The sequence below is a fragment of the Hesperophylax consimilis genome, chromosome 7, assembly GCF_061612785.1.
Source record: "Hesperophylax consimilis isolate HC1 chromosome 7, BYU_Hcon_1.0, whole genome shotgun sequence".
Lineage (NCBI taxonomy): Eukaryota > Metazoa > Arthropoda > Insecta > Trichoptera > Limnephilidae > Hesperophylax > Hesperophylax consimilis.
In genome coordinates this window covers 27,066,157-27,138,245 of record NC_142842.1, presented here as the reverse complement: position 1 = coordinate 27,138,245, position 72,089 = coordinate 27,066,157, and the positions used below count along the sequence as shown (strand labels likewise).

Here is a 72,089-nt window from a genome sequence, read left to right as displayed (position 1 = left end):
CCCCAATTGGGGTATGTTGTGAGGCTGAGGGTATTGGGGAGGGGAGGGAGATGGGGAAGAGGAAGGTGGGGAAGTACCTGGCTATTCAGATCTGGTCACCAAACACGGCTAAAGCCATTTCAAGCAACGTTTCAATTCTGAATGGTGGTCTTACACCAGGGCGATACTGAGAGTATCTTCCACTCTGGAACGTGCCGCAAATATACTATATATTATTTTAAATTAATTAATTGTGAAATAACACAAATTAATCAAATAAAATTTATTTGCGCACGCCGGGTTCGAACCCGCGACCTTCGGATCTGTAGTCAAAAGCGTATACCACTAGACCACGCCGGCCGTCATGTGTAAATTAAAACAGTTACATCTAGAAAAGTTGAACTCAATAAAATTATAATAATGTCACAATTGTAGGAATACAGGTAAACTTTTTAATTTTGCCATTATTTTCAAGATTTAAACACAGATGCCAATAATCATAGCGTTTTATTTTCTCTTTAATATTCGCTATTCACCCCCAAGTACAGCCTGCATAGCATTTAGAGCATTGCTTCCGTAAGAAACACCAGAGAAATAACCCACCAAGGCAACAGGAGTAAAGACATTGTCATTTTATTTCTACGTATGTGTATTGTTTCCCTCTCTGAGAAATATGTAATACCTGGTTAGTTATGTAAGAACAAACTTTTTTACTAATTCTTTCTAAGTAGGCATTGGAAGTTGTGAGATTCTTGTTGGATGGGAATGCGATTAATTGTTTGTTATCATAAAACAATTCGAGAACTGGGCTCTCGTTTTTTGACAGTAAAATGTTTAATATTTTCATTTCGTAAGTTTAAGGTTAGCAAAACTATTTTCAATTAGGAACATCGATTTCCTCGTTGGGTTTATTTTTACTTTTAATATCCCAATTGTACGCCCCGCTTGTTATTATTATTAAGAACAAGGTTTTTTTATGATGATAGTATTGAAATATAACTTCCATGAATAAATTTTTTTATTGGTGTAGTGTAAGGATTATCGGAAAGGGTTGTTTTTCTGAAATGGAATTTTCTCCGTAAGTACTGTCTGATAAAAGAACGGAACCATGGAAAACTTAAAATCTAAACGGTCTTGCGTGTATTCTTACTCGGTTGTAAACATAACTACATGACTATAAATGTATTGTTTTGTAAATATTTCGTTTTATATAATCTTTTGTTTTGTATACATTTTTTTATTCATATTCTTCTATCACAAATTTAAATAACTTATTTCATATTATGCTGTCTCAGTAGAGGTAAAGTCACAAGAAGGAAATCCATAATTCGTTTTATTTTACTATATAATGCTTATGTACAAACTGAGCAAATGTAAACTGTCGATTTCCCGAAAATGAATAAATAAGAAAATATGCCACACTGTTTGTTCCATGTTAACATACTGTAAAGGGCGCAATTTCCCTGTGAGAGGTCCATTGCAAAAAGGGTGCCTTAGTACATATCGGCGTTAGCTCAGGTGGTAGAGGTTGAGGTCATGATCATCAGGCGTCAGGTCAGCTACGGCTTTTACACGGGGAACTGATTGCCAAACAAACCACTTCGAATTCGTCAAAGGAAACGCATTAATGGGGTATGATAGTATATTCACAAAGCACAATTACAAACAGATACACAAATGAGATGGGTCATTTACATCCTAAATATTCCTAGCGTTTCGTTAGGAACAATCTCTCTTGATAATTTAGGTTCTGGCTGGCAAGCGTGTGTGTAGGCATAATTCAAGTCACAAAAGGCACATAAAAGGTAAAGATAGTTAATCCGCTTACATGAATTTGTAGTAGGTTTCGCGTACATGTTGAACCACAAAAGGAGGGTTATCTTCTGTACTGTACGCGCTATTACGCGTACATTTCTCCATGGTGAGTAGGCACAGCAATTAGGTACAGGCTTCGAAAATACTTGTACAAAGCGGCCGTTAATTTAGGCGCGCAATCATGGCGTCCTGGTTGATAGCAAAACAGACATGTTGACAGGGCCAAGGCTAGATTGTGAGTGTGGGGCCGTTGGTGATTTGAATGGCCGGCGTGTCGAGCGTAGAGCAGTTTTACCAACTTGGCCGTGCACAAGGCAGGCGCGCGCGCACAGCGACAATGGTAACAACTCACCGCTGACTAATTTGAATTCGCGGGAGTTTTGAACGTGTCCGATTCGTTACGTGACAATACATGTACAGAAGACTGGTAATATTAGAGTTGGCGTCGGGTCAGATTTAGACCCAGGCGTGAATTCAATTCCTCCGATAGCTAAATCACATCACAAATAAAATTTTCCGCTTACCGCGTAGTAAGAAATTTAAAAATATTGTCAGATTATTCGTAGCTAGGGATTGTCTTTTTTAATATTTCAATCATTCAGTAAGTTACCGAACAAGTGACAATCAATAAGTCAATAAAATAACGATACGCAGTCCAGAATTTTATAAATTATATAAAAACCGCCATATGCTTGACGAAAGTCTATTTTTAAATGTAATGGAATACGATTTTTTTTTACCTTTTTGAAATGCTTCTCTTTAATTTGTTCGTCGATAATCTGTTTGTATACGAACTAAATACCTTTCTTTGTGATCTTAGATTATGCCTTCTGCGGTGGTAGATATTAACTGATAAATAAAAGAACGCTTATGAAACACTCATAACAAATATAAAGTGAAATAATTTTGCAGATTTTGCAAATGCAGAAATACCATTAAAACAATACTGTTCAATGCATTCTGTATTGGCCTGTATACGTTTGAGACATGGTGTCACTACCGAACTTGCTCAATGGAACAACTCCGAATTCAATATAATGACGCCTGTAGAATCATATTTGGATACCGAAGATACAGCAGCGCATCGACAATGTTCACGGAATTAGGACAAAATGGATATGTCGGCCTGATGAGACACCGGGTCACTGGAGCCAGGATGCGGCTAATGGCCTCCGCCAATACGCTGGTGACCGCAGCCTACCAGCACCAAGCGCCACTACTGAGTGAGCGCTGGGCCCACGCTCACTCAAGACCACGCCCTGAATAGTTGTTAATTACTTTGTTGCTAATTTATTCTTCGTCATATATTTTTTCAATTTCACATACCTACTGAACTAAAAATATGTATATATATATATGGGACGTGTGGGATTGCACTAACCTCCCCACATCCTGGAATTTTTTTTTATTAAAATTGTTATTATTATTATATAGTAAGTCAACTAATACAGTACCAACCCATTAAAAGTATTCGTTTCATTTTATATACCTTATTCACCTTGAGGTTGTATTCAGCCACTCTCATAAATTCAACTCGAGCCAACTGAGATTTATTTTTATTTTCTGTGTAAAGATATGCTGAATTCTACATATTTCAAAAGATTTGAAATAAAATAAATTGTGTGCATAAATTCATTAAAATGTCGAAATTTAAATGCGAGTGCATGTTGACAATATAATAAATTGATGATGGAATGCAGTGCGAACTGCAGCATCGCCGCGCGTCGTTATTCATTGTCGTTAATAATAATTTATGAGATACAAAAATTACCACGAATAAAACAATTTTACGAGTAAGTGTACGGAGTGGATAAAATTGACCCTTTTAGGAAAAAAAACTATTAACACAAGGTAAGTTGATTCAGAATCTCTCGTGTATAAGATTAACGAAGTATGTATGAAGAATGTAAGTAAGTCTAAAGTCATGGTGTTTGAAAGAGAGAGTACGAAAACAGTGTTCAATATGGTTTTAAATGAGGGGTACTTGGAGCAGTTGGATGAGTTTGTGTATTTAGGAAGTATGTTTACGAGAGATGGGAAGGCTGACAGAGATATTTAATGAAAGGTAAATGTAGGTAACTCCATTAATGGAGGACAGAACGCAGTTTTTATTTTTTTTATTTATTAAGTTAAAAGAAATACATATTTCGCTTTGTTAACTTAAGTGTACATTGATTAAAACAAAAATAATATATATATTAATAATTATGGTTTACTACCTAAGTAACATATTTTTCTTATAAGTAAGAGCATTTTGGTTTTGCTCATTGATCTTGAGGGCAAACAGTTTTTTCTTAAATATATTTATTCTATTTACGGTTGTCAGGCTATCAGAAAGGAGATTATATATGTGTACACCCTCATGGCCTATGTTTCTTTTACCACACTCTGTCTTTGCTGAATTTGTGTATACTTTATTATGTTGTCTTGTGTAGTGGTCATGTACTTGTGATGTTTTCATAAATGAAGTATTTGTGTGTATGAGGCCATTTTGGATTTTGTGAATTAATAGGCATATGTTGTATTCATACAGTTTTCTAATTTTAAGTAAGTTAGTTTCTTGGTATACTCTTTTGGTGGGGGTATCTGGTCTATAGTTAAAAAGTTTTTTTATAAAAAAAAACTTTTTTTTTTGGCGCTAACAGGAAGGAACTGGCAGAGAAAGGATGAAAGTAGACTGAATGCTGTAAAAATGAGATCCCTTAGGCGTATGTGTGTTAAAACCATGTATGATCATGTGAGAAATGTGGAGATCCGCAAATAGTGCAAGCGTAATTAGTAAGATCAAGAAAGGGACGCTTAGACGGTTTGGGCATGTAGAGCGAATGAACGAAGAAAGGAGTGTAAGGAGAATATACAATGCAAATGTGAATGGTAGCAGAAGTCAGGGACGCTCGAGGAAGACATGGCACGACCAAGTGAATCAGATACTTGAGCCGGGCCATGTCAAGAGTCAGAATAATAAGAGTAGGTATGTATGAGACGATGTATGAATATGAATGAGGCAAGGAGTGTTTGCCGAAACCGAATTGTTTGGCGGTCCGTCCTCTCTGCCTACCCCTGCGGTGTAACGGCGTGATGGTTAGTTAGTTAGTTAGTTAAGTTGATTCACATTGAAAATTAAACGTTCGCTCCGTTTTGATTTCGTTAGATGTGTGCCATGTATGAAATAGATGGAACTGGTAAAGGGAAGACGAAAATAGAGCCAATGCAGTAAAAATAGTTAAAACTGAAGAGACTCGATTATAAAAGTTGGTGTAATGAACAAGGCAAAGAAAGGGATGTTGATATATTGTTAAGAGATCATATGACGCGGATTAGTTTGTAATGTCCCAGGATTTTTAAAATTTATTTTTACATTCACCCCACACAGAAAGCTCTGAAGAAAATAATTTATTTCAGGACTATTTTATCTATGGGAATGCTGTGTGGAGGGTATTTTTAAGGAAAGGAAGGAAAAGAAGTTCTGTGAAGGAAAAAGTTATGAAGCGAGGGTAGGAATCTGAAGGTCAATGTATCCAGGAGTGAAGGACGTATAAATCCATCCCTGCCGATGAGAGACCTGCTGGAGAGTTCAAAGGGTCTTCTCAAACCAGCCTCTCCCGATCTGGCCCGCCACGCAGCTGGGGGGCAAGCGCATTCGCCGCCGAGATATCTACCGGTTGACCAATGGCAGAGGTTTTGGTAATCCAATAAATGTTTCACGGGGCGGCGGTACCCATACTCGCCTCTCAAATTGAAAGGAAGTCGTGTCATGATCTAGTGGATCAACAATCAAAATTCGGATATGTATGTTTAGGGCAAAGCTATCAGTGAACTCCCAATTTTCGATTAATGTTCACTATCGGTTTACATTATGAAAACCAAAAATATGCTTCAAGTGAGTAGAATTAAAATAAAATTGGAAATTACTTTAAAAAAAATAAAAGAGAAAACTATATAATATTGTATTTTTAATCATAAAATTAAGAACGCATTAGGAAACATTTTTCTTTCCTTTAAATTAATTTTGTCTCTGTTCGTCAGTTTATATCATTACACTGAAAATCAAAGATACGCGGCAACATTTTCCGTTAAAAGTACATTTCTTGCGAATTTGTGTAGAAATAATTCCTTTATGAAGATTCGCATCAATACTATATTTAGCTTTACATTAAGATTCTGCAAAAACTTATTTTTTAAATGCTTTGCATTAAGATGTTATTAAAATACCGATACAATTGTTAGAGGGCGCTGAACTATCTTTTATAATTGATTTTCTGTTTACACCAAATGAAAATTGTAAACAACTGTTGCAGAGCGATAATCGTTAGATAAATATATCGCCTACTATTTATAATGCGAACAAGTGTTTACAAAATTTCAAGATGTTTTTGCATCTAATTATTTAGGGTAAAAGATCTTTGTCTATGGAGCTGATATTCTATTTGCTCGATGGAGTAAAAACTCTCAAACTGATATGAAACTTAGATTGTTATTTTGTTCTGCGAAGGTATGAAGTATCGGTTTATCTGCTATGAAAAAGATAAAACGTTAGGTTACGTGTTTTGTTCAAGTGATAAATAAATACAATAAAATGGTATGTTGTACAGATAATGAAGATCTACATAAACATGATAAAAATTGAGACAAGAGACAGAAAAATTGCGTCATCCAACTTGAAAAAAAGGTTCAATTTGTTAACCCGTTTAAAACAAATAAATAAGTCAGAAAAAAATTTAAATGTCACCCCTGACTGTCACTGAAATCAAATCATTACTCACTTAGGCTGCAATTAAAAAAACATTCTTGATTTAGTCAAGGAATCAACGATTTTGTAGCTACCAACGAATCGTTTGAAGACTTTACGATGAAGTTGCTGAATTATTTGGTATGTTTTAATTCAACCTAAAGATGTGGGTTGGTATTTGCTTTTCGGTTGGTATAAAAGCCTTCCGCTCCTGAAACTTGGCATCAGCTGATTTTAGTTCATCGCTTAACAATCAACTTACTCAAACACAATGTTCAAATTTGTAAGTAAATACTAACTTGATAACGTACTCACTTTTACAAAATAATGTATATATTTTTTTAAATATCGCTCGTACTTTAAAACTGTCAATTTTTTAAACTTTCAACCTGTCAAACTTTCATACTTACGAACACTCATACATTCAAAAATATATTCAAGCTGTCATATTTTCAATTTACAAACATTCAAACTGTATAGTGCCTTTTCAAACTTTTAGATTATTTGGATCCCTCTGCCAAAATCCTGGTTCTAAACCTAAACGTTTCTTATTATGATTCCATTTCATCTGTCGTCTAATTTGTTTTCTACTCTGTGTAGAATAGCTGATATTTAATATCAATTGACTGGGTTCACCTTCTTTTGCAGTTCTTCCTCGCTGCCTGCGTGGCCGTTTGCATGGCTGCTCCTAAGCCCAAGCCGGATTTCATCACTCCATTGGCTTACTCTGCCTACCCTTACGCCGAAGGAGTGGCCACCTACCCAGCCGTCTCTACACATCAGAGTACAGTTGTACACTCTGCCGTCCCAGCCGTTTCCACCTTCTCTGCCGTCCCAGCCGTTTCCACCTTATCTGCTGTTCCAGCCGTTTCCACCTTCTCTGCAGTACCAGCCGTTTCCACTTATTCTGCCGTTCCAGCTGTGTCTACATATTCAGCTGTCCCAGCTGTGTCCACATATACTGCCGTTCCAGCCGTGTCTGGACCGTACTCTACCCCGTTGATCAAGAGTGTGGGATACACCTCAGGATTGCCCCTTTCATACTCTAGCCTGCACTACTTCTAAATGCAAGTTAAACGGAACGGACCTTTCTTCTAACTGCTCATTTTTATTTTTCAAGTATATACTTCTAAATAATGTTTTTTTTTAATAAATTTAAACTGGTTTTAATCGTACTTTACGAGTATTATTTCCTGGTACAAAGCAAAGCATTTCGTGGGAACCTCCTACGAAATGCTTTGCTCCTATCTTTTATGTTTATTGGGTGATGTAATATTCCTCGTATAGGCAAAAGTCCCCAAGCCCAGAACACGGCTGTGAAATACTTTCCTTCCGCAATAATTATTATGTTTAGATATGAAAAATATAATGAAAAATCAGATTTGTGTCCACGCTCAACATAACTTAGTGTACATTACAAAAAAATATCCACTTGCATTATAAAAAGAAAAATAATCATTTATAAATTTGGAATTAAAATCCTTGTGTATGTGAATTAGTGACTACCTGAACAGGACGTTATTCATATTAAATAAGTTTGTGACGTGCTCTGCTATATTGGTACAATGGTACACGGAGAAAAATGAGTACGGTTTTTTAACCAAGATACTGTTAGAAATTTTATCGCCTGACCATTTCCCAATAAAATATTAGTCATTCAGAATATGTCTAAACACGTGTTCATGCAAGTGGCCTTATCCGAATACATATAACGGGCGAGACGAAACAATATTATTATTTTTAAGAACACGTGTTCCAACTCCTCGTATTCGTGTTTTACTGAAATTTTAACAGAAAAAACGAATAATTAGACCAGATTTTTAATAAAATAAAAATATTTTGGATCAGTAAGTTTACTGTAAATAATCAGCATATAAGTTAGTCAGTTACCATTAACAAATAAAATTTAAAAAAAACCAATGCTGGCGCTTTCAGAAAATTTCCGGCAATTTCAGGAATTAAGTTATTAAATTTTAGAAAAGTTTAAATGAGTTCCGTAAAATCTCAGGGTCGTACGCGAACAATTTCTGGGAACAATTTGTTCATAATATAAAGCCAACATTGTTATAATACATTCAGATTTATTTTAAATCATAATAAAGTGACCTTCAATCATAAAATATAGATAAAAAATATTTTGAAGGATATTTGGCAAATGTCCCGAAAAGCTCAACACTCAATGGTATCGTAAGACAGTATAATTATTACATTTGTAAATGTCTTTCAAAATCTCCCAAAAGTTACCAGATTTACAAAGAACAGACAGGGAAGCTCGTGAGAAGTGTTAAAAAAGTTTTGTTAGCCCGGTTACATATTTTATAATAAATTACACAAAATTTACGCAGAATCGGAGTAAAATTACAGTTAAATTGATTCTGTAAAAGGAGGCTTGTTAATATTTTTCTTTTCTCATTGTTTGGCTTCCGTTGTTGATTGGTTTCCGACCTTGGCTACGAACCGAAGGCGTGCCCAAGACTTTTTTTTGTTACTTGTTTATTCATATTAATTTTCATTAAATATGTTTAACCTAACGAAGAAACCATTGGTTTCGAAACTGTTAGCTCTTCTTTGTATACAAGGTGTTGTTTACAAAGTTATTTATTTTCTTTAATTTTAAATTGTTTTATTTCACAATTTGAATACCGGTCGGTGGCCGAGTTGACATCGCGCTTGGGTCCCAGCGTAATTATTGGGGATGCGATAGTCTGAAAGACTCCAGACAATTGAGAGCAGTGGAGAATCGTCTGCGGTTTTCACTTAAAAAAAGATAACCTAGAGGGAAATAATATTATCAAAAACTAAATAAATACGATTTGTGAAACAGTTCATCTAATTATATTAAAGTTATTAATAAAAGTTACTTACTCGTTTATGTTGTAATTACTTTTGTTCAGTAAGAAAGTTTTTATTTTGAAGGGATTCATTATTTCGTTTGAAAACTAGTTCAAAAAACTTTATTGAAACTTTCTACACAATCTGTGTGCATTAGTATATTCTGTCGTATCAATTCAATTCAATTCAATTTCTTTCCGTTCCGTTCCGTTCCGTTCCGTTCCGTTCCGTTCCGTTCCGTTCCGTTCCGTTCCGTTCCGTTCCGTTCCGTTCCGTTCCGTTCCGTTCCGTTCCGTTCCGTTCCGTTCCGTTCCGTTCCGTTCCGTTCCGTTCCGTTCCGTTCCGTTCCGTTCCGTTCCGTTACATTCTATTCAATTCAATTAAATTAAATTCAATTAAACTCAATTCAATTCAATTCTATTCTATTCAATTTAATTCATTCAATCCAAATCGATTCATTTCGATTCAATCCAATTTGTTTATTGCTTTAAAAACATTACAAAATTACATTTTAATTCGTTTTAAAGTACACTTGTTAAATGGTATTACATGATAGATAAGAGAGAGCTTGCCTTTTAAATGCAGATATCCGAATTGATTCTGTTCAACACTAAGACTGCTCTCCCCACCGGCATGACCATTTGCAAGTTTGATATAGCAGTCTGCTGTCGGTGACAGAGATAACCATCAGGAACATAGAGACTAATGTTCTCCACGATAGTCGGATTTTTCAACCATCCACAAATTAGTTTAAAGAAGTGCGATACAATATTCATATCTCTTCTGACCCGTAGATGGTTCATACCGAGCATTCCCAAGAGAAAGTCAGTAGGATAGAGCCACGGGTAGTAGCCATACTCCCTCGGGTGGAAGAATCTCACAAATTACTTCTGCACTCTCTCCAACTTGAGGGACTACTTCACCTGGTGTGGATACTCTTTAACCCATATTTCGCTGACGGTTCAAAAACGCACCATCCTGGTTGCTTGGTCATATTTTGATAACTTGATAAGGATTCACCGTTATTCTTTCAGATATTTATAGAAAAGGTTTGACTTTACCGTTAGAACTAAACAGGTAGAAATATATTTGCTTCAGTCGCATTGTAGACGCCCCCAAAGTCGGACAAAATACGACACTCAGGTAAGCAATTTTTAAATAATTATTATATTTAACATATGACTAAAATTCTTAATATATTCTAGCATTTTTTAATACAGAATTGAAACGTATTTAATAATTTGAACACTTTAAAAAAAATAAAAATTTCAAAGGTACTCATTTTACATAGTTTATTTAAGTGGTGCATTAACGCACCGTCAGCGAAATACGGGGGTAAAAACCTTGGCATTATTTTATTCATAATTACCGGAATCAATCGCTAATACTGTGTTTTTTTCTGAATAGGATGAATCCAAAGGACTTTTTTACCGCACAAGAGGCTGCTGACTTTATCACTGAGAATTGGAATGTCAACGATGAAGACGGCGAAGAAGATATTCCAGATGTGGTCGTTTTACCACCTGAAGTCGCCGAAGTTACTGATGAAGAGGATTTTGATGACAATGATTTACATGAAGACACTGCATTTAGCCATACTTTCGGAGATACGGCAGGAACTTTGGAAGTCCACTCCAAGAGGCTGATGAGTGAACCTTCAACAACTCCATCCCAACCCCAACCATCAACATCTTCGTCATCAATGCCAAGGGAAATGCGTTGGAAGAAATCGAAACCTAGTTATTCGCGAGTGCCAAACAACGTTGAGAATAGAAGCGTCAAAGGTGTGAAAAGAAAATTAGTGGGTAAATCTTGTACCGAGTTCTTTGAACTATTTTTTAATGATGATCTTATTAACTTAATTGTAGAACAATCAAATGGTTACGCTCTATTAAAAAACAAAGTAGCCACATCGTTGACGATCAATAATATAAAAACATTTATAGGATTTTTATTATACACTGGGTATCATAGGTTACCTCGTGAAGAAATGTATTGGTCTCTAGATGAGGACATTACAAATCCTTTTGTAAGGTCATGCATGACCAGACAAACCTATCGTGACATCAAGAGTAATTTACATTTGGCTGACAATTTAAATATCGATACGACTGAAAAACTTTATAAAGTTAGACCATATTTATCCTTGTTGAATAAAAATTTTAAACAGTTCGGAATTGTAAGGCATGCGCTGTCAATAGACGAACAAATGATCCCTTATAGAGGAAAACATTCGTGTAAAATGTATATTCATGGCAAGCCAATCAAATTTGGATATAAGTCGTGGACATTGGCTTCTGCAGATGGATATATTTATGCATTTGATATATATGCGGGAAAAAACAAAGTGCCGTCAAATACTAATAATTTGGGTATGGGAGGCAACGTCGTGAAGGATCTTCTGAAAAGTGTAGACACTCCAGGAAATCACATTGTTTATTTCGATAACTTATTTACATCGATCCCACTTTTGAAATATTTAAGTGATTATTTGTTTTTCGGTACTGGTACGATAAGAGAAAATCGACTAAAGAACATCGGTACACTAAAAACGACCAAACAAATTAATAAATTAGAAAGAGGGGAATATGATTATAGATTCGAAAAAAACAATGAGATACTGTTCGTTGGATGGAAAGATAGTGCTGTAGTTACAGTGGCATCTAATTTTGATAACGTAGAGCCCATTAAAAACGTATCGAGGTATTCAAATATTAAAAAAAAGATATATAAATGTCACTCAACCCAGCGCTCTTACCCAAAATAATCGTTTTATGGGAGGTGTTGATTTAGCGGATAATTTCGTTTCAAACTATAGAATAAGGATTCGTGGTAAAAAGTGGTGGTGGGCAATATTCTCCAACTTCTGTGATGTGGCACTTTGTAATGCATGGAAACTATACCAAATGGTTCATCCAGAAGAAAATATGAGCCTTTTGAATTTTAGAAGAAGTGTGGCCACCGCTCTCATGAAGTCGTCAAAAGTAAATTCTTCTTATATTGGCAGACCCAGTAGATTTGCGACAACATCGAGGTCAAGTATAACAGGGAGTAGTCATTTTTTAAATAAGGGGGAAAATAGAAAAAGATGTCGCATATGTCATTCACACACATATTTTATGTGTCCAGAGTGTAATGTGGCATTGCACCATAAATGTAACGAATTATACCATACCGGAAAATAGTGTTTATCATAATATTTGTGTATGCTAATTTCTTATTATGTCTTTTAGAAAGGTGCAATTTCCTACCTATATATACAATATCTTTAATTTTAGTTCATATTAGTAACACGATTTATAAATGAAGAGAAATAAATCCACTTTCAAATAAACTTGTTTGGTTTCATACATTTACTTTTTACCCCCCTATTTCGCTGACGGTGCGAAAACGCACCACCTCATATTTTTGTAAGTATAAGTTTTTTAATTTTTTTTAATTTTTAATTTTCTTAATTGTGTGTTTATATACCACATATCCAAATTTCATCAAAATCTGACCACGGAAACTGATAGCGGCGAAATATGGGTTAAAATGATTTGACTGTACTATGGGTCGCAATTAGAATTGTGGTAATAGCGTAAAACACAATGCAATAGAAGTCCAGTGGCATGAAAAAAACACAGTGGAAAGTTGACAGTGATGACGTGTGTAATATCGGACAGGGAGGAAAAAAAGACATTTCATTGAAGGATTCCGTCTATTGCGTAAGACAACATATCCAATGGAACTTTTGTGTGCTGAAATGAACGGGAATGAGATAAAAAAACAAATTAAGAATCGTTGAGTAATATCGTGGGGTTACTTCACTGCCAAAAGTTTTACCACACGTAAATTCATTTTTTGGTTTACACAGTTAGCGATGATTTTAAAGTATATGTATTGTAATCTATGTCTGGAATAAGTTTGGGACCCCATTTTTAAAGCACGTGCAAAAATAAGCATGTTTTTTTATGAAACAACGCTCTAGTGATTTGTTTCAAATAAACATTAATATTATTTCATATTGAAGATGAAACTTTAAAATTTTATTTTTTATTTTTTTATAGTGAATACCTCACAAGAGTCCCAACTGCTCCCGTCTGGATGCCAGTGAGACTATGGCATCCCCAATTGGGGGATGTTGTGAGGCTGAAGGTAAGTGGGGAAGGGAAAGAGGAAGGTGGGGAAGTACCTGGCTATTCAGATCTAGTCACTAAACACGGCTAAAGCCATTTGGAGAATGGTGGTCTTACACCAGGGCGATACTGGTAGTATCTTCCACTCTGGAACGTGCCGCAAATATATTATATATTATTTCAATTAATTAATTGTGAAATAAGGCAAATTAATCAAATAAAATTTATTTGCGCACGCCGGGTTCGAACCCGCGACCTTCGGAATGGCAGTCCAATGCGTTACCACTGGACTATTCCGGCCGTCAAAAATTGATTTTACTCTAAAATATCTTTGTTAGATACCAACTTTTGGCAGTAACCCCAAGATATTTTAAATAGGCAGAAAGGAAGAAAACATTTCTTTTTAAAAAAAGGTATTTATTATGTCATTTATAATATATAGCAAGGTAGTTTGGCGAAAATAACTGGAGAAAAATAAAAAGTTTTAGTATATGGTTGAAATAATGCTGACTGGCATTATAACAATTGGAAAATTATAAATTTAGATAAAACTAATTTATTACTTTAAATCATATTCGGGTCAACTTTATTGGGTCGCATTCTTTCAAGATAGATTATCTCAGAAGTGGGTGAATCCCGTAGAGTAAGTTTTGATAGCGGGGTAGGTTGCGGGGAACGCAGAGTAAGTGGACACGGCTGGATAAGCCGAGTAAGTTGAAGGCAGGCCGGAGAGTGCAGAGTAGGCGGTTGGCAGAGCGGAGTGAACTACTGCGCTGTGATGGCTGGAGATGGAGGGTACCACAGGGATTGCAGGCGCAGCCCCTTCGTACAGCGGAATCGCGGGGTAGGCCGGGTATGCCGGGATGGCTGGGTAGGAGGGGTAGGTAGCCACCGGAAGAGCGATGGCGACATCGGCCTTAGGCTTCGGGGCGGCGGCGCACATGGCCACGCAGGCGGCGAGGAAGAACTGAAAAATATAGTCACTTATTTGTTAAAAGAAAGTCTAGCAACAACGTTGATTTTGAAGCACACGAGCTAGCTAACATGACAAAAAAATAAGTTTGCTTTATTTTAAGAAGTAACAGTATACTATTTTATAATAGACTAGCTGAGCATTTTAATTTCTATAATTATAATTTGCATGTATTATAAAAATTCTAAATGATTGTGAAAATCCTATCTAAATCCGTTGCGTAGTTTAGAAGAAATAAACGCACAAACACACAGACGCGAATAGTGACTTTGTTTTATACTATTTAGAGAGAAAGGAGAATACATAGATAATAAGAAGCCTCAGAAATTAAGAAATCCCTTAAAAATAATGAGTATATAGCCCCACCTTAGATATTATGTTCCCATTCACCGCCTCCACTTTTGGTAATCCCTAGTCACGCCTCTACCCCCACTTCGACACCTAATATATGTTCATTCATAATTTCGGAATATTATTCATGTTAAGTTAGTATACATATATGATGAAACAACAATTATTCTGATACCGGTAGGCGTTAAAATATGTAGTGGTTACAAAGTTACAACGTTTCGTTAAAAAAGGCTCACATATTTATGGTTTTAAAACTTTTTCTATGAAAAGTATAACATTTCACGTATCCAGGTAGTCAAAATACTTTTTTCGCATTTATAAAATTTTGTTATTAATATTTTTTTTTTTTGAATAATTAGTTTTTACAATTTGTTATTTTATACCTTTCTATCTGTACCTCTTCCATTAAAAGCAATTAATAATAATTATATTATTAAATTTGATTTAAAAAAAAAATAATAAAATAAAATCATTTTACTGTAGATGTTGTTAAGTTATTTGAAAAAAGTATCAGTTTAATAATATATTATAGTGCAAGCATAATTTTGTGAAATAGTATACATTCATTGAAAATTTCTGTTCGAATTAAGTATTTTTTCATAAGAATGTATAGTTATGGTTACATCATAATCATGATTATGAAATTAAAAGACGAACATGTTTACGTATTTAGAAAGGAAAAAAATGGAAAACAATAGGGATTACAGGATTGTTTTTACGGTTTTCAGGTGGAAATAGGCGATGCAGTTTTTTTTGTTAATGATTTCTCTAAAATATTTTTGATAGTGTTAAATATTTGTATTTTATCATTAATGCTTCTGACTTCATTTGGTAATTTATTAAAGAAACATTTTTCTTGGTCTGTATAATGGTGTTGGCCAAAGAAGTGTTAAATTTAGAGCATATAAATATATATTTGAGTCTATTACGATTTTCAGTTATAAAAGGGTATTTTTCATTTTCTTTAAAAATTTGAATAATAGCATTTTTCACAAAATAAGTTATTGTATGTAGGAACTTTGAATTCTTCGAATACGAGCTCCGTGAGGGGATTTTATTAGAATCGTTTTTATTACGAGTTTTTTTTTAACAATTTCTATGGGGATCATACTAGTTTTGTAAACTGCTCCTCAACTGACAGTGGCATAATGTAGAATATTGATATATTTTTGATTAAAATTGTGGTCAAAACAAAGTAATTTATTATCATTTAAGTAAAATAAAATATCCCAAAGATATGTAAGAATCCGAAAAACATTTATTGCAATTTTGCTAAGCTTGCAAAGCTTTTTAGTAATACGTCGTTAATTATAAATATAAATTATTAACAAAATATGTATACTCACGAATTTGAACATGTTGAAAGGAATGGTGATTGTTAGTTCGAGGATGCAAACTAGATGATACAACGGTTCCTGCGAATGAGGCTTTTATACCATATCTCTTTTGCAGGAGTTGCTAAACTGCATTACTTATTTAAAAATAAAATAGAGTAAAACTTTACGGTGCAACTGTCATACAAACAACCTTTAAAATTCAAGTTTAGCTAAATGACAATGCTCGGCTAGAAACAAAATACGAACTACAAGAAACAACAGGGTAACCATTTTGAAGCATCGCCATGATGTCACATAGTACAAAACAATCATGAGTGCACAAATCATTGTTTATAGAAAATCTTTTGAGACAAAGTTTAAGTTAGAGCTTTACAAAATGATAATGATAATGATTCAGATTTTGCTAGTGTTCTAAATAAAAAAAATTGTTTAGTATCTAACTATATAATTTTAAAATGATAATAACATGTAATATGATATTTTGTTTTCACAAACATATATTTTTATATCGTATTTTAATGCATACATATTTAAAAACACGATTAATGCGTATTATGAACAATAATAAGCATAGTTTTGGTATTTAGGAGTTACTAGGCCACTTTCACTCTGCAATTGTCAAATGTCTTAAGCCAAGAATAAAAACAGCCTTATTAAAAATGACTTCCTAAGAGTTAAACGGTGTTTTTAATATATATTGTATAATGACTATAAAAGTTTGGATTCGTGTTGGTACTAATAAAAAAATCTTTAACTTGGCTCTGAAAGAATCGGCCAAGTCGCAATTCAGCAGACTGATTGTATCAGAAAAATTGTATCAAAAATTGTATCAAAAACATTATTTGTAATAATGTTTTTTCAAAATTTCGAATTCTCTACAATTTTTAGATGTTTGGAGAAAAAATATGTTTTTTTTGTTTACTTTTTCATGTTTGAAATTAAAATATTCCAATTTATAAATAAGTATATTTAAAATAAAAAAAAATCCAACCGGTAATTTTATGTAGTTTCTCAAAATGGTATTTGTTTTTACGACATCTTCAAAAATAATAAATATAATTACAGCACTATATTTACTTGTCTAAATAAAGGTATGTATTTTACCTAAAATATAAATTATTTAATTTAAAAAATCTCGCATAAAATACACTTAGCTCGAATTTGACTCATTATTTGCCAAAATTTTGTACAGGATTTGTAGTAAATGCGATGAATTATTTAAAGCCCGGTTAATTAAGGCAAATCGGCATGTAGTTGTATGGATACCTTTATTGCTACATTATTTCGCCAACAATTATTGTTGATGTAGGGACTGTAATGTAAAGTATCTTTGATATATTAGATTAAAAAAAATCAAACAAGTTTATTCAGAAACCTGAAATCAGCCTTTCAAGACCCCAAATACATCGGTTGATAAATAAATAGAGAGAAAAACGTCAGCTCAAAACAGGTTTTCCTAACAAACTTTTCGGCGGATTGTTTTAGAACTGATGACCTACGCATCCGATGCAAGAAACAAAAAAAAATTCTACAATTTTCAGTCACTAGATAGATTTTTTAACCAAAAACACTACAATGAGCCATTTACTTTGACGAAATTGGTTAATGTATTTTTTTAAATGTTAAACCACTCAATATTCCCAACTGCTCCAAACCGTCTGGACCCAGTGAGACTATGGCATCCCCAATTGGGATGTAAAGTTAGTGGGCGGGAAGAGGCTGAATGTGGTTAGGGGGGGAAGAGGAAGGTGGTGAAATACTTGGCTATTCAGATCTGGTCTCCAAACGCGACCAAAGCCATTTCAAGCAACGTTTCAACATTGAATGGTGGTCTTACACCAGGGAGATACTTTGTATTCTTCCACTCAGTATTATTTCCACTCTGGAACGTGCCGAAAATATACTAGGTACATATTATTTTAAATGAGTAAATTATGAAATAACATAAATTAATCACATTAATTTTACTGGATCACGCCGGGATTTGAATTCGCGACCTCCAGCTTGGTAGTCGAGAAACCTACCCTCGACCACGAAGGTGGTCAAAAGTAATTCGTAAGCTGTTTAGAATGGAATCCGTAATGTTATGATTATCTACAAATTCTAACTTATTTAAAATGGTCGTCACCCATCCGCTGTTTTCATTTCCCGTTATGTAAATTTATATCTTTTTTGAGATGATCTGTTTATAAATCTTGACGTTTTTAAGAATCCTATAAAAATGAAGTTTTTCAAAGCCTGCGACGTTAAATATCAGTCGTCGGTTGAAGTTTGTATAGCGCCTTAGGCGAAAATATATTTTTTTAATATTTTTGTGAAGAACAAAAAGTGTTAAATCACTATACAATTTTTGATCTTATTACAACCAAACTATGGAGAATAATTCAATTTAACAAATTTTACGCTATCATCCTTTTTCTGCTGAAAATCAAAACCAATCTACCATAAAATAACTTTTGAATTGATGGTTTATGGTACAAAGATAGTAAAAGCCCCGAGGGAAATCATTTTATGGATTTGAATATATTTGTGTACACTGATAGTGATTCAAACTGGTTTGAAATAATTTGGATCACCCGTCTATGACCTCTTACCAATTACTATGGGTACAGCCCTACGATACAGGAACACTACACAAGCAAGAATTTATATTAAATAATTCTGCTGTTTGTACTGAAGTTTTGAAAGTTCTTGTGTTGTATTTTCTACATACCAGCCCGATTATTGTCCTAATCCATTGTCTATATAAATAAAAATGTCCGTTTGTTCAAAATCTTAAGTCTCCAAAAGTTCTTCACCGATTACTTTGAAATTTTGGAAAAGAACGTTGGCTTTGAATAAGGGTGTGTTTTTGTATACCTGTATTATATTGATGTCACCTGTGACAGGTAAAAACATGTATTTTTTTTTAAATAGCGCCATCTGTTGGACAAACATATTTTTTTAAAACAGTGCCAAATAAACACGCACTATTGTTTCTCTATCTGCACAGATAGACTGGCGGGGTACATCTAGTGCTGTAATAAAAATGTAGGATGGAGGGAATCAGAATATAATAAAGCTCTAGTTGAAGTAATACTTATTAAAATTAATGGAATAGGTCCTCTTTTTTAACTCTTGACAGGCCAAGATGCCAAACAAAACGTCTATAACCAAGTGGGTCTTTCGACGACCCCGTGATTTTTCTGTCTTATTGACTTTTAGACTATAGAAATTCCAATGATTCAGTCGATTATTAATGGTAACTTATGTATTTGTGCAGGAATTCGTAAAATACTAAAATAATATGTCAAGTATTTAAGCTAATATAAGAAGGATAATAATTTTGGGTACTCCGTACTCCCCCACTTGGCTGTGGGACAGTTAAAAAAAGTTTAAAATATTAGATTTTCAATGTGTGGTAAAACCATGTCTGATCGTGTGAGAAATGTGGAGATTCGCAAAGAATGCAAAACTGATAATAATAATAATAATAGTTTTGTAATTATTTTACTTATATAATGCACTTACATATTGTTGATTGACTAGCTGATCATTTGTGGAAAAGTGAGTGGAGGGGTTTGGTTTTTCCTATGGGGAAGATTTAACCCGGACAACAAAATCGGAAGCATAAAAAAAAATAATAACAAGTGTTTTATTATCTTTTTTTTTGTGTAACAAATAGATATAATGATATCCTCACTGGGATCTGATGTATTATCTCACTGATGCAAGCGTAATATAGATGGTTTGGACATGTAGAGCGAATGGTCAAAGAAAAGAGTGTATGGAGAATATATGACGAAAATGTGAATGGAAGCAGAAGTCAGGGACGCCCGAGGAAGACATGGCATGATCAAGTGAATCAGATACTCGACTCGGGCCATGTCAAGAATCAGAATAACACTAGTTTGTTTGAGACGATGTATGGATGTGAATGAGGCAAGAAAGGTGTGCCAAAATCGAATTGCTTGGCGTCCGTTCTCTCTGCCTACTCCTGCGGGGAAACGACGTTACGTGGTTTGGATGTGAACATAAAATATAGACATTATGAAAATGATTTCACAATGAATCACTAACATTGAAAACATTTTATAGAGTTTATAGAGTAAGAAATGAGGTTGCAGTCAAACATGAATTAAAACATGTAAATTCAAATTATAATAGTCATTAAATATTAGCGTTTATTTATTTTATGTAGGGATTAATTTATCATCGGTGTTTCATGCTTATAATAAAATTATTGCTTATAGTAATTTGTCATTATTTATGCTTTGTATAAAAACCTTGTCTTGTATACATAAGTTTATCCTAAAATAACTTTGTTTTTTCAATGTTACATAATTACAATGATCTTCAATTAAACTTCTAGGTAGCATTTTGTCAAAAGGTTCATAAAAAAATTTACGTTTATTTTAAATTTAGGATTGCTGAATATATATATTAAAGGAATATTTTAAAAAAAGGCTTAAAATATTTGTAAATAAATCTATGTATATAAAAATTAATGTTTCTTTGCTAGTTCCCTACAGACCCGAAAACTACTGGGCCGATTTAAATTTTTTTCTCATTACTGCCAAGCGTGTTTAGAGAGTGGTTTGAATCGTAAAAAAAAGTCGGGGACGCCCTATGAAGACTTAAGGCGATGCCATACGTAGTAATGCAAAATCATGTGTTTTTGGTTTGAAAATTTGGTCGCCTAGAAATGTTTCAGATGCTTTAATTAAATACTGCGTGTAGAATACCTCTTTGCCTATGAAACAATCGAGTATTTTTTAGATAAGTCTTTTTATAAGCCCAGAAAAAAATAATGTATAAGGCCTATGAAAACTGCTTTAAAGTTCAAAATCTCCTACTTACGAACCCATTTTCGGTTATGATTTTATTGTATAATGTGGCAAATTAAGTTATTTATAAAATGATCGGAAAAAAATTTACTATTTATGCCTGAACATCCACAAAATAAAATAAAAGGTACTGGCCATGTTTTTTCTTGCATAAATCAAAACAGGCGGATGGTGTTAAGCGGGAATTTAAACCTTATCGCCATCTATGTAAGAGTTTTTATTGATAGCGGCTCAATTTAAAATATAACACGATGTAGTGCATCGCCTTAACACTTTATCTCTGCACTGGAATGAGATAGACAGTAGAATCAAACTCGATATAATGTAGTTGTTTAACAGTAACAATATGGATTTCATGATACTACGTGAAGTAAATGCTAGAAAAAGTCGGGAACGTCCGAGATAGACATAAATCAATTAATGTTTGTGGTAAAATGAGGCGTTCGTGATGAACGCAGAAAGAGGTGTGTGATGTTCTATCCTTCAGGATATACAGCCGTGGACTTCTTGCCACAGACTCCCAACACTCCTTGGATGGAAGATACCTCTTTCAGTAATAAATAGGTTACTTGTTATTAACTGGTTTATTTAGAATATTGCGTGTACAATATAACCGCGTTGGTCAACCTTTATCCGTACTCGCTAGATTCGGTCTCCTCGTGGGATTCCAATGAAACCTAACCTAAAGCTGAGACGCCCTCTGTCGTCGGAGGCTAAAACTAAGAGCACTGCCATCTGTGTCTGAAAGCCCGAAGCTTTATACACAACAAGGTGTTATTAGAATGTATGACTGGAAGAACTGGAAGTGAATGATTTAAAAGTACGAAGACGCCCGAGAAAGACATGGTACGATCAAGTGAAACAAATACTTACTACAATACAATAATATTATTTAGACCTTAAATATCTACCCACTTATCTTGTACTCTAGAATTCACAACCCCAAACCATTTATAAGTCCTCGAGCAACGCCGGGTAAACGTTCGCTAGTAAATAAACAACAATATCAGAAAAAATAATGTAGAATAAAAAAAGAGTACAAAGAAAATAAAAGTTTAGCACGAAATTTATTTTCTAGTACATAATCCCATCTCCTTCTGAAAATTTGTTCACAATTTTTTTTTTAGTTGGGTAACGTATTATTGTAAATTTTAGTGAAATTTTATTCCAAAGTTCGTTGACCATATTTATATAATGTGTAAATAGATATCTGGGAATAACAAGTTCATCGTTTGCAGTTGGTCTTGTATTATGATCAAATACTGGTACCACTATTTTTTTACATTAAGATTCAGACGCCACTCACGATTTTCAGCTACAATATAGGACGAACAGATAATAAAATTACAGAATTGTGTAAAAATGATTTTGGTACATCATATATTCGTTTAAATTGCATTGATAACTTATAACATATATATAGAGTCTGCTTTGGCGTTCGAAGTATGGGCCACGCATATCGGATCATTGTCCTATGTGAGATATTTCGGGCATCAATCGGTTACAAACGCTCGCCAGGCGATAACTCCAAAATGCCAGCATGCACGCTTTATCGGTAAGTAGGGTTTTACCATAATCATTAGTGGTAAATTGTATTATCAATATTAAAATCTCGTGGAGCATTTGCGGCCGCCGGTCACCTTCGATTCGTTCATTGAGTTCGTTGGAATGATTCGGGCGACGTCGACAGCCGCCACACCCTCCTTCCTACAACAATATTTCATACTGATATTACAATAAATGTAGATTCTATTTATATATGCTTAAAATAGTGTCATAATGGTTATTTTAATTCAGTACTTTTTAATATTGAAATTTTGCTGATCTAGAGAATACTTTTTGTCACACTCTGTATTTATCTCTTGACCCAAAACGGGTAATAAGTTTAAAGGCTCAAAACACGATTTTATTTTTATAATACTAAATTATTTTCCAGATGCCCGATTCTAAAATTATTTATTCTTATTTGTGGCCATTCATCTTTCATGAGATAAAAAATCTTATGTAAATCAATTTCTATTCTTGGATCGAATAATCTTAAATTGCGGAGAATCAGGTTACATTATCAAATAATTGTTTATTTTCATGGACAAGATACGTTCAATCCAAGTAATTTTATGATAGCGCAGACCAAAAATACACAACAATATTAATAAAATATTTGCCTCGAGATGATTACCTTTCAAAACAAATATTGTCAATTTTCTTCGTAACATACAAATATTTTTTGTGTACAAATTAGAGAGAATAATATCATAAGTTTATATTCCAAACGAACGGGGTTAGTAAACATAAAAATCTAAAATCTGTCAAAAATTAAAATAAAAGAAATGCACGTTTCAATGAACTAATTCATTAAATTAAATAATTTTGTTATGTACTGCGTCGCTTATCTGAATTATTCTTCACATACCTGATTCCAATTTTTTAAATGACACTTAGATTCAAAGCAAATTTGAGTTCATTGAACGTGAAAAAATCACGAAGGAATAACAATTCACGCATGAATAAATAACGTATGTTTGATGATTGAACTGAATTTGTATACAGATTTTTTTATTTGAATAGTTAGAAAAAAAACCTATGGTTACATACCTATTTATCAATACAAAAAAACGTAATCATTGACGATTTCACATTTATTTTGCCAAGCAATATTAGATGTTTATAATTTTCAACTAGAAATTTGTAAAATATTCAATCACTAACAATAACTAACACACATTGATGTTTGATTTGTAGTTATGTTTTAGTTTAGAAGTGGTGGACACCAGCGTAGGACAGCGGGAGTCCTGATGTGTATCCAACAGTCTTCAAGAGTGGGGTGGAGTAAGCATGGTTGATGGTGGACACTGCTGGTAACGCAGAGTATGCAGATACGACTGGCACAGCATGGTTGAAGGCAGACACCCCATGGTTGATGGTAGACACAGCTGGTACGGCAGAGTAGGTCGAAACAGCTGGTACAGCGTGGTTGAAGGCAGACACCCTATGGTTGATGGTAGACAAAGCTGGTACGGCAGAGTAAGTAGAAATGGCTGGTAGGGCAGAATTAAAGGTGGAAACAGCTGGAACTGCAGTGTTGAAGGCGTTCACTGGGTAAGTAGTGCGGACAACGGTTTCCTCGTGAGCAGCGAGGGTTGGGAGCGAAGCCACTTGCTGGATAGTAGAGACGGCCTGGTACTGGTAGCCGGGAACCCCATGTAAGGTGGACACTGCAGGGTAGGCAGAGAACGTTAATGGAGTGAGGAGATTTGGTTTGGGCTTAGGTGCAGGTTTCGCCGCGCTGAATGCCACGAGGGCAGCGAAGAAGAAGAACTGAAAAAAAGTAGGTGAAATAATGTTTGAAAAAATAGGTTTAAAATATTAGATTTTCAATTTTTACACTTACAAGCTTGTACATGGTGATTGAAAGAATTTGTGATTCTCTGGAGAAATACAAAAATCAACTGATAATAATCCCGGAGAGTTGGCAGCTTTTATATCAGCCCCATGATACCATCTATTGGACTACATACGAAAAAAACTAATTATATTCATTAGTTCTACTATTATTTAGAATAGCGATCTGATCTTTGCGACGGGAAAATACGTCAGATTTGGTTCTTTATTGGTCTTTAATGCTGCACCTCGAAAACGGATCAAATTCGTATAGTATTTCGTCACCGATGGAATTAATAAATTCTTTTAAAAAATCAAAAATATTAATAATTTTTAAGGAAAAAAATATGAAATGCCACGTTTGTATTAATTTGATAGAAATTTCACGCAAATGATAATTTCGCGGATAGAAGAACATATGCAAAAATGAAATAAAAATTATTACGTTATTCTATATGGATTCAGAATGAAATATTTATTATGTGGAATACTCGCACATTAATTTTTATTTTATTCCAGGATTTATACGATGAAATCGAGAAGCGTTTTCGAATCACGAAACTATTCAACAGGAGGCTTGTCGCTGATCCTTTACAAAATAAGTAACTCAAAAGTTGATTGTCCGGAGTTGGTAAACAAAATAAATGTCGACGCACACCGCTTCGATATAGCAGACAGAAAACCCTTTTCCATATTGACAAATGCAACACCCACTAAAATCAAAACGAATTTGTGAACAGAACGTGCAATTGGTAAAACAAAAAACGTGCAAATACATGCTGACATATTCACTGCTAGTTAAAGAAGTTAATTGTATCACATTTTAGGTGTGAATAGCACAAAACCATGATGATTAAATTAATTGTGCCTTATTTTATCTTTAAATTATTATTTTTTAATATTAACATACCCTCATTCCTTTCCTCCCTCATCAAGCTTCAACGCGAAAACCCGTTACTCACTATATCCGTCCTGTACATTTATAAACATATATTTTATTGTATAATGCATTATATAGGTTTATTACATTTGTTCTACTTCCATTTTTTTTATACTTGTTACTTAGTTCGTATTTAAATATGTTACTTAGTTCTGCTTTTTATATTTTAGTCTACATTCATTAAATACTTGATTGTATATTACCAACTAAACCATCTGCGAACATTTATAATTGGCCTGTCTCTTTTCCATCCTCTGATGAATATTAAATTACTGTTTATTTTCGTTAAATAAATTAATTTTCTGCTGAAAAGTAGCTCTGTAGATACCTCTTTGTTCGAGCTTCTAGCTCTTCGAACTCTTAAAAAAATATTTTGTTTATTGGAATAACTTAATGAGTAAAAAACTCAAATTGTTATATTTAATTATTGAAGACAATATTAGCGATGCCTGAACGAAAATTTGAAAAATCAGAAAAAATACGGTCACATCTAGGAAACCCTTGCCTTGCCGGGTAAAGCGGTATCCACAATTAAATCTTAAAAACATATATTTGATGTTTAATTACATTTTAATGGATTTTCTTTTTTTACTCGATACTTAAAAAACTGTATTTCAAATTGTAACTTCAATTTACTTTAGTGAGAACCTAACGGAAGCAGTACATTTTTTAAAATAAGATTTTTAAATAAAAAAATGATTAAGATTTAATAATTTCGTTTTTTTTTTTTTCAACTTTTTGATGCAAGATCGGATTGAATCTATGACCCAACGAATCTAAATTTTATATTTTATAACCGGCTGTACATGTAGGTAGAAATGGGCAAATATCATTGCATTACTACGTTTTACTAGCCTTGAAAAATAATCTAATAAGAATTGCTGACATTTTTCCAGTAAAACAACTTATTTTCTGTTCCCGATGGTCTGAATCATTATAGTAAAACAAAAATAAAATGCGATGAAATATAATCCAATGCCACTATTTTATTTATTAAGCTAATAAATAGTTTTATAAAAAAACGAATAATAAAATAGAATCGTTTTATTTTTTCCCATCTTTACTGGTTTCCGAATATGTTTGAATTTACGTCTAATTGTGTTTGAATATTAATCAATCACAGTTTGTGTAAAAAATGCCAAGAGTATATTTGGTGAATTTTATCAGTTCTTTATTAAATTTGGATTAGAGGCCAGATTTATTTTTAAATCAACAGGTGTGGCAAAACTCCAGTACGGATATTTGCTGTTTTCTTTATTTTTGTTTTAAATTATAAAAACAAATTTATTTCGACTAATCGGCTAATCCAAAGAATAAATAGGTGGGACCTTGCTCGACATTTTTTCACGGTATTTTTGTCATATAATTTTTGGCTGTCGGTGCATGGGTGATGTAAAATATTCCTCTTTATTCCTGCGTAACGCGTAAAATATTCAAGTTCAAATGATCACTTAATTTGAGAAATTGAAACTGATAGGTATTAAATCACATCAGGCAACCGATAAAGTAGGTACCGTTTATTTTATGAATGATGATGTTTGAAATTTGTATTTCTTTTGTTTAAATTTTCGACAGGTTTATTTATAATCTGAATAATGATTTTTATCGTTTACTAATTATTTTTGATAAGAAGGTAATGATTATAATATCCCGTGATTTTTTATGCGTCTGCGCTAGTAATGCAATAAATGAGGCGGGTTATATGGCAGATAGCTTGTCTTATACACGATGACAATTTTAACATGAAGTAAAAAAAGGAATTTAGCTAGTTTTTTGCGATGGAATAAAAGTTAATTATTATTAAACGTGATATACATAATCAAGAATGATTTACCTGTTTTCAATCGATGGTTTGTGAATAATTGAAGATTTAAAAATGGAATAGACAAGTTTTGACAAAACATAACGTCGCGGATAGAGCGAGTTTTGGCGTAAAAGGATATGGAAAGGAAATTTTGTTTTGTCTATCTATATAAATAAATGACAATGTTCGTATTTGTAAGCCCTATAGATTTGACCGATATGCCCGTTCGACCGATTTACCTATATGCTCAACCGATTTCACTGTTAATTCAAAGGTTTTGTTCTTATCAGTGCCATGAGTGTTTTTAGCGAGTGATTTGGATGGTAAAGAAGTCACGCATTATATCTTCACTGAAATGAGATACAGAGTCAAACTAAAGACGATGTAATGTAGTTTTAGAAAAAATGTGGTAAACATAATGATAAGTGGGTGGTAGAAAAGTCGGGGACGCCCGGGAAGATATGAATCGAATAATTATTTCTACTAAATTGAACCTTACGTGATGAATGGAGAAAAAGTGCAAGTAGAACGTATGACGTGGAAGTGAATAGTTAAGAATTAGTTAGGAAGATATAGCACAATCAAGGTAATCTAATACTCATTTATGGTAAGATGTGGCGTATGTGATGAACGAAAAAAGGATGTACAGATAATTTTAACAAGTCATCAAATTTCAAAATTGATTGTAGAGTTTTGTGAAGCTTCTATTCAAGATCTATTTTTATATTATTATTAGCCAGGAGCTTCATAAAACTGAAATAATAACAGAACTTGAATGGAACCTTCACCGAACTCGAAGAGTGGTTGAAGTTTATAGCTTCTATTGGTAATTGTTTATAGTTAATATATCTTTATGCTATTTTTTTTCAATGGAAACGGAGTGGATTTTAATGAATTATTAGATGGAAGAATTATATTCTAGAATATTATATAGTTATGTAAAAAGTTTGTATGTGTTCATATTTATTTATTGTTATAGGTAATTTACTGTTAACAAATATTATGTACATAGTTTGTTTGCTATTAGATGGCGTGTGAAACTTATTCTATATAAACGCCTCAGTGAAGTTAGTTTCAGGTTAAAAACGATTTAATAATGATGTCCAGAGTATGTGATAGGATGTCCAGCGGTGTAGCCGACAGACTTGACGAGGGGAGTGGAGAAGGCAGACACAGCTGGGTATCCGTAGCCATATGCATATCCATAATCAGATACTCCTGAAACTGCTGGGTACGCAGAGTAGGCAGACACGGCTGGGTAGGCAGTGTGTGTGGAGACTGCGGGGTACGCAGAGTGGGTAGACACAGCGGGGTAAGCAGTGTGTGTGGAGACTGCGGGGTATGCAGAGTGAGTAGACAAAGCGGGGTAGGCAGCGTGTGTGGAGACTGCGGGGTATGCAGAGTGAGTAGACACAGCGGGGTAGGCAGCGTGTGTGGAGACTGCGGGGTACGCGGAGTGGGTAGACACAGCGGGGTATGCGGAGTAGGCAGTTGGCACTGCGGAGTAAGCGGACACGCCATAGTGAGCTGGATAGCTGGCGGCGACAGCAGGCACTTGATGGTGGGTGGTCGTCACAGCTGGTACAGAAGACACTTGTTGGTGGGTGGTGGTGGTGGTGACAGCTGGCACGGAAGACACCTGCTGGTGAGTGGTGGTCACTGATGGTACGGCGGCTACTTGCTGGTGAAGTGGAAGCGCAGAGTAAGCAGCCACTCCGTGGTGAGCTGGGAAAGCGGCCACATGATGGTGGGTTGGCAGAGATGTATAAGTTGGCACTGCAGGGTAGCTGGCCACTCCTGGGTAAGACGCCACCTGGGCCACTGCGGGGTATGAAGCCACTTGGTGTGTGGAGACTGCGGGGTACGTAGCTACTCCATCAAGGTTGGACACTTCATGGGGATCAGAGAGAGAGGGGTAAGCTAGTCCTTCGGTAGCTAATCCAAAATCAGAGTAACCAAACACGCTAGCCTTTGGTTTAGGGGCAGGTTTGGGTTCGGCTTTTGGGGCGGGCTTGGGATCAGCCATAGCCAGAGCCACGAGGGCAGCGAAGAACAACTGAAAATAAAATTTATAAGTGTTTTAATTAATCATTTACGTTTTCAAATTATAACCACATTTAACTTCTAGTATCAGAGAAAACAAGATAGTTGTCACAGTTGTTATTTAAAAAATAAATCTTATCTAAGGCTGACATTTGAAAACTTTAATTGTATACATTGATGAATTATACATCACATCAAGTTGTTTTATTATATATTATTTATTTAGCCGAAATAAATTGTCAGACATTCAGATGTTACCTACATTATTTTGTGTCAGCTAAAACTTTTCTATTTAACATAATTAAAAATGATTAACGATAATAATTATTTTGAAAGACGCAATGAATACATTCAATAATCTGATTGATAAAGGATTTTATAGAATTAATTAAAGGTTCTTCATTTTGATTAATTAATTATCGGTTTGAATGGGGATGTAGATTCGTAATTTTTAAAAATATATTAAATTTTATTGAAGAGTGTTAACTTACAATCTTGAACATTTTGAGTAGAACTCTGTTATTGTCTAATGCAAGACAAGAATTGAATGATGTCAGGATCATTGCTAAGGAGCCTTTTATACTATAATGATTACCAGACAAAAATAAAAAAAGAGTAAAACGAAATAATTTAATAACTTATGACTATCTTCAGCTTTAGTGGTTCGAACGAAAATATACATAACACCTTCTATTTTTTATAAATGATGCCATGTGTATATAAGAAAGTGGATATTGATAGTGAAATGGAATAAAGGCCATTATTATTACACAAGGATGCTCAGTATTAGTAGTAATAATCCAGATCACAGAGTTATGATATAAGATTAGCACCTATTTAAAAAATATTTAAGTTTAAAACTCAATTCATAATAATTTAGGGAATCTGAATCTGATCTCAGAAAACATATCAGATATAACTTTTTGATATTGTTGATGAATGTCTGAGAAAATAAAAGGTCATATTGATTTGTTTAAAATTGAATGGGCAAATATACATTCATACACCTATGCACTACACGAGTCACCCGCTTATTTCCAAATATATACACATACAATAAGAAATTAGCTATATAATAAATTATAAAAGGAAACATAAATAAAATATATACTTACCACAATATAAGACTTTGTAAGGAAACATAAACAAAAAATATACTAGACTTTACATGAGACTTTGTAAGGGAAATATAAAAATAATGCCAATTTTATATCCATAAAAAACCTTTTAAATGGTTATTTTAAATAATCCAATTTCGTGGATCCATTTTATGAGGTATTATCAATCAATATTTTTTGTTTTTGCAAGTATCCGCCAAAAAAGTTATGATTGTTCAGTTAATACATTTTTTTCGACCTTTTTTTTTGCCAAGCACCCCTTCAAAGGTGGCTTTCGGTTCAAGGTGAAAACCAATAACGTTATTGATAAGATTAATAACATAATCCGACAAAAGTAACCAGTGCTTTTTTCAATGGAGCCTGCTCCAAGGAGCTAGCAGCATTGATTCCTGATGCACCGGTGCACGTGCGCGAAACTCGACGGACACGAACTGAACACCCGTTCACGGTTGACGTTGTCTTCATGAGAACGGGCCGTTTTTACGATTCGTTTTTGTGTAAGTCGGCTCGTATGTGGAACGAGCTACCGGCATCTGTTTTTCCTCCATCCTATAATCCGAGCCTCTTCAAGGCCCGTATTAACAAATCCCTTCCTACACCCCCTACCTTATTCCGCCTCACAACGCCGCCCAACCGGGTGGTGACATAGTTCCCCTGTGTGTACACTGCACAGGCAGGGACACTCTTATGAGGTGTCACATAAAAAATAAAAAAAGTGCGAAAAACCACCACATAAGGGAAATTGCAAGCTTGGTTTCGGTAACAACCACCGATTTCTCTAACTCACAAAATTTGATTGAATTTTTATTTATTTACAGTTTACATACATTGTAATTATATAATTTATACCTTAATTTTAGGCATTAACAACTGGATAATATATGTATATATATATATATATATATACAGTAGTTTATGCCTTTAAGCCAGTTACAGGCATGTAAGCCAATTACAGGCATGTAAGCCAGTTGCTTATAGCTTATTGCTTATGAAATATATAAGGCATAAACAACTGTAGACATATTTAGTTTTGCGATGTCCAGTCTCTTAAGATTAGGCTTCCTAATACTCAATATTTCTATAAAACCTCCATCCTTGCAACTTGCAACATATCATGACTAGTGGAACCGTCCGTGTTTTACAAATCTTCTTTTTAACCGCTCTACAAAGTATGCCATCGTATCGGTTATATTAGTTTATGGTTCCACCGGATGTCATTTTCTTGTACTGTTAAAAAAAATCGTACTTTTTAATTTTCAATACTCTCTCGCTAGTCTAGTCTATCATTAACTAACGTATTATTACCAACCATACAATTCTATCTTAGCACACACTCTCTGCTTTATTCACATTCATACGTCGTCTCCCACAAACTTACCATTCTCTTTTTCTGACGCTTGACCCAGGTACTTGATTTATTTAATCGTGTGTTATTAGTATGTTAACGTAGGTACCTATCTATTATGTGTAGTATATTTCTAGCACCAAATGTACTTACAAATATTTTGTTATAACTTGGTAAATTCAATCTTTTCACTGTATCTATATTAATTTATTTGATTCATAATGCAACTTTATCATGCACAGATTTGTAAGTATCTCTTTTCACATAGCATTATTATCGCGTATAAAAATGAGTATTTCTGAAATATTAAAATCTGGTTGCAGACGGTTTCCCGTTAAACTTTTGTAGATTCCTAATAAATCGGATCACGTGTTCATGCACCTGCATTCTTCCTGATAATATACAATGACGGAATGCGAAAATATAGTTATTTTGATGAACACGTGTTCCGACATCACGATAACACATTCGTGTTTTACTGAAAGTTATTAGCAATATTTTAAATCATTTTTTTCCGTGTTGGCAAAAATGGTGTATTTTCAATATTTACATTCCACTTCTCTACACAAGCTTTGTTTGAAAGAGAAACGTAGTATTATAAATTGAATTATGAATGTAATAAATTTTAATAATAATAAAAAATGTGTAAACTTTAGCGAATGCGTTTAAAAACAAATTTTAAGCATCAAATAAACTTTAAAGAAACTATAAAATATCCTTAAATTGAAAGAAGATCTCTGAGTGCTGTAAAAAAAATACAACAAAAGTGCGATTCCATAATCATTATTCTTGTATAAACTAGTTTTTTGGTAGTGACATAAGAAATACTATGTCATCCTATGCAAATCTGTAAGCCCGGCGATGTTTTTTTTACTAAAAAAAGTAAATTAAAAAACAAGTTTTTCTTACAAAATACATTTCACACACATCGGTGATATATAATTCAGACTGTTTTGGAACCGGATGCCAGATCGGTCCATATCGCTCGGAAGGTCGATGCATGTATTAAAAATCACATAATTTTGAAATTCTGTCAGAATTTGTTACTTTAGATAAATACATAAATTAATACAAATAAATCTATTTAAATAAATAACACGATGAATCCACGGATTGGAAGAACCCTTGAACTTATGTTTAGTAGCAGCTATTCATAGTAACTCATAATGAAACGATTGCAAAATAACTTGAGTTTATTTTATTTGTAAATTAACTTTGTTTGCTTTAGATGAAATATAACTTTAGTTAATTTTAAACAATCGAAACATTATTATGGGTGAAACGCTCAGATATGTGCATTTTAAAATAGATGTTTTAGTGCAAAGAAAACTTTGTTCACTACCGGTTGATATTTTCTTACATAGGATATAATGTACCACGTATTTATTTTTTATTTTTTTTTAATTAAATATAAAATAAATAAATACCACGTATTTAGTTAAATTTGTATTAGTTTATTTTAAACCTAAACCATGAACAAAGAGATTTCTTTATTCCATCCCCAAATTTTCTTTTGTGTTCTGTATCTGTATTCTGTATCTGTATCTGTTCACTTAATCGGGCGTTCGGGCATCAACAATCAACAAATAAATATATAATTAGATTCATTTTTAAACCATGTAATTGTGTATGTTTCGGGCACAACATCTGTCACATTATACAATCTTTTTATAATAAATGAAAAATACTTTAAAAAAATTTAAATCAAAATACTTGTCTTTAAGACTGTATATATATACAGGATGTATCGGCACGTACCCGACAAACTTTAACCAGCTATTCCTTGGCACATTTAGAGTAAAAAAAAATATCGGCACTTTCCTGTCCGGTAACATTTTTTTTAATAAAAAATGTAGTATTAATATTTTCACCATATGTCACCAATGTTTTATCCTTTGTCAAAGTTTGAAAACCCATCTGGCAATATTTTGTTCGAGTTTCGTTGAATAATGTACGTACGTACCTACGTTGGCGCGCTTTTACAATCACAACGAAATGGCACGGCACCATTCGTCTCATTTTTAACTATTATTATTTAGTGTGTACGAAAGAGCGAAGACACTTTTTGACACACTTGCTAATAACAGCTGCTGAACACGAGATACAATGCAAATGACAGTGACGGAGTGTGGATTTTTTATTTATTTTTTGTTTTTAATGGAAAAAAAATGTTACCGGACAGCAAAGCGCCCATAACATTTTTTACTCCAAATGTGCTGAGGAATAGCTGGTTAAAGTTTGTCGGGTACTTGCCGATACACCCTGTATATAACCAATTTGTCCTATATTTTTATATTCTTTTGTTGATATGTATAATACACGTTTGAATTGCAAATCCCATTCATGCAGCTGGAAATAAAAAAATGTTATTATGTTAATATGAATGCACTATGTTATGTAATTTATACTTGTTTTATGTAAAATCCCAACGGAAGAATGAATAAATATTTAAATTCTCTCTGATGTACATATCTTCAACTGATGTGATGTGATGAATTAAAAAATATATCTTTATTAAAAATGTTTTCATTTTCCAACTAAACAAAATGTAACGATACTTTATATAATAACTTTAATGATACTTCATATAATATAAACTAATATTACTATTTATTTGTGATATCTGTTTAATTTTTAAATGACCGATATTTGGTTTATCAGTCAGTAAATTACGAACGTTTAAACCAACCATATTTTAAGCTGTTGATTTCAATAAAATGAATATATATTCGAATATTTTAATGTCCTATTCGGCGCCTAGCAGATTCTTTGTACATTACAGATTTCTTTAAAATCGGTCAATCCACACTTCTAGTGATAAAAATCAGCAGGAGGCAGCCCAAAGACTTTTTATCACCTTCTCAATAATAATTTGCCACTTTGCATACATTCGCTAAGCGCGGCCTGCATAAAGTACCCACCCCATAGACATTGACGTCAATGACCCACCCGGTTTTTAGAATTCAGCCGTTCTCGCGCTTGTGGGTAGGTACTAAATAATATTAGCTCAAATTAATGTTTGATGTTTATCAGTGCTGGTGCAGCACGTTTGGATTTATAACCTCTAAAATTCTCGTTCACGAGGTTAGGTACGCTCAACTACCTACATAAAATTTCAAAATTATATCCACTCATTGGTGTAGTTATGGGCTAAAATACGTTTAATTACTTCTGTCAAACTCGTTTCCCTGTGCCTGTGCATGTGCAATAGGGTGTATCGATTTTTAACTTTTTTTTTGTTTTAAATTCCAAGTTGAAATAAAGTTGCTACTAGGTACCACAACTTACCACAATTTTTTTGGATTTTTAAAAAAATGTTTAGGTCTCCCGCACAAGGCCTAAAGTTTTAATTTTTTTCAAAAAATATCAATTTTTTTTTAATTTAAAAAAATAAATTCATAACTTTTTTGTTTATTCCAAGTAAAAAACAGTAATATTAGGGCATAAAAATAAGTACGAAACGGTTTTTTTTAATAAAATATGGTATTTTGGTCTCCCGCACAAGCCCTAAAGTTTGTTAATTTTGATGAAATTTTGTAATTTTGTGTACATATATGAACCATGTTTTTTTTAAGTTTAAGCCACCGGAATTAATTGTACTTTTCTTACAGAAGGCATAAAATGAGACAATATATATATACATAATTCTTATATACATACAGTAAAAATATATACCACATATATACTATATATATATATAATATGTTTTATACCTGAAAAAAGATAGTTGGACGGTGTAAATTGTATGAGAAAGGTGTTGAAAGAAACTAATGTTATTTGCTATTACTGTTGTTTATTACAAAAGTATAAAAGGTTATAACATGTCATAAAATGTAGTATAAAAACTAAGTACAAAATGTTGCTGATTACTTTCCATACGACATGAGTGGCAGTTTTCTTGTTCTACTGCAAATTTACTGACTTGTTTAAGTATTCGTCCTTTCATCTTGGCTTCAAAACCTTAAATCAAAGTTATGTATAGTATTTACATAGGCCTAGTGAAAATTTTATAAATGTTATTACAGTTCCCAAATGAAATTTCAATTTAATATGGAAGACAATTCTATTGCTGAAGAGTTGGCCAAACGAAACCCCGGCAACATCTCGCACGCCAGGTGGCTTACTCTGGCAAATCGAGTCCTTCGTTTGTATGTAGCCACCGATGATCCGACCCCTCAGCTAAGAAAGCTTGCAGAGTTCATGATGAAGGTCTACATACCATCATGGTTCTCAATTAAGTGCAATCCCCAAATCCTGCAAGCTTCCATTCATTTTTTTAAAATGATTCTTTTCAGCAATTACTTGGTAGATGAGCTAAGAAAAGTCGTCCATGCAACGTTACAGATAAATGCTTTCATGGCTCACCCAGAGCATGTTTTGATAGCTATGCTGTTCGATGAACGAAAACATATCAGAGCCTTGGCTTATAAGAGAATCCAGAAAGCTCGCTCAACCGTAAGGAAAGTGGTAAGGGTATTTAAACCCCCTCAGATCAATTTTGATGCCGAAGACTATATAGATATGATTGACTGGAAATCCACTTCAGTAACCGAACCCCCTCTTGTAACTGATATGAGCCTAGAAGAGTTGGAGTCAATTGCGGAAACTGGCAGAAGTGGAAGGGTTGAATTTAGAATTCCTTCTCACACTCAAGCGGTGGAACGAATTGTCAAGGAAGTCACAGAAGCTTTGAAGCGAGTATGTGGGCTAATCGAAAGAGATAGTTTTATCCGTGCCAGACTGGAATACCGTAAAGAGTTACCTACATTCGAGACCAAGAGCCAGTACAAAACCTCTGCAAAGGATTAGAATTTAAGTAAGTTTTTTTCGACTATTTTGTAGTTATGTTTCTAAATAACGTCTTTATCATACTTTCTTCCATATTAAATTGAAATTTTATTTGGGAACTGTAATAACATTTATAAAATTTTCACTAGGCCTATGTAAAAACTATACATAATTTTGATTTAAGGTTTTGAAGCCAAGATGAAAGGATGAATACTTAAACAAGTCAGTAAATTTGCAGTAGAACAAGAAAAATGCCACTCATGTCGTATGGAAAGTAATCAGCAACATTTTAGTTTTTATACTACATTTTATGACATGTTATAACCTTTTATACTTTTGTAAAAAACAACAGTAATAGCAAATAACATTAGTTTCTTTCAACACCTTTCTCATAAAATTTACACCGTCCAACTATCTTTTTTCAGGTATAAAACATATTATATATATATATAGTATATATGTGGTATATATTTTTACTGTATGTATATAAGAATTATGTATATATATATTGTCTCATTTTATGCCTTCTGTAAGAAAAGTAAAATTAATTCCGGTGGCTTAAACTTAAAAAAAACATGGTTCATATATGTACACAAAATTACAAAATTTCATCAAAATTAACAAACTTTAGGGCTTGTGCGGGAGACCAAAATACCATATTTTATTAAAAAAAACCGTTTCGTACTTATTTTTATGCCCTATTATTACTGTTTTTTAACTTGGAATAAACAAAAAGTTATGAATTTATTTTTTTAAATTAAAAAAAAAATTGATATTTTTTGAAAAAAATTAAAACTTTAGGCCTTGTGCGGGAGACCTAAACATTTTTTTAAAAATCCAAAAAAAATTGTGGTAAGTTGTGGTACCTAGTAGCAACTTTATTTCAACTTGGAATTTGAAAACAAAAAAAAAGTTAAAAATCGATACACCCTATTAGGGTGTATCGATTTTTAACTTTTTTTTTGTTTTCAAATTCCAAGTTGAAAAAAAGTTGCTACTAGGTACCACAACTTACCACAAAAAGTTTTGGATTTTTAAAAAAATGTTTAGGTCTCCCGCACAAGGCCCAAAGCTTTAATTTTTTTCAAAAAAATTTCAAATTTTTTTAAAATTTAAAAAAATAAAATCGTAACTTTTGTGTTTCTTCCAAGTTAAAAAACAGTAATATTAGGGAATAAAAATAAATAGGTAGTTTAAACTTTAAAAAAAACATGGTTTTTATATGTACACAAAATTACAAAATTTCATCAAAATTAACAAACTTTAGGGCTTGTGCGGGAGACCTAAAATCCATTTTTTATAAAAAAAATCTTTTTTAATTATTTTTATGCCCTAATATTACTGTTTTTTAAATTGGAATAAACACAAAAGTTACGATTTTATTTTTTTAAATTAAAAAAAAATTGATATTTTTTGAAAAAAGTTAAAAGTTTAGGCCTTGTGCGGGAGACCTAAACATTTTTTTAAAAATCCAAAACTTTTTGTGGTAAGTTGTGGTACCTAGTAGCAACTTTTTTTCAACTTGGAATTTGAAAACAAAAAAAAAGTTAAAAATCGATACACCCTAATGTGCATGTTAAATGACTTCGATTTGCTTAAAAAACATTTGGAGGGAGTAAATAATAATAATAATAAGAATTTATTCCAGAATGTATGCAGGGGTATTGCCATGCAATACATTCCATAATTCGAGTAAGAAAAATAATAATAGTACATAGGTGATTCCGATAGGCACAAAAAAGCGGAAGTTAAGTGAAAAAAGATAAAATAAAAACACAAAAATGAGTGTAAGCAGCCGTTTATGGAGGATATTTGCACATCTCCCGTCTCCGTAGGGCCATGAGAGGGGACTCCATCCAGGCAACCATTGCAGGGATGATTTTGTTACTTGATTGGCGTAGTCTGCGCCATAAGCTTCCCATGTGATGGCGGAGAAGCGCTCTGAAAGAGTGTACTCGTCCCTCCAGGAACATTTCCGTGGCGCTGCAGTATCTCGGTAGGCGGAATAGTTGGCGATAAGCATTATTGTAAGCGACTTTTAGCTTATGCCATTGGGATGCAGTGTAATCCATCCACAGTTCTGACGTGTACAGCGAAGTGCAAAGAACGTTGAAAAGTATATTTTTCACGTTTGTACTGCAAAAGTCAAAACGCCTTGACAGCATACCTGCTATAACGGATATCGCTCTTATTTGCCTTTCCATATCCTCGATGTCTTTCAGGTCGTCTGTGATAATATGTCAACATCCATTTTCCTTCCATCTAGCCATACTGAAGGTATTTGCATTTGAAAACCATAACTATTGATTTGGACGTATTATATACAAGATTATGGTTTTTTGCAAAATCTTCACATATTTGGAGTAGTTTCACTAATGCGCTAAGTGACAGTGCTAGAAGAAACATATCATCTGCGTAATTAATATTATAGAAAAGATAAGGTAAAGTAAGTAATATTTTAGAAAATAGTAAAATGATGAGAAAAAAAAACCGTGATATTTTTATAATTATGTTTCACTTCGCTCTGCGAAGGGAATCGAATCCGTGACCAAAAACTGAAAATAAAATTGAACTTACTATTAGGTCCGCTAAATCCTATAGTTATATTTAAACCAATCTATTCATGGCCGCGATTAAACGATAAAAATGGAAACAGGTGCATCAAAAAGAGGTTTATGTGATTTAATTACTATGGCGCTACATAAAGCTGTCTATTTATTATCGAGCGAAATGGCAAATAATGTTATAGTGTTTTCAGTAAAAAATAAAGGATTTCAAAGCTATGCGTCACAACCATTTTTAGATTTGACTTTAAAAGGCCAGACGCTTCACAGATCAGATGATGATCTTCCTAAAATAGTTTTACACTTATTTGACAAAAAAATAGTTTAAAATAATATTATAATTCTGAATTTGAAATATGAAATGACGTAAAATAATTCGGTCTTAATGGCCGAGTGGTTAGAGGCGTTGTCCCGGTAGGACAGAGATCCTGGGTTCGATTCCCACTTGAGACCGTTACCTTTATCTGTGTTTTGTTCTGTTTTATGTTTCGTTGAGATTTATAAGCATTATCTTCTTCTTCAATAATATATTACTTTTTTATTTCTTCATGTTCTCCATAAAACGGTCATAAAAAATACATAAGTTCAATCTTTAAAAGTTATTCCAATAAAATTAAATAATTAAACATTCATTTCATATTAATTCTTGGTTATAAGGACATTATAGTAATTTAAATTGATTTTTTTTTAGTAAAATGTATTTTCAAAGTTACTGTAGATAATTACATTTTTTTTAATTTACCAGATATGTATTTATACAACCGATAAAATATTTTTAGGATAATTTATTTTTCAATCTTACTGTAAATAATTATGTTTTTAATTTACTATTTATTTTAATTTAATTTACATTTATAATACCGTCGTAATAGTTCTGACAGAACCGAAACTGGTTGCTTAATGTATTCAATAAAGTAGTGAACAAAAAAAATATTTTTATTTGAATTAATAATTTATTTTTAATGAGACAGTTCGTTTTACGAGCAAAAATGTGAGTTTTTTTGGAACTCCATATTAATATATTATTTCCACTTAATTCTTATAATATTATATATGAATGTTATGAAAATAATTAAAAATTACTAGAAGTAATACGCAAATATGGGCAAAAAACGAACAAAAATTAGTTGTCATTTTATTTTTTTTTAATAGAAACCATTTTTTGTAATTTATTCTATCGGTAACTCTGTTTGACGCTCAATGAGCTCTAAAACTTATGCTTTGAATTTAAGGCTATGCACTACGTAGTAATTCAAAATCATGTGTTTTGGTTTTAAAATTTGGTCGCCTAGAAATGTTTCAGATGCTTTAATTAAATACTGCGAGTAGAATACATCTTGGCCTTTGAAATAATCGAGTATTTTTTAGATATGTTTTTTTATAAGCCCAGAAAAAAATTATGTATAAGGCCTATGAAAACTGCTTTAAAGTTTAAAATCTCGTACTTACAAACCCATTTTCAGTTATGATTTTATTGTATAATGTGGCAAATTAAGTTAACTATAAATTGATAGGAAAAAATTGAATATTTCTGCCTGAACATCCACAAAATAAAATAAAAGGCACTTTTTGGCCATGTTTTTTTCTTGTATTAATCAAAACATGCGGATGGTGTTAAGCGGGAATTTAAACCTTACCGCCATCTACGTAAGGGGTGTTATTGATAGCGGCTCGATTTAAAATATTACACGACGTAGTGCATCGCCTTAAGTGAAAATTGGAAGTGCTTGTTTTGAGAAATTAGACAAGCGACATAAAAGTACCTACCTATAATATATATATTTTAAACGTAAAATTGTTTTTTCAAATTTTTATTCAAATTTGCACTGATTTGTCGAGAATTCAGTAGTCTGCTTTCCTAATCTGTAATCACATTTAGTCTCCTTTCCCAATATTTAATCACGTGTAGTCTGCTTTCCTAATCTTTAATCACATGTAGTCTGTTTTCCCAATATTTAATCACGTGTTGTCTGCTTTCCCAATATTTAATCACGTGTTGTCTGCTTTCCTAATTTTTAATCACATGTAGTCTGCTTTCCCAATATTTAATCACGTGTTGTCTGCTTTCCCAATATTTAATCACGTGTTGTCTGCTTTCCCAATATTTAATCACGTGTTGTCTGCTTTCCCAATATTTAATCACATGTAGTCTGCTTTCCCAATATTTAATCACGTGTTGTATGCTTTCCCAATATTTAATCACGTGTTGTCTGCTTTTCCAATATTTAATCACGTGTTGTCTGCTTTCCTAATCTTTAATCACATGTAGTCTGCTTTCCCAATATTTAATCACGTGTTGTCTGCTATCCTAATCTTTAATCACATGTAGTCTGCTTTCCCAATATTTAATCACGTGTTGTCTGCTTTCCCAATATTTAATCACGTGTTGTCTGCTTTCCTAATCTTTAATCACATGTAGTCTGCTTTTCCAATATTTTATCACGTGTTGTCTGCTATCCTAATCTTTAATCACATGTAGTCTGCTTTCCCAATATTTAATCACGTGTTGTCTGCTTTCCCAATATTTAATCACGTGTTGTCTGCTTTCCTAATCTTTAATCACATGTAGTCTGCTTTCCCAATATTTAATCACGTGTTGTCTGCTATCCTAATCTTTAATCACATGTAGTCTGCTTTTCCAATATTTAATCACGTGTTGTCTGCTTTCCCAATATTTAATCACGTGTTGTCTGCTTTCCTAATCTTTAATCACATGTAGTCTGCTTTCCCAATATTTTATCACGTGTTGTCTGCTTTCCCAATATTTAATCACGTGTTGTCTGCTTTAATCACATATGTCTACTTTCCCAATATTTAATCACATGTAGTCTGCTTTCTTGATATTTAATCACACCTGGTCTGCTTTATTGGGAAGTGCAACTAATATTTCTCTAGATCCACTAGTAAAACACACAAAAGGCAACTTTTAAACTAATCTTAGAAGTACCATATCTGATAGTATTATTGTCCTAGCGTCTGGACGATGTAGGTCCTCTGATTGGTCAAATTAAAATTGTCTGTTTCGGGTAAATTCAGCTAACTTGAAAATTAAGACACGATTTCATACTAAAATAGGATCGCCTGATAATAATACGAGATTTCTTCAAAAGAATCGTTTCTGCTCATATAATTTTTGGATAATATCGAAGAAAATATGTTTTAGAAAGTTCATAATCCATTGGATTAATTACATTACAGTGAAAATTATCCACAGTTACGTGATTATATTTGACGTTTATAAAAAAATCACGCGTTCTTTCAATATGGCCGATACGCACGACTATAGATGGCCGAAAGAGCGCACCTCTGGCGGTATAAAAACGAACCAAATGCCTGGCGCGAATATTTAAATATGCGGCTCACAATACTTGACTACTTGACCATTAACAAGCGTTTAATAATAAGATTTCTTCTGGAAGCTTATCACTTTGTAATGGCATTTTTCATTATTATTTATATATATTTTTTGCTTATTAATTATATCTGATTTTATATTGACAAGTTTTTTAATTTCTAAAATATCAAAATTATTTATTTGCGATGCTTTATATCCTGAGTGAAGTATTTAAAGACATGAATTTTTATCGAAAGTGTGATCATTATTCAAAAGATGATTTGCAAACTCAGATTCACTATTTCCATTTAGAGCACTGAGATGTTGTTTAGTTCTGACTTCAAAGTTTCTATTGGTTCTATCTTTGTAAAAGAAATTACAATCATCCCAATTGAGTTTTTAAACTCCTGATTTTTTGTATGATTTTTGGTTTCTTTATTATTAAGAATATGTTTCTTCATTGTTATTAGAGTAAAACGCCAGTTAAATAGTACCAGGATTGTTTTATATATAATTTTAGAAGTATCGTTATCCACAAACAGAATTCTACGCCATTGTTTATTTCTATCTTTAGAAATACCGTTTGAAGAGAATATTTTTAATTTTTTTATATAGTTTTTCAAATATCAATTTATTAGAATAACCGTTATTAAATGCTATTTGTCTTATGAATTTATTGTTTTATGGTTATATGCTATTTGTTTTTTTCAGGTCTTAAAATACTTTTAGTAATTAGGAAACATGTTAATATAAAATCAGATATAATTAACAATTTTTTTTTATAAATCTTTTAAATATTTTCCCACTTAACTGGTCTTTCCCGTCTAACGATATTGTAATTCCTAATTCTTATAAACCCAGCCTACTCTTACCCCTCCCCCCTCCTTCCACTTCTTCTTTCCAATTGCAATCTATATTTAATTTTTGACTTCGGTTTATACACATTAAAATGTAAATATTATATTTATTTATTTATTGGACAATTTTCATAGCGCCGCTTTTGTGAGATATCACCTCAGGGGCGCTATGTTGTAATAATCTACCTTTATATATAGATTTTCAATCTCCTGATGAAGGTGTATATATAATCTAACTTTAAACTTTATTAGATACAGTAACAGTTGTAGGTAAAGAATTACCACCAGTTGGAGTAAAATTAACACCTTTTAATTAAACCGACTGCTAATCTCATCGCACAATTACCCTCCTTTTATTCATAAACACGGGTACAATTAATCACTATGTAATAATCTATTATTTCAGTCAACTTTGTTATAACTATCTTTATTTTTTGTGACAAACTATACGATATTGATTCATCTTATAGACACTGACGGTTGTAACACATATTTAAGCGTCTCCTATGAGAAAATTATATTAGGTACGATAACAGTTAATATCAGTTGTAGACATGTAGTCAATAATAGTCTTTCATTTGAAATAATCCATCACAAATACGTAAATTTTAATTTATTCAATCAACTGTCATTCTTATTATGCGTAAATTTAGCATTTTATTATTCTAAACTCCTTCCTGTTCCGTGTTTTAACAATATATACTCACCCTCTCTCTGTGAATGACCTAATATCTATCTATTAAATGTAACTGTTGTTAATATCACTTAAAATGGGCGACGCCCAATCAAGTGCCGCCCGCAGGGCCTAGCAGAAAAAAACCCGCTGCGCGGGTTTTTAACTGCTAGTTTAAATTACTACAACAACTGTGTGCTAAAGCTTTGATTCTTCACCTCTTCAAATACAAACTAAATGTACCCTTAGAATATCAATCCTCAATAATAATCCGGTCTTTAACAAACCTAACCCTTAACATACCAGTAAAGCACTCAACCGACGTTAATAATACTATTTCATTAAAGTGTGTAACTGCATGCCACCCACTTTGAAACAACCTGCGGAAAATTCACAAATGTTCCCAAATTAATTCACCCCAAACTAAAAACTCAATTTATTTAGCATGTGTAGTATAATTTCAGTTTTTTCTTCATGTTATGATTTGAGCTTTTCACGGCCAAAAAATCATAGTGATTTATTTTTGGAGTATTATGCCGTGTTGTAAACCTACATTCTTCTTTAGCCACGAAGGTAGCATAACACGGCACAGTGTAAAAATAAAAAAAATCAATCGCTATAATTTGGTAATGTTTTTAAATACTTGCATTAATTATCATCTAGTTTTGATTTGTCTCATTCTCTCTTCGTGTTAACGGCATCATCAAGTATAACTCATGTAGCATCCTTTTCTTTTTACTAAATTCTTTTACATTGTGTCTATGAAATATAAGGATGTACTTTAACAGTTACTAACCTCATATATTTATATTTTATATTTTTGTTTATTGCAGAAACAAACAGAACATAATTATATAGATGACAATAGTTACAAAATTATAAAAGTTAGTACAATAATTGGTACCAATGACATGTCGCTGACATATATGTGTTCAATATTACCGCCATGGGTGGAACCTCAGTATCCTACTTGAGAATCTCAAGCAAGATGAGTGTTTTTACCTACTACTGCATAAAAACACTTAACCTAAAACATTCGAACACCTCAGCAAGGTTTTCCTAGTGAGGTGTTTACAAAATACTATTACTAACCCACACAAATAATGGATTGGTGATAGTTATAATTTTTTGTATAAATAGTAATTATTTCGTAAACTGCGTAAACTCCAGGGATTACTTTTTTCCTGGGGATTGTATAAGTAAAATCAATTATGTATAAATAAACTTATCTGCAACACTAGCAAGTAAATGACAGATTTAAGTCAAGTCAGGTAAAGAGTCCAAATCACTGAAACTGTGCATAGAAAAAAAAACTCAAATTTGGATCGGATTCATGTCTTTATTCATTTTGATAACATTACAATGGCACTATAATACTACGCTTTTGTAAAACTTTAAATATTTTATGATGAAAAGTGGTATTTACAATTAATTATTGGTACAGTATTTAGTAGTGGTTACCGGCGAAGGAGATGGGATGTCCAGCGGAGTACGCAGACTTTACCAATTGGCTGGTATAGGCAGATCCAGCTGGGTAATTGGTATAGGCAGGTCCAGCAGGGTAATTGGTATAGCCGAACAAGCCTGAGTTACCAGAATAGGTACCTACTGAAGGGTAGGCGGAGTACGATGATACGGCTGGGATGACCGGTCGGCCAGTTACTGCTGGGAAGGGGTGGTAGGTTGACACAGCTGGAATAAGAGGCTTGGCAGTCACTGTGGGGTAGGAATTGTATGTTGATACAGCTGGGACGGCATTATAAGTTGACACCACTGGGGAAATAGGTCTAGCGGTCACTGCTTGGAAAGCATTGTAAGTTGATACAGCTGGGATGACAGACCTGGCAGTCACTGATGGGTAGGTATTATATGTTGAAACAGCTGGGATGGCATTGTATGTTGACACCGCTGGGATGGAATTGTAAGTTGATACCGCTGGGATGATAGGCCGGGCAGTCACTGTCTGGAAAGTATTGTAAGTAGGTACAGCTGGAACAGCGTTGTGAGTTGACACCGACGCGTAAAGGGGTCTGGCGGTCACTGTTACGGCCGGGAAATCGTTGTAAGTTGAAACAGCTGGGACAACATTATAAGTTGACACTGCTGGATTGATAGGTCTGGCGGTCACCGTTGGAAAGGAGTTGTATGTTGATACAGCTGGGATAGCAGGCCTGGCGGTTACTGTCGGAAAGGCATTGTATGTTGATACGGCTGGGATGGCATTGTAAGTTGACACGGCTGGGATGAAAGGTTTAGCGGTCACTGTTGGGAAGGAATTGTATGTTGATACAGCTGGGATGGAATTGTATCTTGATACGGCTGGAATGAAAGGTTTAGCTGTCACGGTTGGGAAAGAATTGTATGTTGATACAGCTGGGACGGCATTGTAAGTTGATACGGCTGGGATGAAAGGTTTAGCGGTCACTGTTGGGAAGGAATTGTATGTTGATATAGCTGGGATGGCATTGTAAGTTGATACAGCTGGGATGAAAGGTTTAGCTGTCACGGTTGGGAAAGAATTGTATGTTGATACAGCTGGGATGGCATTGTAAGTTGACACCGCGGGGATAATAGGTCTGGCGGTCACAGTTTGGAAGGCATTGTATGTTGGCACTTCTGGGTTGACATTGTATGTTGACACCGCTGGGATAACAGGCCTGGCGGTCACTGTTGAGAAGGTATTGTAAGATTCTACAACTGGAATGACAGACCTAGCTGTTACTGCTGGGAAGGTTTCGTATGTTGACACGACTGGGAAATCCGGACGCGCGGTTACAGTGGGGTAACTGGAATATGTTGACACGACTGGGATCTCAGGGCGGACAGTAACGGTGGGTGGCAGATACGTATTTGAAACAGTTTTAACTCCTTGGCTGGAGGGGAATATGGCTACTCCATCGTTAGAAATATTGGTGGCTACTTCCTTATGTTGTACAGCTGGAACTGCAACTTCTTTTTCGACAGGCACAGACGGAACAGCAACTTGATGTTGAACGGAAACAGCTGGAAGGGAAGAGTAAGTGGAAACCACTGGGTAACTGGCAACTTCATGTTGGACGGCAGGGTACGTGTTGAATCCATGCTGAGTGGAAACTGCGGGGACGGCAGAGTATGTTGACACTCCGTGAGGGATGGGATAGGAGGCCACTCCTTGATTTGTGTGGTAAGCTTGTTCAGCGGAAAATGCTGGGTAGTTAATAACTTGATTTCCGTAGTGAGCTGGATGGGCAGAGTAAGCAGATACTCCGTATTGTGGGACAACAGGGTATGAGGCTACGCCATGTTGTGTAGATACTGCTGGGTAAGCTGCGAATCCGTGGTTAGCGGCGTATGTTGGAATAGCGTAAGCTGAATATGCTTCTGGGTAAGAGGCTCCACTGTGCTGACCGGATACAACAGGATATGAGGCCACACTCTGTTGACCGGTGACAACAGGGTATGAGGCCACACCATGTTGAGTGGAGACAGATGGGTAAGAGGCTACTCCATAATGCGCGTTGACCGCTGGGTAGCCTACTTGATTGGATATCGTGCGATAGGAAGTCACTTGCTGGCTTGCAACGGCTGGGTATGAGGCCAACCCTTGATAAACAGAGACGGCAGGCACCAACCCTTGTCGAGCGTATCCGGGATACGACTCGTAGCTGTAGAAATTTGGTTTTGGTTTGGGTTCTGGCTTGGGTTCAGCCTTAGGTTCGGCCTTGGCAGCTGCAAGGGCCACAAGGGCGGCGAGGAAAAACTAGAAATAAAAAATAAATATTCACTATCGATACATTTTTAAACAAAAAATCTAGAATTTTTTTTAAATTTCATTAACATTCGTTATGTTAATATTTAACTTGTCTCCCTTTCTAGCGCTCAATCACTAACACATTACTTTATGGTTATATTAAGTTTGTTAAATTAGTAAGTCTTAAACCCTTCCGTTTAATATTAAGATAAATAATGAAAATACTACTTACAATCTTTAACATGATGATGAGATTATTGTCTTAGAGAAGACTGCTATTGAATGATGCTAATATTCACATGTGCAAGCTTTATATACGTCAAGATTACATATGTTAATTTAAAAATAAATAAATTATTAATGATAAAACACGTATTTGTGAAACAGGTGACCATTTTTTCTTTCAGTTTACCTTGAAAATTAAACCTCCAAGATGATATTTACCGCCTTTTGGTTTTTTATCGCTTTTATTTTCCAGTGAACTCATCTACAAAACTGGTATTTAAAATCAATCTCAGTCTGATTTATGAACTAGGCTCTAAATGATATTAGGTAAACGAAGATTTCAAATGTGATGCTTCTTCAACATAAATAAGGTTGTATTTTTTACTTCATAATATATATGATTCAATTAATTTCCATGGTCATCATTGGATAATTGGAGAAAATGGATTATAATAAACTCAATCTAAGCGCTGTTAAAAAAAAAATCCTCTCATTATTATTATCATTAGTGATGAGTGATGGGGAAATTCTTGAGAACTTGTTTTTGGGAAATATTCCCGAAACGGGAATATTACGGGTATTTTCATTTAAATGGTGAAATGCCCACGAGATTGTCTTCTACAATGAAATGTTGATATAATTCACAATTTATTTATTTAACGCCCAGAGGGCTTTTACATGTAGGTGGTACAATTTTGATGACAGACACTTTTGAAACATGAGAAAGAAATAATAAAAATGAAATTACATTTAAAAATAATATATGCAAGAAACAAAAATAAAAATAAAAAGAACACAAATTAAAAAATACAGCGATTTGACTGATTTACAAAAATACAACTTCCATTTAGGAATAGTGTTGAAATAAATCTTTTACGTGATCCACAAAATTCGCAAAGTTGATATCAAATATATCGACTTTACCTAAGTATTGGTTTCCCATAGTGTCAAACCATTGTATTGGGGAGTTCGCAATGTAATTGCGCTTATGTGTGTTGCAGTAGAATAGTGTATTTCGTCGTGTTGTTATTGTAGGTATTCGTAAGTTTATGAGTTGCAGAAGTTCGCAACAGTTGAATTTAGAATTTTTAATAAAAAAGTTAAGTCGTTTATTTTATGCCTGTCTTCCAATGTGTGTATTTTTAGAGTATTTAATAATAAATTATAGAGTAAGTTTTCAAGTGGGATATTTAATTTAAAATTTATAAAACGTAGAAAATCGCTCAAAGTTATTAATGTGAATTTTGTAAGAGGGAGACCAAACTACTGAATTATGCTGAATAGAAACCTTTTTTTTTTTTAGAAAATACAGAATAGTACCGAAGGTATAAGCCGCCAAGATGTCGATAAATTAATATTTGCGGCCGGCCGATAAGCGTGTCTTCTTGCGAATTAAGTCTTGTGTGATGTCATGAAACAAGATTGTTAACGTTTTACTCAAGTTCACTTTGAAAGCTACCAAGGTAGTAATTTTTGAAGATATCTAAAAGTTTATTTTTCTGTCGTTATTAACTGTTTAAATAGAATACATTCAAAAAAAATTTCCAAATGAAAATAATAATTTCCGACTTGGTGAAATTTTTTATAAGGTCGGGGAATATTCCTGAATGTACAACACTATTAGTGATGTAACCATTTACATTGATACTACAGTCTGATAGAGCACAAAACGATGTGATCTAACTCAAGATTATTAATGAAAGAGAAGGTTGTGATGCATAACTGGAGCATTTAGTTCTTTAGAAAAAAAAACTCTTTGTGCACGATAAAAAAAATAGCACTTTGGATTGAAACCTTATAAAGATTAATTTATATAACTAGTTTTGTAACAGCCTTATCTTCGTCAGGTGCAAAATTTAAAAAAAAAACTAGCGATATTGTGTACCATGGATTCCATTAAACCCGGTTCAAATCTCAAGTACGTCCAGCAACTGAATTTTAGAGCCACCTCTGGGCTGGAGCTCCACAATGCTGACTGATGAACCTACTTGACTTTGTGCAAAGGAGAGCGGTTCGTCTCATTGGCAATCCGTTGTTAACAGACCGATTGCTATCTCTAATACACATCCGCAATGTAGGCATGCTGAGTCTACAGTTCTATGGGTATATTAATGGAACCTGCTCCAAGGAGCTAGCAGCATTGATCCCCGGTGAATAGGTGCACGTGCGTGAAACTCGACGGACACGAGTGGAATATGTAATGGTTCACAGTTGATATGGGCTTCATGAGAACGGGTCGTTTTTTCTATTCGTTTTTTTTGTAAGTCGACTCTTATATGGAATAAGCCACCGTCATCTGTTTTCCTTCTTCATCCAGGCCTCTTCAAGACCCGCATTAATAAAATTCTTCCTATTTAACCTACCTTAATCCCCCTCACCACCATAAATTAAAAGAATAATGGAAAAATACGGTTGGGAATTTTATGCGGTACTACCATAAAGTAGCCAAGTCAAATGTAAAGAAATCAATCCAATCTGATGCTAACTAGGCAATTTAAATTGATACGTGAACACATTTGATAATAATTAGAGTAATTTAAAAAAAATATCAGTAAAAAAACTATGCATATTAATTTTTCTTCCATTCATTCGCGTATATGTGCTAAAATTTTAAAATATCTTGCCAATACCATTAGATATTGTGTTTGAATTGCAATAGAACATGTAAATACAAGATCCGAGTTTTTTTTTAGCTTGAGAATCTGAATTTTAGTACGAAAAAGCCAAGATGTGGATCCGGAAAGAAGTTTCCGTGAACTTATACGTTCGTTGATATTTAAAAGCGGATCGGTTTTTTTCAATTTTAACCGTGCTAATGAAGGCAAAATATTCAGAAAATCTTTTTGACATTTATTTATCAATGTATATTTCGTCAGACCTCATCCATCATTAATTTTTGGTATTTGGGTGATTTTTTAAAGTTTGCATACTGTTGTAAAATGACCCATTTTTTGTCTGAAAATTGGTAATTATTTGTACAACTGGAATTCACAGAATCAATTTTTTTTTAAATCATAAAAAATATTATAACTAATTCATAAAATTTTTGAATACTAAAGATAACGAAATATGTCTTTTTACATTAGCCCCACACAGGAGGTCTGAGGAAAAAAAATCTCTCAGGACCTGTCATCTTTTAGGATGCTGTGTGGAAGGTCTTTTTTAGGAAATGAAGGTAAAATGTATGAGGTTTGGGTAGGAATCTAGGGATCAGTATGTTCAGGAGTGATGGACATATGAATATATCCCTCCCACTTCAGCGCAAGGCGATGGGTCGAGAGTTGGAGAGGTCAAAGGGTCCCCCAAACCAGCCTGTCCCGATCTGGCACGCCACGCAGCTGGTGGGCAGGTGGATCCTGAGCATACCTCACCAGATGAACCCTGCTAAACTCGCTAATCACTAAGCGAACCACTTGGGCTGACCTATCAGCAGAGATATATCTAGCAAAGATGATGGTTATCCAATAAATGGTTCCCGGGACGGCGCTACTAAAAACCTGCCTTCAAAATTGAGGCTTACTTACACATCAATATCTTAAAGAGTAATTTTCTAAAATCAATGGAATCTTAACTTCACTCAGCTCAGAAATAATCAGATTCAGAATCAGAATGTAATTAGATTTTCGAGTTAGCGGCACATTTCATTTCTGTACATTTCTTCAGCGAAGGTCAAAGACTATTAACGTGTTTATTTATTAGACTCAAACAATTTTGTGTTACTGGTCTAATTTTGGTTATATGTATGAGCAGTTTGTTTCCTTTACTTCAATTTTATGTTACTGGTCTAATTTTGGTTCTATGTATGAGCAGTTTGTTTTGTTTACTAATTTTGGTTCTATGTATGAGCACTTTGTTTCCTTTACTAATTTTGGTTCTATGTAAGAGCGAATTGTTTCCTTTACTGCATTTTGTCGACCCCAGCAGTGGCTTACAGGTTTGGAAGAGCCGGCTTCTGACTAGTATTCAGATTTTTAGCTCTCCAGTTGTAGTAGACACTTATAATTTTAGTTGAAACTTTTTAAGGAACTTACTTCTTTTAGTTATGCACCTACGTAAGTTCATTTATACAAAAATACTTTTAACGATACCGTGTATTGTTATTTTATTATTATTAAATTATTTTATTTTATTATTAAATTATTTTATTTTATTTAAATAATTTTTTTTAATTTTTTTTATTTTTTTATTATTTTTTTATTTTTTTTATTTAGTCTGCCCAACTAGGAGGATTCCTGTTTTAGGACAGTCAAATTAGGATGAGTATTAACATTTTGATAAGTTGTTCGATAAGTATAGTATTAAAATAGTAATGAAATAATAGGTATATGTACTTTTAACTGGTGCCTAAGCCTACTAACATATTTTGTATAAATATGAATAACAAAGAGAAGAAATAGAATAAAATAAAATATCCAATTAAACATAAGATTAACTGCTGCTTGGTTAGCATTCTAATTTAAAATTACTAGGTAGGTACATATATACACATAATGATAAAGATTAGAACATAAAGGTATCTTTTACATGGTTTATTTTTTGTTGGAGTTTTTGTTGTTGTTTTTTGTTTGTGTTTGATTTCATTTTTTGTGTAGTAAAAGTTCACTCTCCTTTCTACCTAATTGATGAAACCAATTAGTGGTCAATTTATAAAGAATAGCTATGTTTTCCTTTTTCCAAGCATCAGGCATGAAGTTGTATAGTTTTGGACCTAAGAATGAGAAGTGTCTTTGAGCGAGAGATGTTTTTGCTATACTTTATTAAGACAACTTTATTTGTTTTGTTATACTTTATTAAGACAACGTCGTTGTTTGGTAAAGAGTCCTTTTATGCTCATAATCTGGACGCAGAAAGGTGAGTAATAAAGACGACAATAAAACCTACACGTTATCTATAATATCATCTTTCGAAAGTATGTGCTTGAGGTCTCTGGCAAGCATGTTTCTAGACTTGGCTTACGACCAGTATCCTGTTTCCATGCAGTTCCTAAATCGGAAGGGTGCGTCCATACCATCCAGCTACCTAAGTTTAGTCACCCCAACCCATCTTATTATAGAGTAGTCCCTTTAGCTATCGGCTATGTTCCGTTCTTGCTACAAGTCCTGCCAAACAGTCGCAGTTTAAAATAAGAAACACAGATCTTTTAAAGCATTTTTTAAAGCTTATCCACCTCATATCATAAAAAGGTAGAAGTTGTAATAGAATATTTTAATTACATACCTTTCTTAACAGATTCACATTCAAATTAAATTACAAATTTATCGATAGTTAGACTGTTATAAGCTCTTCCAATACAAAGACAACTCTCTAATCTCCTTATTAAAAAAACTAGTCGCCTATTAAACCGATATGTTCAACAAGTGTAGGTATTCGTTATAATTATCTATTCTTACGTACAATTTACTATTGAGTAATAACCACTAATAATTAATCAATGCACATACATCGTTTAAATGTGTTTTCAAGGTTATTTTGGTAGACATTGTGACGCATTAATGAATTTTTAATAAAATATTTTATTTCAGTATTTGTAAAAGCTGGAATTCAATGTCTCATTTTTTAGTCCATTGTACATCTCGCAAGAAGAGATGGACTTCTGTAGAATTTTGTGTTTGTTGGAAGGGTTAAGTTTAGGTAAGAGAAAGACTTTAGGAAGATCGCAATCAGCATTGCGATGGTTAAAATTTTGGAAATTTGTGACACCGAAAATTGCTGAATGGAACGTGATAAAAATCGACCAAGTTTTTTTTACTACAATACGTCTATTTTTATTATGTAGTGAATGAAACATATTCTACTTTCAACATTACGACAAGGTTACGCGATAATCACATTCATTTTCATAAAAATGCGCGTGTGTGAGCGCGAATGGGGGCGTGAATGCCATCAAAAGTTGATAGAGTGAAGAAATGCCATGAGAAAATAAAATCCTGACCATGCTTTGTTTAAATTTCAAGTGCAGTACTGTGTTTCACCATCACTATGGAATTCGGATGGGATGCCGATATATGATGTCAGGCAAGTGTACGAGAGACAGAGCGCGTGCTGACTGGGCAAGAACCAAAAGTTACTAAGTCAGTGGCAAAATTGGTTTCCGTTGAAATCTGAACGGAAGGCATTTTAAGTGTTCTTCTTTATTTATTAACCTTTCCTTAAGATGATGGTTACTATCCGAGGGAGGAGGATACTGTCAGTATCGCTCTGGTATAGGACCACCATTTGAAACGTTGCTTAAAATGGCTTTGGACGAGTTTGGTGATCAGATCAGTAATACTGTGATAGTAAATATTGAGCAATTAAGAGAGTAATCTCATCATAATCATCTCTACTTTATTTAGAAACATCTAAATAAAGTAGAGATGAATATAGACTGATAATAAATATAAAGAAAGGGAAAACAGGAAATTATTTAGTTAATTATTCCTGACAAGTATAACTTCAGTTTGAGTTTCAGTTTGTTAATATCTTTATTTCAATCGGAAGGTTGTCGAAATACTTTATTCCAAATTAGATATAATTGTTTTACATAAAAATAATAATAATATTAGATTGCAAGGAGAAAACTTACTGATATGAAATACTGTCAATTTATTAATAATCTGCAGGCCTTGACAAAATTTACAAAGTATCAGTTATAAGCGAATGTTTAACGAGAACGGTACAACCCGTGTTAATACAACTACTGATATTGATATTGATATACTGATATGCATTCCGTCAAGATGTTTATGAAGAAAATAACACGTGTTCTCAAAATATTCTGAATGACTAATATTTTATCAGGCAATTGGCATGATATCACCTTTAAAGCGGATCATTTTTCTCCGTGTGGACTCGTGCGGTATTCACATAAATAAGAAAGATATTGTTACAAAAACAAATGAAAATTCTCCACTTTCACAACAAATCTGTCCTATTTTTTATGTGGTACATGCACATTCTACTTGTGTATTAAATCGATTTTTTGTGCTAGCCTTACTCGTAGTTATGATACATTTAAAAAATCTTTCACATTTTACTATCGATCAATGCCCGTGCGGCTATTCATAATGTTAATGTTTGTACACAAAAGAGATTGTTTGTAGGTACATTGAAAATAAAAATAATGAATAAGGCTTAGTGTATTTCAAAGCCCTGAGAATGTATCCCACTGCTCTTTGGCATTGTTGTTTAGCGGCATTAAGTTACAAGTTCGCCCACCTATCCTGCATGTCAAAACAAACAGGAAGAAACTTTTGAATTCTTTTTATTTTTTATTTTGTCAGTTTACTAGTTTATTGAATCCATTCTGTGCACTGCACAGGCAGGGACACTCTTGTGAGGTGTCACATAAAAAAAATAAAAAAAAATAAAAAATAAAAATAAATAAATAAATAAAATAAAATAAAAAATTCTAATGTTGCAGTAATATTGAGTTTTATTTCATGTCCTTCTATTTGCATTTTTTTCACTACTACCCACATATGCTGTAAATATCGCGTAAGTATATATATGTACACCACTATACACCTAACAATAAACAATAAATATTGAAAATAAGCGATTTACTTGTATCATTTCTTAAGCCCCTGAATACCTTATTTCTACCGATTTATAATAAGTTTATCTTTAACTCTTGAAGTTTTTAAGTTCCAATAAAAATATATGTTATTTTGGAAGAAAATATTTATACATTTGTTATGTCGAAACGTTAATTATATGAAATTCCCTCAATAGAAAAAAAACGCAAATTATGCTCCGAAAATCTATACACTTTTGTTCTGTTATTAAATACGTTATAGGCATGAAAAATCCTGTTGTATCTTTAAATACAACTAAAACACTTGTCGAGAGATTTTTGCTCTTTTTCAAACGAGTGGTGTTTTATTAAATATTTTTATATTTTCGCTTAATTCGCTTCGAAGAAGATTATCTTTTTAAAATTTAGCGCGCTCCCTCTAACATTAGTATTTATATATCTCCCTTTCAAACCATCTTTGAACGCTTACTACGGGGCCTTAATGCATATTAAATGTTTTGGAGAGAAGTGGAATTCTTATTTCTGTCAAAAATGTAATATTTTAATAACAGTAACAATAATAAGTTAATAAATAAAAAAAATCCTAACATTATGTACTAAAAGGGGAATCTTAAAAGCATTAATGGCAGCGTAATATTGAGAGAAGTTGCATATAAATCTGTTCATTTAACCTGAGACTAATTTTAGAACCTTTTTTTCTAGATAATGTAACCATAGTGAACATGTTTAATCATGATGATATTCATTATCCAAGACGATGTATGAATGTGAATGAGGCAAGTAGTGTGTGCCAAGACGAAGCGTTCGTCCTCTCTGACCACCTCTGCAGGAAACGACGTGATGGTTAGTTAGTTTTTAGTTATGGCGATCATTACTGTATTTAAATATCCAATTTATTAAACCGATTTTTTAAATAAAACTGACTCATTTTTGTCACACCAGCTTTATAAGAAGAATCTATTTAAGTGACTTTTTTGCTTTCTGAACGAACAATTCAAGTCCAAGGATTATCCATTAATAGTCTGTGAGACTGATTTATAAGAATTTATTCCGTGTGTTATGGAATTCGCATCTCAAAACCAGTGTTAAAATTAAATTAAATTAAAAAACCACTCTCAAACAAAGCTCTTATTCTCTTTAGCAAATGTGTCAGGCATCGACGCAGTATCGTCGTGTTCATGAAATTAGAACATTATATAATTCGACCTAAATGACATCAAACGATTTTTTGTATTAGTTGTGCTAACCAACTCAATGCAAAGAAGAGGTATAAAAAGCCAGATTTGCAAACCATTTTTATCAGTTCAATTTTGTCTTTTGCTCGACAATCACCAAAATCTTCACAACATGTTCAAGTTTGTAAGTTAAAACAAAGTACTTAATACTTGTAAATCTTTAAATATTCAAAGAAAATTTAATGAGCGTTTTTGTAATCTACTATAATCTTCTGAAATTAATTTTGTTGTTTGTTCATATTTCAGGTCTTCTTCGCTGCCTGCGTGGCCGTCTGCGTGGCTGACCCCAAGCCCAAACCCAAGCCCAACCTCATTGCTCCCCTGCCTTACTCCGCCTACCCCGCAGTGTCCACCCTCGATGGAGTGGCAACCTACCCTGCCGTCTCCACTGTTGGAATAGCCTCCTACCCAGCTGTTTCCGCTGCTCATGGAGTAACCACATATTCGGCCTCCGTTCCATCCACCATCACCACTCAGGAGAAGACCGTTGTGACATCAGCCCATGTCCCAACCACGTATGCTGCTACTTACCCAGCTGTGTCTGCTTACTCTGCGTACCCAGCTGTAGCTTCCCATGCTACCTATCCAGCTGTGTCTGCCTACTCCGCCTACCCAGCTGTGTCTGCTTACTCTGCTTATCCATCAGTGTCCGCCTACCACGGTGTTCCAGCCGTGTCTGCCTACCACGGTGTCCCAGCGGTGTCCGCCTACCACGGTGTCCCAGCGGTGTCCGCCTACCACGGTGTCCCAGCCGTGTCCACCTACTCTGCAGTCCCAGCTGTGTCTGCCTACTCCACCCCATTGGTGAAGTCTGTTGGTTACACCGCTGGAGTTCCAGTCGCCTACTCAGGAATTAATCACTTCTAAGCTCAGTTTTATTATTTGACACGCTGTTTATTATTAGATTGCAAATTTTCATCACATCCATAGTAAAATTCATAACAATGATATAATTTATGCAATAAACTTTTCTGATAAAGCACCCTTTTCTTTCATTGGATACTTATGTTTTCTAATGCATTTTACTGTTATTAAGAATTTTTCGATTTCGTTATCGTCTTGAACAACTTGAATTTATCTTAAAGACACACACATACGTGAAAAGTCAAGTTACTGAAAAAAAAACTACGATATGGATCAAAACAAAAGATGAAGTGAAAGTAAAGAACTCAAACTCATTCACACAATAGAACTCGTTATCGAATGTGTTGTTTATGTTTTATCGTATGTTGTTCATGGTTTTGGAGTTCACTGCACAGTTATCACGGTAGCATATGCCATTATTTAATATGCCAATGCCTTAATTTTTTTTTATTTTTTATAGTGAATACCTCACAAGAGTCCCAACTGCTCCCGTCTGGAGCCAGTGAGACTATGGCATCCCCAATTGGGGGATGTTGTGAGGCTGAAGGTAAGTGGGGAAGGGAAAGAGGAAGGTGGGGAAGTACCTGGCTATTCAGATCTAGTCACTAAACACGGCTAAAGCCATTTGGAGCAACGTTTCAATTCTGAATGGTGGTCTTACACCAGGGCGATACTGGTAGTATCTTCCTCTCTGTAACGTGCCGCAAATATAGTATATATTATTTTAATTAATTAATTGTGAAATAACACAAATTAATCAAATAAAATTTATTTGCGCACGCCGGGTTCGAACCCGCGACCTTCGGAATGGCAGTCCAATGCGTTACCACTGGACTATGCCGGCCGTCATACCGATATAAAGTCAATTAATTCTCTATGTGTTCAACATTGGCTATTTGAAAGGGGACGAGCCTTCTTAAAAGAATCCTAACACTGTTTAAACATAAAAGTTTTAACTCTTTCATTTATTTAGTTTGATCTTCATTTTTATTTATATTATGGTTTCTATGATAATATGCATTTTTGTTTTACCATAACAATTTCCTTTTCCGTTATGTTTTATTGTTGTTATTCTTACATAAATCATTTGCGACTACCATAATACGGGCATGATCCTAGTATGGTATTTGAGAAAATCACCAAAATTGAAGTTTTTTAAATTTATAAAATAAATATATGTGTGTGAAAAATAACAAAAAAATAGTGGTAAATTTTTATTATGACAATAAATAAGAACAAATGTTAGTCAATGGGAATCATAGAAGAAATGGTTGTTAGATAATTGGAACATGCAGATTTTTCGAGGTGAAGAAGGTATTAAAAACAATTAATAGTGGTTAAGTCCTGAATATCCCACGGGAACTCCAGCATTGTAGCCGACAGATCCGACCAATGGGGTAGAGTATGCTGACCCAGCTTGAACACCGTGGTAACCGGATACACCAGACAGACCAGAGTAAGCAGATGCCGAAGGAACACCATGATATGTGGACAGACCGGACAGCCCATTGTAGGCAGATATCGCTGGAACACCGTGGTATCCGGACAGACCTGACACACCATTGTAAGCAGATCCAGAGGCAACACCGTGATAGGTGGATGTTCCGGTGAGTCCATTGTAAGCAGACACTGCTGGAACGCCTTGGCTTGAGTAGCCGGACACTGCTGGGTAGGCAGATCCTGCTGGGTATGCAGAGTAAGCAGATCCTGCAGGGAAGGCAGAGTAAGCAGATCCTGCTGGATAAGCAGAGTAAGCAGATCCTGCTGGGTATGCTGAGTATGCAGATGCTCCTGGGTAACCAGCATATCCAGCTTGCACAGCTCCGGAGTGCACAACTGTTCCCTGTTGAGACGATATGGCTGGAATGCCAGAGTAGGCGGACAGTCCATGGCCAGTAGAGATGGCTGGGTAGGAAGCTACTCCTCCGAGGGTGGAGACGGTAGGGTAGGCGGTCAAACCTCCGAGGGAGGACACTCCAGAGTAACCAGAGTAAGCCGCTGGAGACAGGATGGCGGGTTTAGGGCTAGGATCAGCCACACACACAGCCACGCAGGCAGCGAGGAAGACCTGCGGAAAAATATTTCAGTAAAATTAATATTATGAAATGAAAACTAATAGTATGATGTAACTATCAAAAAGGTAAGAAAAGTAGGTTGATATCTTGTTTTTAAATTTACAACTTGCAGGAATATACATGAACTATCAGCAAAGAGGTTCAGAATTTAACTAATCCTTAATAATTTCTTACAGGGTGATTTACATATTACATGATACAGGGGTATTAATTTATTTTAAAACAAAATAAAAATAAACGGAAAAAAAATCTAAATAACGAAATCACTTCCATTTGATACATTATATATTTAGCACAAAAACAGGTGATATAAGCCGTTTGAAAAAATCTAAAATATTAAGTGAAATTATTTTGTGGAAAAGATAATGAATTTACGGTTTTTCACATAAAACAGAGGTCATTGAGTAAAACTATTGACTCTAAATGTATGGAAAAATGAATAGCTGTTTACAAGATTAGATGCATGCAAATGTATCTCTTGCCGATAAATACTTAAGGGATTTATAAGCGTAGAAAGTGATGGAATGAAACTGTTTGTACTAATCTTATTGTGATGAATTTCAAACGCTTTAGGTGTGGAAAGATTTAAGCAACTGTAGTGGGACAATATTTTGAAAATGATTATTTTTTCAGACACCTATATTTGAATACTTACAAACTTGAACATGTTGATGAGGTTTGGTTGGTGATTATCAAGAGAAAGAATGATTTTGACTGATACAAATAATCACTCATAACAGCCTTTTATACCTTTGATATGGTTATAAGACAGTGATCATAAAAAAGATCATTGCTACTGAATAAAAGAAGTTACAACACCATTATTGGCATAAAAAATGTAGATCAATCGTTTTATTGCTATCCGGTTGATGTTTGGCTGCTAAACACTGATAGTCCAATCTGCAATCCTAGTTAACTATGGAACTTGTAATTAGTTTTTTTAATTATCTGCAGATATGCTTTAAGACTAAGCTTTAGGCTATATTTGTTAAAGGAAGTTTTGCACACATCGAACAAAAGATAGGTAATATTAAAACCTACAGTAGACCACTCTATATTTTTTTTAATATTATGCGCCGACTAATATGTTATTGCCCTGACAAAAGAAATAATCGATCTTTACACGAAAGTTTTGTATACGACTTTTTGGTTATTTTTAGTTTATAGATTTGTGAATGGGGTTATTTAAACCTAGTTAAAACAATTTCAGTTGAAGAAATACAAAAACAATTATAATTTTGAAGGCTAGGTAGAAAAAACAAATTTTTCCATGAATTCATAATAATTTTATTGACTTATTTATTTGTCCAATTGAATAAAACCGAATATTGATTATATTCCATTGGAATTCCGAATTTCTACCATATATATTACATATTTCCCTTGAACACTTTCAGTTTTAACCTCTAAAAAAATGTATATATTATTTTTTAAGATAATCTCTATAGAGATGTCGAGTTAAAAAAGTATTCTAAGACAATTAAAAAAAACACACGCATGGGTTTGTTATTTAACAAGTTTTACGTATGAAAAACTTCACAGTCTTTATTTAAATGTTACTTAACTCAGATGTCGACTGTTTTGCCCACTTTAAAATAAGTCGTGTTTTATTGGATATTTTCACACAAGTATAATAAATTTTAATAATTATAATCGTTTTTCTTTTATATCAGCGCTGTCCTTCTATCAATCGTATTTACATATTTTCCCCTACCAACCGTCTTCAGTAATTTTCTTCGTCGTTTTGAACGCTTAAAACGGATCCTTATCGTCATGGATTCCTTGAAGGATCTTTATCAACTCAGTGCTAATTACGTAATGTAGAACTCTCCTCGCAAAGAGTATTTCTTGGTAGTTAACCTCCTAAGCCGACGATGTCACTGCTAAGCTGTTCAAAGGTGAATCAACATTGAGGGAAGAGCAATGCGGCTATGAAACAAAAAAATATATATATCAAAAAGATTAAAGATTCAAATGGAATTGAAACAATATCACATAACTGACCGTAAACGTAAATGAAGAAGCCACTGAAATGTAACAATTTTAGAAATATGTTTGTAGTAATACGTGAATTAAAACTGTGTATACCTACTTTTAATACTGACACAATTTTCCTTTACTCCCCTTTTATAAAAGTGTATAAAAAACAGCTGTAATTGACTGAAAGATAACACAAATTTTTATTTAATTATGTAATAACTGCTTTCTTATTCTTTATTTATTGTTTTTATGATTTTTATTTATTAGGTGACGGTTTATGGATACAATTACCCACAATACATAATACCACACACATAATATGCATGCCCAAAATTCTTACTAAAATTTATTTAGGTTTTGTTTTAAATTGTAGAGCATTTTTTTTATTTTCTTTATTCAGTGTTTTTGGTTATTAAAATTATTGGGTATGTTAAGATCACTACGCTAGGTACATGCCCGTGTTGTGGTGGTTGGATTGCCTGAGGTACGAATTTCATAAAGTTTCACAAAATTTGCCCAAAAGGTTATATACAATACTTAATAACAATTCCACGCACTTTTTGTTCCGATGATATATTGAAACAACATTATTCTATATATAATATGAGGATTAAATAAGCGTAATAAACAATTCCTATGTCTTGCAGGTCGTCATGTGATTTAGAGATTATTTTGTAATTAAAATATAATAGCCCTGTGTGACCTCGTAAAGTACATTTAAAGAACACTTTTGGAAGTTAAAACCGAGTTTATTATCAAAATTCCAGTCAATAATTGCTTTAATATCTTCCAGTGAAATCAATAACTTTGCTATGTCGGATTGATAGGCAAAACTACCGATGATTTTATACTGATCTATAAAGCCCTTTGTCAATACGAAATTGACGAATTCCATCAACTATGGTCAGTTAGCAACGTTTGCGAGTACGGTCAAAATATGATTCCTTATTCAGTAGACAGTGGATATACAAAAGTCGCTGTTTTTTAGCGAGGCCTCCAAAGATAAGGTGTCAATATGCACGACTATTTGGATTTCTACAGTACATTTCTATGTTATTACTAACATAGATCACTGTAGTCCTTTTGCAAAATAACTGGCTAATTAATTAATGGATGTGAACTAACTAAGCCCTTAGAGTTGAAAGAAATTGAAATCGTTACGATCCATGTACGATCGAAAAGCGATTAATTAATTTCATTAGAACTACAACTTATTAACAAAATTTGTTGTCATAACTAAACTGCCGTCGTAACATAAATAAAAACAGATTATTTACCAAAATTAGCATAAATGAGTTGAGTACGGGTAGTTATTAATTATCAATTTTTTTATGCTATCGCGAATTTTATTTTAATATCTAGTTTTTGGTAGTAAAAAAAGATAATATGGTTTTGATGTTTCCGCAATTTTACCTCTTTTGGTAGGTAAATATGCAGTATTCCTGGTTCTGTAAATGAATACACAGTTCCTATGCAGAAATTACTGCATGTTTACTACTTACACGTACGAAAACTGTGTTTTCACATACTGAGAACGCATTATCTTTTACTCTGCGGCTCAAATATTTTCTTTCGCATTATACTAATCCATTAATTATTAAAGTTTTGGGCTTACAACCACCAATCCTCCAAAAGATCCACCACAACCACCACCACAACCACCACCAAAACCACCACCACAATCACCACCACAATCTCCACCACAACCACCACCAAATTCACCACAACAACTACTACCACAACCACCAACACAACCATTACCACAACCACCACAACAACCGTCAAACAACTGCTACTACAACAACCCATAAAATAACCACCACCAGAACCACCACCACAATCACATCCACGAAATAAAAAACACTAAAAAAACAACCACCACAATAACCATTATTACCACTTCGACAGTCACAACCAGCACCACAACCACCAAACAACTACCAGCATAACAACCACCATAACAAACACCACCACAACCACCACCACCATCACAACCATTACCACAACCTCTATAACAACCACCACTACAATCACGACCACAAACATTACCACAACCTCTACCAAAACCCAACAACCACCATAACAATCACAACCACCACCAAAACCACCACCTCAATCACCATTACCACCATAGCCGCCAAGCAACAACCACCCAAAAAACATAACAACCACCACAACAAGAAAATAAAATAAAATGTATTTGCGGCACGTTGGTAGATTAAATAGACGAAATTGAAACGTTGCTTCAAATGCGTCATTATTGTTAGTGTTAGTAGTTGACTTGATTTGAATAAACAGGAACCCAAATTTCTCTTCGCATCTTCTTCCCCTCCCCACTCCTTTCGCCTCACAACATAAACCAATCGGGGATGCCATGGTCTTACTTGCTCGGAGTATTTGCGAATCTTGTGACGTATTCACTTTTTGTTGCATTTTCGCTTACTTAATTCACGTACCATTCATTACCGTTGGTAAGTCAAAAAAGAAAACGCATATTTTCAACAGATATTATTTTATTTTACAAACTTTTTCAAGTACCAAAAAATGTTTTGGAATAACAATATAAATAGTTATTAATATATACTTGCAACACTGGAGTTTTTTGACATTCCAAAACATCAAACGTTATACAGTTACGCAAAAATATTAATAAATTTGGAATTTTTAATCTAAATACTAACCTAAATATGAACTGGCCATATTTACTTTATGGCCCTAAACAGAGAGTTAATTAGTTAACGAGGTCTTTATTTACAACTTGTTAGGTGAACAAATTTCGTTCTGCGATTCCGTACAAATGTAGGGTCATTGGCCCTAACGATTAAAACTCGCGGTGTTTACGAAGAATTTCAAAACTCAATATCTCAGTAGAAAGGCCAGTAATTTTATTGGTGAAATTAAATATTGACACCATCATTTTGTTCCTAAATAAAACAGTAATTTTGCAAAAGGAAAAAAAAAAATTAAAAAAGTTGCGTATATCAACAGTCAACCGAAATTTAAATGACAGCCAATGGGCCACGATAGATTTGGCGGGATTATACACGGTTTTCCAATAAGAGGTATTATTTTGAATAGCCCGCTATGTCGGTAGGTGTTACTTTTGAAGCTGTCATTTTTTAACATTTGACAAGAAGAAACTACGCCATTAATAAAAATTGAACGATACACGCTTCAACAACGCATTGAAATTATTAAAATTCACTTGAGTGAATCAAATGCAAATCATCTTGAGTGATGAGGCCCATTTCCACCTCGGTGGCTTCGTCAACAAGCAAAATTGTCGCATCTGGGGCTCGGAAAACCCAAGAATTATTGTTGAAAAGCCTCTTTATCCTCAACGTGTGACTGTTTGATACGATTTATGGTCCGGCGGAGTCATTGGACCTTACTTTTTCGAAAATGAGGCTGGAGCAACAGTTACGGTGAATGGATTGCGCCATCGAGAGATGATTAATTATTTTTTATGGCCGGAATTAGATGGTATTAATCTGGACAACGTTCACTTTCAACAAAACGGTGCTACTTGCCATAAAAGCAACGAAATCATTGATCTTTTACGATTGAATATTAAAATAACACCTCTTATTGGAAAACCCGTTATTTATGTTTATCGTCGTTGACCGTGCTCGCGAATGTTACAAGTTTACCATAGATCACAAATTCAGTCAATATCTTATTGATATAGGGCTTTATCTAGCTAGACCTCCAGGATCTTTCTACAATCTTCTAATGACCTTATACTCAAGAAGAGTTTAACGTCACCACCGAAAGATCCGAAAGTTGTGTATACAAATTAAAAATAATAAGGGTTAGGATCCCGAAATTCAGCATAGGACAATCATTCCCCTTCCTTCCAATAGTTACCAAAGAGTTACAACAAATTTTCAGAAAAAATACAATTTATTCCAGCCTACTTAGGAGCAATAAGTGATCAATCTTTTCGAAAGCCGCAAAGTCATGATATGATTTGTCAACTTGATCATAGTTACCGAGTGCACTCGCCACGTAATCTGTAAATACCATTAAATTGGTTGTGGTTGAATCCATGTTGTTGATGAATCGCTATATAATTAAACCGCTATATCTTGTTTATTGGCTGCATGTGAGCAACTTACCTGACAAATTGTTTTTATTTTTAATATAATTATGTATTTTAAAAGTGTGCATACATTATTGATTTGTTTTTTTTTTCTGTTGAATTATATACTTTTCTTACAATTTTATAAGTAATATGAATAAATTTGCATTTAACCATCAACCCAGTCCTGCTGAAATAAAAAAAAAAACTAATAACATATTTCAACCAATGGTTTTTCACGTAGGTGCCCAAATTCAACCCACCTCAGAATAATCTAGTTATCCTTGTTTATTATTCGCGAAGATTTTTGAATTACTGTGTATTTCCAGATGCTTTGTGACGTACATAATTATTAAAAAAATTGAATTTTGTCAGATTTAAGTTTATTGTGCAAATAAATAAACGTTACATATATATATAAATGGAGGTGTATACACTGGGAAGACACTAGTTGTTGAAGAGTTTGTTGGTAATGTTGTACTTAGAAGTGGTTGAGTCCTGAGTAGGCAACGGGAACTCCGGCGGTGTAGCCAACAGACTTAACCAATGGGGTGGAGTAGGCAGATACGGCGGGAACACCGTGGTAGGTGGGCAGGCCTGAGAGGCCGGAGTAAGCGGACACGGCTGGGACTCCAGAGTAGGTGGACACGGCTGGGACACCGTGGTATCCGGACAGACCGGAGTAAGCAGACACAGCTGGGATGGCAGAGTAGGTAGATACAGCTGGTACTCCATGGTAGCCTGACAGGCCTGAGAGGCCGGAGTATCCGGTCACTGCTGGGTAGGCGGAGTAGGCAGACACTGCTGGGTAGGCAGCAGCAGCAGGGTAAGCGGCAGAGTAGGTGGTGGGTAAACCAGCAGAGTGAACAACGGTGTTCTGGGTAGAAATGGCTGGGTAAGAGGCTACTCCTTCAAGGGCTGACACGGGGTAGGCCAGTCCTCCAACGGATGACACTCCGGGGTAGCCAGAGTAAGCCAGGGGAGCAACAATGCTAGGTTTGGGCTTAGGGTCTGCCACGCAGACGGCTACGCAGGCAGCGAGGAAGACCTGAAGACAATTTAATTTTTTTTATAATACGAACAAAACATAACTTTCGAGATCGATGATATTCAACCATTTAATATTAAAAAACAGGTGTCTAAATGAATAAGTATAAATATTGATCACCAAGCAAGACCAATTAAAAAAAAAAATTATTGGATAATTGGAATAGTTGCTAACAGATCACAAAGACAAAAAGTAATAAAATGGTTTTGACTTACAAACTTGAACATGTTGATAGAGTTTGGTGAATGTCGGTTGAGAGACAAAAGTGGACTGATAATTTGATTCAAGATCTGCAGCCTTTTATACTGTTAAAAAAAATTGTCAGCTAATCTACAATCGAATAAAGTTATTCATAAAAAAACGTATCTGTAAAAAATGTGGTGTTGAATCTGTTGAGATTACTGGTTTTATTCTGAACTTTGATTGTATTTTTAATCATTATGAGGTTTATTACTACTGTTCAAGAATGTCAGCTTTAAAGATGAATTTGATCATCTTCATCTTTGGGAAGCATTTAAATGTATAAAAGGCCACTTCGAGTGTTATGTCTAAAAGACTAAATTTTACGCTGTCTTTTTAATTTTTTTAAAATTAATTAATGCTGGAGATTTCGCTTAGTGCCACGTAATAGGCATAAAATATCCGTTTTATAGTGATATTTAAGGTGTTGTGCTACCTCCTGTATATGTGTATGTAACGTCCTGTATATATAATCAACTTATACGTCTCATTGAGCTACCTCTTTAATCAATACAGATTCCATCATCAGGGCATATGTGTAATCAGATTATACATCTGCCCTGATGATGGACACTGTAATGTTGTCCGAAGCGTTCACTTAAGAAGGAGGTAGCGCAACATGGTATAATACCTCAAAAATATATATCTATAATACTTTTGGCCGTGAAAATATTAAATCATATTATAAGGAACTTTAATTAAATCCCGGAAATTAGGAAAAGCCCTACCAACCCTACCTAAGAGGCCATCTGTAAGATTTATCTGATATTTTGAATGTTACTACAGAGTTGTATCTGTCAAAATTAAGATTGAAGCTTTCGAAATTTAAAGGTTTTTTTACTACTTTTAAAGCAATGAATTGTTATGACAATTTCAAATACTCACCCATGTACGTCACTAATTTTGATTTGTATAAGACTAATAATTGATTACATTTTTATTTTTATAGACAAACCTCTTACGCGTTCGCTCTCAAGAGCGCCATAAATGCATACATCAACCGGATATTTTCAAATCTTAATAATGAAATGTATTGTGCATGTATTTAAATTCACTTGGATTTCTTACTATAATATAGATATCAACGCACTTCATACATTGCAATCAACTGTCATCGTTTACCTAAATAAACATTAAGTACATAAATATATACCTAATACCTTTTACCAGTGGCGTGTTGTCCATAATGTCTGGAGAGCTGAGCCTACCATGGGAAAATGTTTCGTCAACTGCTTATGATGATTTAATGAATGAACGTAAAAAAAGAATATTTTAATTCTTCTGATTATTTAATCGATATTTATCGATAATCAACTTTTATTCTCATTTGTCAACCCAGCAACAATCATCAACCAAAGGTAAAAATTAAAAAAAAATAAAAGGTAACAAAATATTCGAAAATATCGAAAATACTTCAGCCTCTGCTTGGTATTGGAGCAATGCACGCCTGTGCCTATTACCTACCAACAAAACAAAATTTTGTTTCAATATGTGTGTAATTTATTGAGCAGAAATATGATTTCTGAAGCAGCAAAAAATATGAAACCGACACTTCTGTGTTTTTATGTTCAGTATGAAAAAATGTTACAATGGTGTTAGAACTCTGGTGATGACGATTGCACCTAATAGTTATCACATAATTTGAAAACAGAACGTTCTCACCTGTTTTGTAAAAATGAAAATAAAAAAGTTTTCACCTTTATTAATTTTGCTCATAAAATTATATATTTTTATTTTTCCGACTTTATGTCCGGGTTAAATCTTCCCCACAGGAAAAACTAAACCCTTCCACACACATTTCCATAAATGATCATCTAGTCAATCCACATTATGCAAGTGCATTATATAGGTGTAATAAATACAAAATAATTCAAAAACAACACGTAAAATCACCAGAGATCAAATGGGAAAATAATTCACCGACTCCAGATATTTTCATATCAGAGGGTTCGGCTCGGTGGATCTTCTAATTTGACCTATAAATCCTACAGATCCCTCAGTATAAATAATAAATATTTAACTGTAACTGTGTTATTGTTGAGACATATTAGTATTTTCTTATCGTTATATTATTAACTGTAACTGTATTATTGTTGAGATGCATTAATATTTGCTTATTGTTATATTAAAAACTGTAAATTTATTTTGTTGAGATGTTTTAGTATTAGCTTATTGTTATATTATTAACTGTAACTGTGTTATTAAAAGATAGACATTAGTGGAGTATACCAGAACGTTCGAAGTCTGAATAATAAAATTATCGACTTCATGACAAAAGTAATGTGCCAGAAACCACTTCTGATTGCTCTTACCGAAACTTGGCTAACTTCAAGCACCTTTTCGTCGGAGCTATTCGAAAACCTATACCACGTCTACAGGAAGGATAGAGGCAGTCGTGGAGGAGGGACTCTCCTAGCCCTCCGAGCTGACAGCCACTCACACGCGGAAAGAATGGACTGCATAGAAACCCAAGGTGAAGACTTGTGGGTGAAAGTATCGCATAGAAAAGTCATCATTTATATATGTGTTGTATATTTTCCTCCAAATACAACATCTGAACAGTATCAATTATTTTACGACAAAACTATAAGTGAAAGTGTAAAGTTACAATCAAAAAATATTATTATTTTCAGTGATTTTAACTTTCCCTCAGGGAAAAACCCAATTGACGTTTTCGATTACTTTTGTTCTTTTTATAATTTAACACAATTCAACACTGTTTATAACATAAATGCACACATGTTAGACCTAGTATTAAGTAATGTAAATTCTAAAAATGCTGTTATCTGCCGCCATGACTCCCCATTAGTCAGAGAGGATATTCATCACCCTTCACTTTCATTCACATTCGATTACACAACTCAATCACATATACAAACAGACACATTGCCTCCAGACATAAACATGGGTTGGATTTTCCACGAAAGCTCAGATAACACACTTAAGAATGCCTTAGAACAACATCACTGGAATCATTACGATTGCCTTGACGTAAATCTAGCTGTCGAAATGTTTTATGAACAGCTCAATAATATTTTCAACATTTGTTTTAAGAAAAGATCTACACGTATGCTCAAAGATGTTAGACAATATCCGAAATGGTTTAATGGGGAAATCATTCACCTCATACGAGAAAAAACTAAAATGCACTATCTTTGGAAAAAAACAAAATCCGAACATGCCTTAGCTAACTTTAAAACTTTGCGAAAATCAATCAAACGGTTAATTGGTCAGGCCTACACTGACTTTACACGTGAAGCCGAGAACAGTATAATAACAGACCCAACTCGATTTTGGTCTTACACTAACGATAAACGCCGCGGCTGTGACAAACTTAACCACATGGACTACAAAGACAATAAATATGATGGATCGTCTGAGATCGCCGCAGGTTTCGCACACTATTTTCAATCAGTATTTAGCGACAATATCCCCAAACTTGACATATCCTCTATAGCTTCATCGTCATTTAACTCTTTACCTGTACAAATTCATGAAATTAACGATGACGATATTATTACAGCTTTCCATAAGCTAAAACCTAAATACTCCGTCGGCCCAGATTGTATTCCACCTATAATCCTCAAAAGATATGCAAGTTATTTTGTTCAACCTCTAAAACATATTTTTAACCTATCACTTCGCAAAAATATCTTTTCGGAAATGTGGAAACTAACGAAAGTAACGCCTATACATAAAAAAGGAAAAAAGTCAGAAATAGATAATTACAGACCTGTAGCTGTGTTGTCAGCACCCGCAAAACTTTTAGAAAACATAATTTATTCACAGATATATAACCAAACAAAACACGCACTCACCGAAAATCAGCACGGATTTCGTCCCACACTGTCACCTTCAACGAATCTTATGAATCTCATTACCTTTATTAATAATTCATTTGAAAATTTTGTACCTGTTGATGTGATTTATACAGACTTCGAGAAAGCATTTGATAAAGTCGACCATGATATTTTATTAAAAAAATTAAGTGACATCAGAATTTCCTCGCTTTTGTGGCTAGCACGCAATCGTCGTCAGTATGTCAGTTACGGACACCATATCTCTCACGAATACAAAACTAACTCCGGGATTCCCCAGGGATCGAATCTAGGACCCCTTCTCTTTCTCTTATTCATCAATGACATTGGCAACACTATAAACCACTCAAAATATCTCCTTTTGCTGACGATATAAAACTTTTCAAAGCAATCAAAAGTTACATCGATTCCATTCTTCTGCAGAACGATCTTGATTCTCTTGTCAAATGGTCGGAACTGAACAACTTACCCTTCAGTATTCAGAAATGCAGTGTCGTTACATTTACAAGGTCCAAAGATACATTCCTGTTCCCCTACCACATTAATAAACATGAATTAGCACGTAAAAATGAGATTCGAGACCTTGGCGTAATTTTTGAAGCAAATCTCTCTTTCAAATACCATATATCTGATATTGTCTCCCGTGCCAACAAAATGCTTGGATTTGTTCTTCGTAATTCAAGATCATTTACCAACGGAATCGCAATCCGAAGAACGTATGAAGCACTTGTTCGCAGTATCTTGGAATATAGCTCCATTATTTGGGCCCCTTCTGAGCAAAACCATATTCTCGAAATAGAAAAAGTACAAAAGAGATTCATGCGTTACCTATATATGAGGGAATATATGTACTACCCTTTCCTGTATCCATCCTTATTCTTAGCAGGAATGCTCGATCTCAATACATTAGAAGCCCGCCGAAAAATATTTTTAGGAAAACATTTTTTAAGATAATCTCTGGAACTATACATAATCCACCTATTTTGAAAGTCTGATATTCTGAAAGTTTGATATGTCCCAGACAAGTATACTCGTGGAAGGTCCCATACCCTTTTTTATGCTCCAAAAGCGAGGACTTCTGCCTATCAGAACGCTCCAGTCAACAGAGCGACTGAACTGCTCAACGAGTCTGCATTGACCATCGACATTTTTAACGTAACCTACAGGCAGTTTAACAATTATCTTTTGACGTATGTCACAAAGTAGTGAAACTGACCTTTTTATGTGTTTTGCTATACTTTTTGTCTAATTTGTAATCTTCTCCATAATGTATTGGTGAATAACCGTTTTACGGAGAACATGAAAAATAAATAAATAAATGTATTAGTATTTCCTTATGTTTTATTATTTGGTAATATGTTTCTTTTCCGTTTTATACATTTCTTTTTTAACATGCATACGAATTCAAAATATACATTTTGGTTGTTATATTGTTACAATTTAATTTATTTACACATAGGTACTTTTAAA

At 33.9% G+C, this 72,089-nt stretch overlaps 8 protein-coding genes across 8 annotated transcripts; 2 read left to right on the top strand and 6 right to left on the bottom strand.

The window, feature by feature from the left end:
* The first annotated feature begins 6,737 nt into the window (after nt 1–6,737).
* On the top strand, nt 6,738–7,698 carry LOC149422578 (uncharacterized). The gene is made up of 2 exons (XM_089633862.1): nt 6,738–6,806; nt 7,172–7,698. Exons 1-2 carry the CDS (start codon nt 6,795–6,797, stop codon nt 7,586–7,588), a joined length of 429 nt encoding a protein of 142 aa, XP_089489988.1. The 5' UTR covers nt 6,738–6,794; the 3' UTR covers nt 7,589–7,698.
* Nucleotides 7,699–13,869: 6,171 nt separating this feature from the next.
* Nucleotides 13,870–16,226, bottom strand: LOC149422577 (uncharacterized). The gene is made up of 2 exons (XM_089633861.1): nt 16,144–16,226; nt 13,870–14,440 (listed from the first exon to the last, which is right to left on the bottom strand). The coding sequence occupies exons 1-2, from the start codon at nt 16,153–16,155 to the stop codon at nt 14,093–14,095; spliced, it is 360 nt and encodes a 119-aa protein (XP_089489987.1). The 5' UTR covers nt 16,156–16,226; the 3' UTR covers nt 13,870–14,092.
* Nucleotides 16,227–23,584: 7,358 nt separating this feature from the next.
* On the bottom strand, nt 23,585–24,415 carry LOC149422576 (uncharacterized). Its single transcript, XM_089633860.1, has 2 exons — nt 24,352–24,415; nt 23,585–24,278 (listed from the first exon to the last, which is right to left on the bottom strand). The coding sequence occupies exons 1-2, from the start codon at nt 24,361–24,363 to the stop codon at nt 23,715–23,717; spliced, it is 576 nt and encodes a 191-aa protein (XP_089489986.1). The 5' UTR covers nt 24,364–24,415; the 3' UTR covers nt 23,585–23,714.
* Nucleotides 24,416–28,041: 3,626 nt separating this feature from the next.
* LOC149422575 (uncharacterized) lies at nt 28,042–29,680 on the bottom strand. The gene is made up of 2 exons (XM_089633859.1): nt 29,620–29,680; nt 28,042–29,141 (listed from the first exon to the last, which is right to left on the bottom strand). The coding sequence occupies exons 1-2, from the start codon at nt 29,629–29,631 to the stop codon at nt 28,176–28,178; spliced, it is 978 nt and encodes a 325-aa protein (XP_089489985.1). The 5' UTR covers nt 29,632–29,680; the 3' UTR covers nt 28,042–28,175.
* A 15,446-nt stretch (nt 29,681–45,126) lies between these two features.
* LOC149422574 (uncharacterized) lies at nt 45,127–47,832 on the bottom strand. Its single transcript, XM_089633371.1, has 2 exons — nt 47,770–47,832; nt 45,127–47,546 (listed from the first exon to the last, which is right to left on the bottom strand). Exons 1-2 carry the CDS (start codon nt 47,779–47,781, stop codon nt 45,255–45,257), a joined length of 2,304 nt encoding a protein of 767 aa, XP_089489497.1. The 5' UTR covers nt 47,782–47,832; the 3' UTR covers nt 45,127–45,254.
* An 8,671-nt stretch (nt 47,833–56,503) lies between these two features.
* On the top strand, nt 56,504–57,495 carry LOC149422573 (uncharacterized). The gene is made up of 2 exons (XM_089633361.1): nt 56,504–56,637; nt 56,760–57,495. The coding sequence occupies exons 1-2, from the start codon at nt 56,533–56,535 to the stop codon at nt 57,378–57,380; spliced, it is 726 nt and encodes a 241-aa protein (XP_089489487.1). The 5' UTR covers nt 56,504–56,532; the 3' UTR covers nt 57,381–57,495.
* Nucleotides 57,496–58,591: 1,096 nt separating this feature from the next.
* LOC149422572 (uncharacterized) lies at nt 58,592–60,153 on the bottom strand. Its single transcript, XM_089633360.1, has 2 exons — nt 60,108–60,153; nt 58,592–59,445 (listed from the first exon to the last, which is right to left on the bottom strand). Exons 1-2 carry the CDS (start codon nt 60,117–60,119, stop codon nt 58,705–58,707), a joined length of 753 nt encoding a protein of 250 aa, XP_089489486.1. The 5' UTR covers nt 60,120–60,153; the 3' UTR covers nt 58,592–58,704.
* A 5,785-nt stretch (nt 60,154–65,938) lies between these two features.
* Nucleotides 65,939–66,837, bottom strand: LOC149422571 (uncharacterized). The gene is made up of 2 exons (XM_089633363.1): nt 66,777–66,837; nt 65,939–66,561 (listed from the first exon to the last, which is right to left on the bottom strand). Exons 1-2 carry the CDS (start codon nt 66,786–66,788, stop codon nt 65,995–65,997), a joined length of 579 nt encoding a protein of 192 aa, XP_089489489.1. The 5' UTR covers nt 66,789–66,837; the 3' UTR covers nt 65,939–65,994.
* Nucleotides 66,838–72,089: the final 5,252 nt, after the last annotated feature.

Excerpts from the sequence above, each read along its gene's own strand:
- LOC149422573 (XM_089633361.1), top strand. The coding sequence starts at position 56,533 with ATGCAAAGAAGAGGTATAAAAAGCCAGATTTGCAAACCATTTTTATCA. Across the intron at positions 56,638-56,759 it reads TTCACAACATGTTCAAGTTT|GTCTTCTTCGCTGCCTGCGT; the intron begins GTAAGTTAAAAC and ends TTCATATTTCAG.